The sequence below is a fragment of the Mustela nivalis genome, assembly GCF_964662115.1.
Source record: "Mustela nivalis genome assembly, chromosome: 2".
Lineage (NCBI taxonomy): Eukaryota > Metazoa > Chordata > Mammalia > Carnivora > Mustelidae > Mustela > Mustela nivalis.
In genome coordinates this window covers 33487555-33559643 of record NC_139021.1, presented here as the reverse complement: position 1 = coordinate 33559643, position 72089 = coordinate 33487555, and the positions used below count along the sequence as shown (strand labels likewise).

The 72089-nt window shown below is 41.1% G+C and overlaps 1 protein-coding gene across 2 annotated transcripts; it reads left to right on the top strand.

Annotated features, from left to right (window-relative positions):
• The first annotated feature begins 17704 nt into the window (after positions 1-17704).
• FZD6 (frizzled class receptor 6) lies at positions 17705-55046 on the top strand. 2 transcript variants are annotated; one of them, XM_082719326.1, is made up of 7 exons: positions 17705-18069; positions 19029-19342; positions 45517-45713; positions 48569-49586; positions 50708-50856; positions 52173-52601; positions 53838-55046. In XM_082719326.1, exons 2-7 carry the CDS (start codon positions 19166-19168, stop codon positions 54004-54006), a joined length of 2139 nt encoding a protein of 712 aa, XP_082575452.1. In that variant the 5' UTR covers positions 17705-18069; positions 19029-19165; the 3' UTR covers positions 54007-55046. The 2 variants fall into 2 exon arrangements, with proteins under 2 accessions (XP_082575452.1, XP_082575451.1); XM_082719325.1 differs by having other exon boundaries at positions 19005-19342.
• The last annotated feature ends 17043 nt before the right edge of the window (positions 55047-72089 follow it).

The following is a 72089-nucleotide window of genomic DNA, read 5'->3' as shown; positions in this document are numbered from 1 at the left end:
GAAGGCACTTTATATTCCATTCTTCAAGTTACGGGGTAGAACAAAAGGGTAGAATCACTCTTCACCCCACTTTTACTAAGATTACAACCAGGCCAACAATCAGTAAGGAAATAGAATTGAACAATACTATACACCAGCCAGACCTATCAGACATGAATGGATCCTGAAAATACTGTGCTAAGAGAATGTTAGCCACAAAACACACACACTGAATGATCCCATTTATAGAAACTGTTCAGAATAGGCGCATCCATAGAGATAGAAAGTATAGTCGTGGTTTCTAGAAGCTGTGGGGAGGAAACATGACTCCGTCTGCTTGGGAGAGGAGAGGAAAGGTAGACTTTCCCATCTGGGACCCTAGTATCAGATAACTCTGTGCCCTTAGAGATGAGTTTTACATAAAGTATTTCCTTGTAATTCTCTGAGTAAAACCAATATTAATCGCCATTCATGTGTCGCTGGAGTTTTGCTAAGATTTATGACATATGAAGCCCAAGCCAGTGAAGCTGGGAAGGGTAGCAGCGGGGCCCAAGAGGGGTCATGAAGAATGGAAAGGACTGGAGGAAAGCTTGTCTCTTCACCCACATTGCAGCGCTGCGCCAAGCATCAGAGGACACTGTGGCTACGCGACCGCTTTGCATTCGCAGCACACCGCGTAAGGGAGAGGAGTGATTACTGTTTAATGAGCCAGAAGAATAGGTCACTAAATTATTAGTGTCTGAGTGACTGTTCAGTTCTCATGCGTAGGATCATGCCTAAATTCTCCATAGACAATTTTGGTCTTTGAAAGATTGGTGGGTCATAAATACAAACTAATAATATAGTCATTGAGTGGCCTAAGTTATCCTATTACTGTGACTACATGAGATGTGAACAAAAATCTAAAGTTCATAATAAAATTTTCTCAGCACACTGGCAGAATTTGAGACAGAATTGAGACAAGGGTAGAAAAGCACTTTGTTAACCGGAAAATGCTAAATTAAAGACCAGCTATTATTATCATTTGAACCAAGTAAGTTGTATTCATTTTGCTTTTTTTTTTTTAAGAAGTACAAGTCGAAAAATATCAACCAGTTTCCAGCTCAGTGCCATGACAATATTTATGGGTGCCATCTGCTGGTGTGGGAAGTTCCTGAAAAATTGATGAGATTAAGATGAACCAAATGATAAACAGCGCAGCACCTGGTATTTTAAGTACATATATTCTTCATGTATTAATGTTAATATAGGTAAAGTCTCTGGCATGCATTTCTTGTATTAAAATAGTCTATGTAAAGTATTTTGATGCTGAAATATTTTTGATGTTTCATAAGCCACGTTCATTCCAGCACTCTGTTTTGAGCTCTTTGGGTCTGCCAGGCCCTGGGATAAGAATTAGGGACACATGGATGTGTAACTGCCCCTGCTTGCGAGTGGTTAGTGTCCTGCGTTTACTGGGGGAGAGGACAGACCCATAAACAGCTAAATGTGAGGCCCTGGGGTAAGGAAAGACCTCCATGGGGGGAAACCGAGGAAAGGGTCAATCCGATCCAGGAGGCGGTGGTCTTTTCCACAAGATATTGAAATCTCCCACCTTTTCAGGGGAGGAGGAGGGAAGGAAGAATTACAGAAGAAAAATCAAACTTGAGAAAGTGAAACTATCAGGCAAATAGGGGTAGGAATAAAAAAAAAAAGAAAAACTTCCTCCAATCACAGGAACAGGTGTCAGGTGGTCTCCATGAACAGTGAGCTCAGTTCATTCTATGTTTTAAAGATTTTATTTATTTATTTAAGAGAGAGAGGAGGGGAGGAGTAGAGGAATAGAGAGAGAGAGAGAGACAGAGACTTAAGCAGATTCTTCTGCACTGAGCGTGGAGGCTGACATGGGCATTGATCTCATGACTCTGAGATCACGACCTGAGCCAAAACCAAGAGCCAGAGGTTTAACGGACTGCACCACCTAGGCGCCCCGAGGAACTGAATCTTAAACTTTACTTAATTTTAAATTAATTTGAGGCACCTTGTGCAGCTAGTGGTTTCTGCATTGGACAGCACAGATTTTTGCCCCCTGTGACACACAGCGGATCACGGAAGGGCTGGACTGCAGCTGAGAGCAACAGGCAAATGGGCAGAAAGTCAAAGCCAGAGTGGTGTGGCTTCCCTCCCTGGCTCTTTCACTTCCTTGATACTAACCTTGGGCAAGTGACTCAGTCTCCAGAAGCCTCCGTAGGATGCCAATGATAATAGTGCCTGCCTCCTAGTTCCTGGCAGAACCAAGCAAAGTGATGCAACCCTTCCACAAATGTCTGATGCATGGTCAGTACCCAATAAATGTTCATTATAATCATCACCTAAAATATTTCCAAAACTTTATCATGGGGGGGCGAGGGCAAGATGGCTCCCAACACTTTTTATTTTTTAAGATTTTATTTATTCATTTGACAGAGATCACAAGTAGGCAGAGCAGCAGGCAGAGAGTGAGAGGGAGAAGCAGACTCCCTGCTGAGCAGAGAGCCCGATGTGGGGCTCGACCCCAGGACCCTGGGATCATGACCTGAGCAGAAGGCAGAGGCTTAATCCACTGAGCCACCCAGGCGTCCCGCTCCCAACACTTCTTAGAGCTGTAATTCCATGGATGTGTTTGCTGACACTTTCCTTCTGCGTTATTCTTTTTCTCTTTGTCTAGTGATTTCGGTCTTTCTGTCTTCTTACAGTGTGGACAGTTTGTTTTATTTTGGTTTTTACTTGACTGACTAAATGATCATACTGTTAGAGCCATACTATCATGGAAAACAGACTAAGGATCATAGGCTACAGAAGTTTGCAATTATGTAAAAATAATGGTTGATGGGTCTGCCATAGTGATATAAGTTTTCTTCCTAATTATTTTTTATTCCCGAGGTGATTTTTTCTGACATCGCTATGACAGACCTCGAGGTTTTACCCATAACACACTGCATGGTGTGTTTATGTCTGACTAACTTTTCCTTATTGTATTCTTTTATTTAAAAAATATTATTTATTTATTTGAGAGAAAGAGAGAGAGAGAGAGAGAGCATGGGGGGTGGTGGGGACAAGCAGACTCAGAGCTGAGCGTGGAGCTGGCTGCAGGGCTTGATCCCATGACGCTGAGATCCTGACTGAGCAGATACCAAGTGTTGGATACTTAATCGAGTGAGCCACCCAGGCACCCCTCCTTATTATATTCTTAAAGATGAGAAAGATTTATAAATGTTCACAAATGTTTTATAATAGCTCTGATACCTGGTGAGGCTTGATTTATTACAAAATCTATTATTTTGTGCCAAAACTAGCACTGTCTCCCAGTGTCTTCTTTTTCCATGGTTTAAGAGAGCCGACTAACATCTGGATAACTTATTTTTTACACAAATAACATAGATATGTCTATGTATTGTCAGGTGCTTGGAGAACAGTATTCCAATTGAAATGGACAGGAGTTTCACCAGACAAGAGCATCCTGGTAGTGCTGTCGAAGGAGCATGTTGGTCCAAGTCAGAAACAGTGCCAATGAGGCACCCTAGGAGTGGAAACTTCTATCACGAGGATAAAAAATATGTATTACTTTTTTCATTGCTCAACTACGTTGTTAAATATGGTACATTTCTTAGATAACTTATAAGGGAGCCTTTTGAGGAAAGGGTAAACATAAAAGGAATGTTAAGTCCCAAAGGGAACCTAAGCTAACACTAACAGGTTTAGCCAGCAGGCAGCTATGAGCCTGGATAGGTTGCTGTTAGTATAATGTGATGACCTGAGTACAGGCACATCAGACCTCTCACTTAAGCCGGCCAAAGTCGTGGATTGCTCTGAATATTTCTTTTGGATATGCTTTTAACACGAGCGGGAGCTCTTGACATTAAGGGGAAAAAAATCACAAGACCCACCGGTGTTCTGCAAACTTCTCTCTCTCGTGTTAGATCCAGTCCTCATGTCTGGGAGTCTTAACCTTAGGGACATAATATGCCAAGGCCTAGATCAATCTTTTTTTTACGTGCCTGCTCAGCCTTTGCACAAGCCACTAGAACATGGGAATAAACAATTTGCTACAATCTTCCTTTCTAACTTCTGAACAAGAGTTAAGCCGGTGACGGGAAGTTAGTCTCTGGTTGTTGGTTATTGCGGTCTTTCAATTTGGGGTTATTTCCACACCTGTTATGTATATGACATTGTCACTGGAAGTAAATCACCCAAAAAAAGCACATGAGAAGATGCAGAGGAAGAAGCAAACAGTTGTTTTCCTACACTTTCAAGGACATGGAAAGGGAAATGTAAGAAAAACAGTGAAGCTCGTTAACCATTTATCTGTGACATTTGACAGTGGTATTTCTGCTTTCCAGAACACTCTCTGTCTAGTTGCCTGTGCCCTCAGTTTGAGCTGCTGTGACACCCTGCATTCTATCTCGCACTTTATTAGACTCCTGGCCAAAAGCCTGGACAGAAGAGAGCAATTTCTTCCTGACTTTGGTCTTCCAGACCATGGTGCCTGAGTGTCTGAGAGAGGGTGGCCTGGGATATTCTTGGGAAGCAGAGAGGAGACTCTCACTGTGAGAGATTTCTTAATCTTGAAGGGCTTTGAACTTCCACTTTCTCACACTGTCTGGTCACCCTGACACTCCTCCATCATTCTGTTTCTGATCAAAGGAATGAGAGAGGGGCGCCTGGGTGGCTCAGTGGGTTAAGCCGCTGCCTTCGGCTCTGATCATGATCTCAGGGTCCTGGGATCGAGCCCCGCATCGGGCTCTCTGCTTGGCGGGGAGCCTGCTTCCTCCTCTCTCTCTCTCTGCCTGCCTCTCTGCCTACTTGTGATCTCTCTCTATCAAATAAATAAATAAAATCTTAAAAAAAAAAAAAAAAAAGGAATGAGAGAGCTAGGAGGAAGGGCACCGTGAGTTACAGGAGCTGTAAGCTGTCCTGGCCCTCGGGATCCATCCCCTTCCTTGCACATTGAGGGGAAGTCTCCGAGAGCTGGAGTAACTTGATTCAAATTTTCTTCTGATTCTTTCCAGGACACCAGGCTACACATCATGAAAATGCATCGAATTAAATTCATAGCTCCCATTAGGTGGAAGCGGGCAGTGGAGGGACTTACCAAATGTCAGGCATCACGCTAAGGGTTTTATGGACGTTCTCTCACATCAGCCTCCTATCAAATCTATGAGTGATTATTATTCTAATTTCTCAGATTCATAAACTAAAGCTTTCAGAGTATAAGTCACAGACTAGTGACTGGCTGAGCCAGGATTCAAACCCAGGTATGTCTGACTGCAAAGGCCATTTATTCGAGCTGCTATGCTCTGCTATGTTGTCTGTGTAAAATATAACTTGTTGCCAAGACACGGGGAGCACTCAGAGACCCCAGGAGATGGTGAGATCCCAGAAAACATCCAGGTTGGGGATCACCCGTTAAGAGTAATAATAATGGTGATAGTTACCAAGAACTGAGTGCCTACTAAAGGCCAGGCCCTTTGTATTTGTTATTTAGTTTGAATGATCACAACTACCCTGTGGGGTGGGGATGATCACATACCCATTTCTCAGATGAGGAAACTCAGAACTGGAGAAACTAAATAACTTCCCAAGTCACAGAGTGGCAGGTGGTAAAATGGGACTGATGGGTAAACCTAAGTGATTTGAAACGTCATGCTCTTACTCAGTGTAAGATAAGCGTCTGGCCATGAACCTATTTCATAGATATTGAATGCATGAATAAATGAATGAGGAAAATAATGAGGGGCCCCTGGGTGGCTCAGTGGGTTAAAGCCTCTGCCTTCGGCTCAGGTCATGATCCCAGGGTCCTGGGATCGAGCCCCGAGTCGGGCTCTCTGCTCAGCGGGGAGCCTGCTTCCTCCTCTCTCTCTGCCTTCCTCTCTGCCTACTTGTGATCTCTGTCTGTCAAATAAATAAATAAAATCTTTAAAAAAAAATAATGAATGAATGAGGACTGCAGTGGAATATGTACCTGTTATGTAATGCCCAAGTAGGCCTTGGTAAGAATCTCTTAAAAACACATGAGTAACAAATACACAATGCTTTGTTTTGCTCCAAAAGGTAGAACTGGGACAAATCCGTGGAAACTGCAGACTTCCTGTGGCTTCCTGTATAGGAATCTGGCTTCAACGTGTTTGTTGCCTGGATGACCTTAATCCTATGAGTCAAAGATTCTGTGGGAGTCAGTGTCTTTATAGAGGCATAATAATCAAGAAACTTCCAACACAGAGCTGCCTTGTAAACAGTGATCTCCCCAACTTTCAAGGGGTCTCATGAGATCACCTGCTAGAAATGCTGTAGAAGAAATTATTAAATTGGGTAGTGCAGAAGACTGTCTACGAAAGTGGCAAAACTCTCTTCCCTTTACCCATCCCCTTTGCAAGATGATGTTGAAGGCCCTCCCATTGAGAGATGGCATGCCCCCACCCCTTGAATCTGTGCTTCACATTACCAAAGAAAATGCAATAGAGGCGATATTCTGCCAGTTCTGAGTCCAGGTCTCGAAAGGCCTTGCAAAGTTTTGCTCTCCGTCTAGAAACTCTGAGAAGCCTATGAACAAACACAAGCTTGACAGACCTGCCGGAGAAATGGCACAGCCAATAGCCAGCCAACCTCTGGAAGCATAACCAGACCACAGATGCCTGAAGCAGGTTAGCTGAGACCAGAAGACCCACCCAGTTAAACCTGTAAATTCATGGGCAAGAGTAAATGTTTGCTGTGTAATTCTCAGAAACACCTCCTGAGATGGAAAGAGATAGGGAGTGCCTGATGTCCTGATCAGAATAGGTCGTGTCACCATCAACTGCCTATATTCCAGAAGGCCTGCCGGAATGGTCTTCAGTGGACATAGTAGCCAACATCAGTTAGACATCTCACTACTTGCCAGGTAATAGTTGTAATGATTAATGTAAATTAATTCTTAAGTCTCACAGCAGCCAATGAGAAATACATTCTTATCATTGAACTGATTTGACAGATACAGAAGTCATTACAGAGAACTGAAGACACTTACCCAGGGTACAGAGTTAGTGAAGGTCTAGCACAGGATTCTAACCCAGGGAAGCTAAAGCTACAGCCCTTTCCATCAGCCATCCTATGCTGCCTCGTGCTATCCAACATAAAGGGTAAGATTGTCAGCAGGGACTATACCTACCTTCACAAAACCTGATGGCTGTCAGTAGCCCCCCAGTGCCTTTCATTAGGCTCTCTACAGAGCGCCAGATGTCACCCCTCATTCATTTTTCAGCCTTCTCCCACCTCAAAGTAGTTTTTTTTAACTTCCTGTTTCTAAGGAATTTTACTGTTATATTTGAAGCTTAGAATGGTGATCGAGAGAAATGTTGAAAAAAGCTCATTACCAAGAGTATGGGAGCAATTAGAAAAAAAAAAACACTCCTTTCCTGAAAGAGAATCAATTTTCCATTGTGAGAGTTTCCATCATACCCAGAAATAGAAATGTGCATAAATTAGGTTTAGAAAAATGTATGAGATTGGCTTATACAAAAGGCTTCAGCAGGGAATCAAATGCTAAATAAAATGATAAAAGCAGATCTAGTAATCATGCCTAATGTTCAAGATGTGCCCAGTTTTTTCCTCCCTGATATAGTTTCTCTGCCGCTCATGATAGTTACAAAATGTCTCAAATGACTATTTTTCTTGTTGAATACAAAGGACTGCCAACACTTCAATCATAGTTAAACTAGTCCAGCAGGAAAAAAGCCAAAGAATGTCTCCATTCCAACGTTTGCTGCAGTCTGGTAATATAGCTCTCTGCTATAAGATTTCTTAAATGAGAATAACAGGTGCCAACCTGGATAAAACATGACCAAGACATACACACTTTTCTAGAAATTTCCTCTACCTTATTTAATTTCTCCCTTAGAGCAGGCAGTAAGTGTCACTCATTTCCCTACTAGCATTTTTTTCCTGAAACTTTTTGGGGCCCTGGTACAACACACCCTACCTCTGCATCCCCCAGATATACACAGTAGGACGTAATCATTCTTGACTTGACATGGGACAGTGGGAATCCTCTATGACACTTCACTTCCATCCCTACTGTTAGGGACTTGACTGCTGCTTTGAGGCAGAGTAGTATAAATACTTGGCTATCTGCTTATAAACCTTCCTTTTATTTCATCCATTTGTCTAATTATTTTAGAGCATTCCTCTAATCTCACCTCCTTCTTGCCTGTAGCTTTTTTTTTTTTTTAAAGATTTTATTTATTTATTTGTAAGAGAGAGAGAGAGTGAGAGCGAGCACAGGCAGACAGAGTGGAAGGCAGAGTCAGAGGGAGAAGCAGGCTCCCTGCGGAGCAAGGAGCCCGATGTGGGACTCGATCCCAGGACGCTGGGATCATGACCTGAGCCGAAGGCAGCTGCTTAACCAACTGAGCCACCCAGGCGTCCCTTGCCTGTAGCTTTTTAAGGCCGTGATAGGAACCCCTCACTTCTCCCAACCCTTGAAATTAACCAGCAGGCTCTCAAACCCAAGATGCCAGTCTTGCTGGGGGAGGTTTTCATGGAACACTTTCTTTTTCTTTTATAATGAACTTTATATTTCAGAAGAGTTTTAGGGTCACAGCAAGATTGAGTGGGAAGTACAGAGAGCTCCCATATACCCTTGGTTCTCACAAGCGCACAGTCTCCTCCACTGTCAACATCCCCACCAGAGTGCTGCATTTGTTATAACTGATGAAACTGTATTGGCACAACATTATCAACCAGAGTCCAACTTTTTTTTTTTAAAGATTTTATTAATTTATTTGAGAGAGAGAGAGAGAGCCAGCATGAGCGGGGGGAGGGGCAGTGGGAGAGGGAGAAGCAGCCTCCCATTGAGCAGGAGCCCTATACAAGGCTCAATCCCAGGGCTCTGAGATCATGACCTGAGCCAAAGGCAGATGCCTAACTTACTGAGCCACCCAGGTGCCCCACCCTGAGTCCATACTTTATGGTAGGGCTCAATCTTGGTGTTGTATATTCCATGGATTTTGACAGATGTAAAATGGCTTGTGTCCACTGTTATAGTTTCATACAGAATGGTTTCACTGCTCTAAAAATCCTCTGTGCTCTGCCTGTTCATCTCACTTTCCCTTAAATCCCTGGCAACCACTGATCTTTTTTACAATCTCCATAGTTTTGCCTTTTCCTAATTATCATATAATTGGACTCATCCTGTAATACTTAGCTTTTTCAAATGGGTTTCTTTAATTAGTAATATTCTTTTAAGGTTTCCTCATGTCTTTTTATGTCTTGATAGTTCATTTCTATTTAGTGATGAATGATAAGTATTTCATTGTCTGGATGTACCATAGTTTATTTATTCATTCACCCATTGTCTCAGCTTATGGTGCTATGACAAAATACCGTAGATTGAGTGACTTAAGCGACAAACATTTATCCCTCACAGTTCTGGAGGCTGAGAAGTCTAAAACCAAGGTGTCAGCAGATCTGGTTCTTTGTACTTTGTGATGGCTTGCTTCTTGGCTTGCTGGTGCCCACCTTCTGGCTATGTCCTCACATGATGGAAAAAGTAAGCTCTGGTGTCTCTTTCTCTTATAAGGATACTCATCCCATTATTGGGACTCAACCCTCAGACCTCATCAAAACCCAACTACCTTCCAAAGACCCTCACCTCTATCATATTGGTAGTTAGGACTTCAACATACTGATTTGGCAGTATAAACATTCAGTCCATAACACCAACTGAAGGATACCTTGGTTGCTTCCAGGTCTTAACAATTATGAATAAAGTTGCTGTAAACATCAGTGTGCAAGTTTCTTCATGGACACAGGGTTTCAGTTCATTTGGGTAGATACCAAGGAGTATGATCACTGGATTATATGATAGTATCATAAGAGTATGTTTAGTTTTGTAACCGTACCATTTTGCATTGCCACCAGCAAGGAATCAGTGTCCCCATTATTCCATGTCCTTGCTAGAGTCTCATGTTGTCAATGTGAGACAGCTAGGGACCACGGGAACAAGACCCAAGTGAAAAACAACGTGCACCTGGGGTACTGTCTGTTGGCTGTTATTCTTAAATCACTTCTCTTACAGAGCAGAACCAGGGTACAGTCCCCTATACAACAGAGACTTAAAACAAGAGGACCCAGGCTCCACAACCCATCAGTAAGCTGGTTGAGTTGCCTGCCAATCTTGACCAATGGGGCTGAGGCCCTTCCAGCCAATCAGGATGAGGTATTTTTTCCTGTTGCTCATACTAGTATTTTGCTCACTGGTGGGAACCTGAGCTGCAACTTTCTCTGCACAGGCAGGATCTCTCCTCAAGTTGATAGGACTCAGCCTAACTAGTGTTTGTTAGTGCTGTCTCCCTTTCTCTTGAACTGTGGCCCTAACAAAGCCTTGCCTTTGCCTTTGATTTTGGAGTCCAGACTTATGTCTATCCTTGTCCACCCTAAGAACCCAACTTTGGTAACAAGTGTTGCGGATTTTGGCCTTTCTACTAGGTGGATGGTGGTAAACTGTTGTTTTTACCAGTGTGTGTGTGTGTGTTTAATATTTACTTATTTATTTGAGAGAGAGAGAGAGAAAGTGAAAGAGAGCATGAGAGCAGAGAAGGTCAGAGGGAGGAGCAGACTCCCTGTGGAGCTGGGAGCCCCATGAGGGACTCGATCCTGTGACTCTGGGATCATGACCCCAGCCAAAAGCAGTTGCATAACCAATTGAACCACCCAGGCCATTGTGTTTTAGTTTCATTTTTATCCTTTGCTGTTGAATATATACTACACTGTGAAATTTTTCTTCAGAAAAAAAAATTTTTTTTTTTTTTACAAAAGAAATATATACTCAGTAAAGTCCTCTTTGTACATCAGTCTCTGATTTACACTCAATCCAACCAGTCACAAGGGACATAATGTTAATAGTTTCTTGTACCTCCTTGGAAATATATATCTTTTGGTCTCTCCTCTCCATCTCCGACAACCCTCCTCCCACCCCAAATGCTGGTCTCCCCCAGCTTAAGTGTAGACCTGCCAAATGTGTCTTTGTTTTTAACCAATTGAAATTTATTTAGGAAAACATTCTATAACTTTCATATTTGTCTTATAACTATATAATAAGCCCTAAGAACAGCTTTTATAATCTCAGGTGTCTCTAGTTGTCTCTAGGTGTCTCTAGTTGAACCACCTCTATTATTCTCTTAGTGTCATTTTTGCTATAATGGATTTGTTAATCAAATTAAAATGTAAGATTTATTTTATCCAGAGTTTTTACTAAAATGAAAATATTCTATTCATGAAATTCCTGTTTAAATGATCTTTCTCTCTTTTTAATAAAATACTACCCTTAAGGTTATAATCCATTCAATTTGAGACAAAGTAGAGTCATTTGAGTAAAATATCTGTCTTAAGATTAAAACAAAAGTGACTGTCTGGTGCACCTGGATGGCTCAGTCAGTCAAGCATCTGCCTTTAGCTCAGGTCATGATCCCAGGGTCCTCAGAATGAGCTTCGCACTGGGCTCCCTGCACGGCAGGGGTCTGCTTCTCTCTCTCGCTCTGTGTGTGCATGCTCTCTCTCAAGTAAATAAATAAAATCTTAAAAAAAAAAATTTGAGCGATCATCCAAAATAGTATTTACAAAGAGACCAAGATTGACCCAAATTTGTGCTAAAGTTGGCATACGACATTGAGTTTCGGGCATACAATATTATAACGGTGGCTTTATTTGTCCATTAACAACTTCATGTGGAGGCTGAATCCACCCGAAGTGTGGATTCCACTTTCGGATACAGCAGTGTGAGAAAAGATCCAGCCCATGGGAGAAGAACTAAACTCTTGGAGGGAAAGAAATTCCTTATCATTAATGGAGTAGGAAGCACTGTGGGAAAAGCATTTCCTCTTCCCAGGGGCTCCCCACTTCCCACTCCACCCCCCACCCCCCCACCCCCACCCCAGCTCTTTGCCTGCAGGGGCCAAGGACCAAAGACTGGGAGGACTTATCCTAGCTTGAAGATGTCTGGAACATCTTCAAGTAAGAGGTAAGAGCCCAGTAAGGAACTTGGGTATACATACTGCCCAGCTCTGTTTTCCCTCAAACACACACCTCCATGCCTCCACACGTACATACATAAATGTTTCAAGTTTTGTTAAAGTTAAACAAAAGTTAACTAATTCTACAAAGTTTATTATTAATGAGAACAAAGGTCAGCAGCTTCCCCTTCCACCGTTCTCCCCTGCTTGTGGAAATCAACTCTCCTCATTGTAATTAACAGCCTCAAAATCTACCTGAGTTATTCTGTTTCCCTGGTCTCCACTATAGTATTTTCCTCCTTTCAGGAGGAATGCATTCCGATAGTGAGGTTCTGGAAGTGAACAGAACTTGGGGACTCTTAAAAAAAAAACAAAAAACCCACAAGATTTCAAATATAGAATTAGAGCTGTGGAAAGGCCCCTCATGCTTAAGTTTCATTAACGTCAGGGCCAGTCTCTGCCTCTGCCTTCAAATGAAAACACCCAAGATCTATGGAGTCTCCCAACCTCTAGGCCATATTTGGTACATCAGATCTCTTTATAGTTTTGCATTCACCTTGCTCCCTAAAGCCCACCTCCTCTACACAATTCTTCTGTGGAGCTGCAAAAATAGTAGTCTTTCTTTAATTCCACTTTCTCTAAAATTTAATTTTTATTTTGCTTCATTTGTCACCCTATGACACATACTTCTCCCATTTTTTTTAAGACAATAAAAAAAAATACATATAGTTATTACCAGTCCATGATGCACAATTAGGGGTGAAGTTGGTTTTACATATCAAAGGAAATGCATTTAGCTATTATCTGTATCACTAAATCTGAGGCCGAAGCCCTTTCCTAAATGCTATAAGCTTTAGAGGAAAATAACCATTTCTAATATTTGACTTTATACCTCTGCTTTGCTAGGGAAAAAAAAAGATAAGATCTTAAATATTAAAGGTGACTGAATGGTAGATATTGAAACCACTAAAACCAAAACCAATCACAGTAAACTCAGTATAACTGTAAGTGCTGATAGGGCTGAAGCTGTTTCTCTTTAGCATTATGAATCTTTTTATTTGAAAATGACAATACCAGAGCTCCAAAGACACGATCTCTCACGTCAAACTGTGATTAAAACACGTGTCTCTTTCCTGCAGTGTCATGTTGCTACTGAAATTTTTATTTCCCAGTAATACTGGAGGTAGTCATTAGAAGGTGTATTATTTCTGGCCAATGCTAATGGATTCAACCACAGCAAAAGGTTAGTGGCCATGTTAGAGATGCTGCAGCAATTAGCTTTTAGAGCAGGGAGTGACTAGGCCATGCACTTCAAGGGAAAGTTTTTAAATAAAGGCTATCCTCCACTTTGTGTTCATAGATTCCCCCAAATTAAGTCAAGCCATTACATGTACAACTGTCACTTGGAGGGACTGCAGTCTTGGGCAGAGCTTTCAGAGGTTAGGCAAACAAGAGTTTGGGGGCTCCTCTCTCCCTCTGTTACCTTTTTTGCTCTCACTCACCCAGCCTCCTCCAGCTGGGGTCCCCCAACTGCTGTTTGCTCCCTCCACTCCTAAGGCCTGGGCATCAGGTCAGTGATTACCAGGAGGTCTACCCACACGACCTGTGCAGGGTCAAGGCCAGGGTACAAAGGAGGATACCAATTATATGTCTGCATACTTAAAAGCCATAAGTCAAGCTTAATACTGTTCAACAAAACATGTTCTGCTTCCCTAACTTTATCATAAAATTTTTAAAAATTCTAATGTATAAATCTATATTTTAATGAGTGTCGGCAAATTACCAAGTTTAAGAAATGTAATTATTATTGTGTGCATCTGCTTAGCCTGGTCATAGGCTGGAAATGCTTGGATAAGTAACAAAATAAAAACTTAGCACAATTTACAAATGATATGTTTACTCTATAAACTTTATTTTCAATTTAGCAAAATCACTTAGTTTTGCTATAATGACAATTTTCATAAAATCAGTGTTCTATTAACAACGACACTAAATTACATAACTTTCCTGAGTTGTTATAGCTCTTGGAATGTTTGAACTTAATTTTAATTCTGCGAAGGCAATAGCAACTGACACGTTGATCAATTTCTTTCTTTCTTTTTTTTTTTTTAAAGATTTTATTTATTTGTCAGAGAGAGCGAGCAAGAGCGAGCACAGGCAGACAGAGTGGAAGGCAGAGTCAGACGGAGAAGCAGGCTCCCCGCGGAGCAAGGAGCCCGATATGGGACTGGATCCCAGGACGCTGGGATCATGACCTGAGCCGAAGGCAGCTGCTTAACCAACTGAGCCACCCAGGCGTCCCCGTTGATCAATTTCTTAAAGCAATACTTATTTTAGAAGATGAAGAATTGGAGTTTCTGGTCTGACATGTAAATAACTGAGAAGCCATCTCTCCATCCAAATAAGTTAAAAGCTGAATAAACTGAAAATAAATAACTCTTCTTAGCTCTTTCAGTGAATTGAGATCATAAAGCCAAATGCTGCTCCCCAAATTGGAGAGACAGTAAGATACAGAGATTCACAACTTACCAGAGCAGAAACCTTCCAGGGGGAACCAGGAGGGGACAGGAAAACCCAAACTATAATGGATGATTTGCGGGAAACTCAGTGTGGACAAGTCTGGGAGTTTAAAACCCCACAGTGGGGGGTGCTTAGGTGGCTCAGTGGGTTAAAGCCTCTGCCTTCGGCTCAGGTCATGATCCCAGGGTCCCGGGATCGAGCCCCACATCAGGCTCTCTGCTCAGCGGGGAGCCTGCTTTCCCCTCTCTCTCTCTCTCTGCCTGCCTCTCTGCCTACTTGTGATCTCTGTCTGTCAAATAAATAAATAAAATCTTAAAAAAAAAAAAAAAAAAAACACTGGGACACAGTCTTCAGGGAACCCCCACACTTGTGAATTTTACTTCCTGAAGCTCCACCAGGTTCTGACAGTGACTAGTGGAGAAATATCTCTTCATGTTTCTGGAAGGGGAAAGAGGAAAGAAACCATATTGAACTATGCCTGACCATTCTATTCTTCTTAATAAGGCTTGACTTCCAGGGAAATTATTTTGCCAAAGCCTAATGTATTCAGATTTTATTGGAGCCTGTCTAACTTGGGGGAAGAAAAACACCCAGCCCTACTCAGCTCACTCTGGTGATATTGTCCCACCTGAGAGAAGTATAAGTTGAAAAGCACTTGTAAAGGTCACAGGCTCCCTAAAAGACAGAGACCTAATCATAGATCTATACAATGCTTCCCCACTCCACCCCTTTATTTTTTTTAAAGATTTTATTTATTTATTTGACAGCAGGAGAGAGAGTGAGAGAATGCATAAGCAGGGGTAGCAGCAGAGGGAGAGGGAGAAGCAGGCTCCCCAATGCAGGACTCAAACCCAGCACCCTGGGTTCATGACCTGAGGTGAAGGCAGATGCTTCTTAACCCACTGAGCCACTAGGTGACCCCTACCCCCACTTTAATACTGCATCACTAAAAGCCTCACTTACTGCAGTTCTTTTTCCTAGTACATCATATCTGGCTTTCAACAAAAAGTTACAGGGCATACCTACAATGCAAAAGGACAATCTGAAGAAACAAAGCAAGCCCCAGAACCGGACCCAGATGCCCATAAATGTTGGAATTATCAGACCAGGAATTTAAAATAATTACGATTAATATGCTAAGGGCTCTAAAGGAAAAAGTAGACAACATGCAAAAACAGATGGGTGATGTAAGCAGATACGTGCGTATCTTAGAGATACTCTGGTTGGGTTCCAGACCACTGCAATAATGCAAGTCAGATGAATGTTTTGGTTTCCTGGTGCAAATAGAAGTTATGTTTACACTATGCTGTGGTCTAGTAAGTGTGCAATAGCATTATGGCTAAAGAAACAATGCACTATTAATTAAAAAATGCTAACCATGGTCTGAGCTTTCGGTGAGTCATAATCACTGATCACAGATCACCATTACAGATATAATAGTAACAAAAAATCTTGAAATAATTTGAGAATTACCAAACTACGGCACAGAGACATGAAGTGAGCAAATGCTGTTGCAAAAATGGTATCAATAGACATCCCCAGCATGGGGACAGGTGCTGGGGTGTGGGACAAGTCACCCTGTCCAGTGCTGGAAGCCTGGGCAGGGCGTGGGTGTGGGACGGTGCAGTGACTTGTGATTCAGGGCCCACAGTCTTCCTCCCCCAGACATTCTGTCACCCTCCTGGTCCAGCTTTGTTCATTATGAACAGGATAGAGAGTCCAGGAATATGCCCATATACATGGAACAACCCATCCTTGACAAAGGAGCAAAGACAATACATGGAGTGAAGGGCATCTTTTCAACCAAAAGTGCTGGAACGACTGGACAGTCGCATGCGAAACAATGAATCTGGCCACAGATCTTACACAACATCTTCAAAGAAATCAACTCAGAATGGATCATAGACCTGACTGTAAAACACAGGAGAACATAGGGGAAAGTCTGGAAGTCCTTGGGTTCAGTGATGACTTTTACTGTACAACTCCAAAGGCACGATCCACGAGAGCAATAGCCCATGAGCTGGACATCGTTGAAATTCAACACTTCTGCTCTGTGAAAGACGATGCCAAGAGAACCGGAAGATAAGCCACAGACAAGGAGAAAATATTTGCAAAGGATATATCTGATAAAGGATTGTTCTCCAAAATACACAAAGGACTCTTAAAACCTAACCAGAAGAAAACAACCAACCCAATTTTAAAAATAGACCAAGGACCTTCACAGAAACCTCATCAAAGAAGATACACAAACGGTAAATAGTGCTGAAAAGATATTTGCATCACGTATCATCAGAGAAGTGCAAGTTCAACCAACAGTTGAACTGCTCCTATTAGAATAGCCAAACTCTGGACCACGGACAAGGCCAAATTCTGTTGCTGTGGAGCAACAGGAACTGTCAGACTTCGCTAGTGGTGATGCAAAATGTTACGGCCACTTTGGAAGACAGTTTGGCCATTTCTTATAAAACTAAACATGCTCTTACCCTGTGATCCCGCAGTTGGGCTCCTTGGTATTTGCCCCAAAAAGAGTTGAAAACTTAACATGGCACGAAAAACTGCACACGGGTGTTTAGCACTTTTACTCATCATCGCCAAAGGTTGGCATCAAGCAAGACTACCTTGCGAAGGTGAATGCATGGTACAGCCAAAGGGATTTGATTCAGCGCTTATAAAAAACGAGCTGTCAAGCCATGAGAAGACATTGAAGACTATGACTAGGTGAAAGAGGCCAATCATATTATACATATTATACAATTCCAACTATATGACATTCTAGAAAAGACAATACTATGGGGAGAGGGAAAAGATCCGTGGTCGTTGCGTCTTAGGAAGAAAGGAGGGATGAATAATCAGTGAAGCCCACGAGATGATGTGTGGCATGGTTGATTCTAGCCCCTAGGCTGACTTCTAAAGTAGTTCTATTTCTATCAGGGTTTTGCGTCAGTAAAACTGTGGGACCTGCCAGGCTGGAATCCTATTGCCACCTGCGCCTCAAGTTGGTGGCCGGACCCCCAAAACTAACAAAAGGGACCCCGCCACTTTCCCACTAGGGACACTTGGAGAATTGCCTTTACAGAGCAAATCTGCCCCCTTTTAAGAATCCTTGTGTGTCCTGAGATCCGAAATGCAGTGGGTCCTCTTAAAGGAAGTTTTTGTTGAGGGGAGGCACCCAGAAGCTTCAAGAAAGCCCTGTAGGCGGAAGCCCGCTGCACGGGGAGAGCGAGACGCGCGGCCCAGCCGTGTGCTGCGGGTACCAGAACCACCGCAAGGTGGAGGGGACCCATCCCCCGGCCGCACAGCGGGACCCGCAGCCCGACCCCGGTCCCCGGGGCGCCGCCCGGGCCGCAGCGCAGGCGGGGCCGGGCGGAGGGCCAGGTCCGCCGCCGCCGCCGCCGCCGCCGCCGCGAGCCCAGACCTGCCCGCCCGACCTGGCGGCGCAGTCTCGCGGGATCGCCCGGCCCTCGCTCCCCGGGCCGCTCCGGAGGCAGCTGGAGTTCCGGACGCTTCGCGGAGCCGCCGTCTCAGCTCGCGGCGGCCGGACGCTCGACCCGGCGAGGAGCGGAGGGAGGTGAGGCCCCTCGGGCCGGCTGCGCGGGCGGCCGCTGCGGGGCGGGCCTCGGGGGCGCGCGGCGGGCGGGGAGCCACAGGTGCGGGGCGGGCGGCGGCGGCGGGACAGGCCGCGCAGGCCCGAGTTGCCGCAGAAGTCGGGGCGAGCTCCCGGGGGACGCTGCCGGGGCCCCGCGCCGCCCAGCCGGCCCGGGACGCTCGCTGCTGCGCGGCTCCAGGCCCGGGGCAGGTGCGGGGCTGTGGGGCGAGGGCCCGCGCGGGGCGCTGGAAGCCGGGCACCGGGCACCGGGCGGGGGCGGGGGTGCTGGGGTGGGGGGTGCGGCTGGTCGCGACTCGGGGCCCACGGCCTTTCCTCCCGCGGACGTCCGTCACCCTCCCGGTCCAGCTTTGTTCCTCTGCCACTCCTCGCCCCAGCCCGTGAGAGCTGATTTCGCTCCTCCGGGAGGAATCCTAGACGTCTCCCCCCAGTTGGCCTTTTGAAAACCGGGAAAGCCCATCTCCCGGAGACGGCCCCACAGACCGGCCCTAGGGAGTCCTCCAAGGCTTTAGGAACTCATTGGGTCTGAACGAAATTTCCCTGGGACTCAGTTTTCTTGTGCGTAATCAGATCCCCAACAGGGGCCCTTAGCGTTCACGATTCTGTTAATACTTTTTAACGTATTATCAACCCCAGCGTGACTTTTTTTCCCTCCACCTCACTCATCCTTTGCCCCCCCCCCCCCAAGGTTCTATCATGGGTTCCCTAGAGACGAGGCATCCTCGGCCGATTCTGTATTCTGTGCCAGAGCAGGTGAAGAGTATCTCGAAAGGACGGAATTTTCCGTCGTTTTTCCAGCGTTAGTTACCCAGGGTGAAAAACTCAACCTCTGCACTTTGATGTCCGCCTTTGAGTGTATGACAGATGTCGCACATGCCCTCTCTTGGTTGTTTTTACAGTAATTGACCCAGAACTCATTTCAGGAAAAGAGCTTCCTTCAAAATGGCAAAATGGCAAAATAATGAAAGAGCAATTTGAACATTTTCTTTCTGGATGACCATCTAAGGATGAAAAGAGCGATTAATCCCAGCCATGTGGTAAAACCAGGAATCTGAAGAAAATGGAAATGTTGGCATTTTTGTGGATATGTGTTTTTCCACCCTTCATAAGAGGGCACAGTCTTTTCACCTGTGAACCAATTACTGTCCCCAGATGTATGAAGATGGCCTACAACATGACATTTTTCCCTAATTTGATGAGGCATTATGACCAGAGTACAGCTGCTGTGAAAATGGAGGTGAGTATTTCTTCATACATTTATAGAGAAGTAGTTGATGCTCTGCTCTGGAATAAACTATAAATGTGACTTTTTTTTTTTTTTTTTTAATCACAGTAAGGGATTCCATTAAGTTGTGAACAACTTCATATTTTGAATACATCCTTTCGAAAATTAATTTCCCCTACTAACTTCTGTTTTGTGTAGTTTTGTGGCCCTTGTTAGTGCATTTGTTCAATGGAGGGTTTATTTTATATGAGGTGTAAGTGATGATTTTGAAATATCGTGCACCTGGCAAATGTTTTGCTTCCTTTAATCAATTATGTATGGTAGTTCCTCTGGAAGTGTGAATTATGAATTTTTCCTATTTCATTGAACATATATCCTATATTGTGCTTGAACTACACCCGTGTATTTTCATAAGTAGTTGTAAATGTTCACCTGGCCCAGTTTTTCTGAAATAAATCAATTACTGGAAGATGTGAGGGCTGAATTGTTTGGCTAAAAAGTGGCTTTTTTTTTTTTTTTTTTTTTAAGCGTGGCACTTAAGTACTCTTTGTAAGATACCTGTTAAAAGAAACCACAGGTCTAGGGAGGAGCAGAGTGACACTAAAGATTGCCTTAGGTACCTCAGTTACCAGCCTCCGGTTTGGAGATATGCAGATTGCCGGGATGTGTGGGAAGAAAGAGTTACCTGTAGAGACAGGGAACCTGCCCTCCTGTACAGATCTCTTAGATTGGTAAGTCTCAAGAATGGAAGAAGACAAATATTTTTCTAGTCTTTCTCCAGAAGAAGCGTCCAGGGATGGTAAAGGCTTTTCCCCCTCAGAACGTTGCTAAGAGATGAAACTCCTACAACTTTAATATAGACACTAATTTAAAAAGAGATTAGATTTATGCATTCACTGTTGTTTAGTTGAATAGTTTTTCACTACCTCATTCGTAGATACTGGTCTAAAATAGCAGTTTTTAAATACTAAGTAGACGTTCTTGAAAAAGATACTACAAATTACATTTTTGGTACTCTTTCAGTGGTTTTTCAAACCAATGCAAAGTATCATTTTGAACACTGAGCAAATGGTGCAGTGATACTTTAATTCATTAATCAGGACCATTTTGATAGCTTAATCTGATCAAAATAAAGTATGTAATAGGAGTGCCTTCAAGGAATAATTACATCATTCATGTTTTCTCTGATAGTTTTATAACTCATGTCTTATAAAGTTCTTAAAAAATATTTTTATTCTTAAATCCGATTTCCTTTCTGCATAATAGCTACATACATTTGAATGGTAACACTGGCCTTATAAAGTCACATCATTTGGAGTTCATTATCCTAGAGTACCATTGTAGAGAGAGGGGAGAGATGCATCCTGTAATTTCAAGATGATACAAACTACTTTTTGTTCCATGTGTCTTTTTTTTTTCCACGTGTCTTTTTAAAACCAGTTGTTTCTGATTAAGAGAAAAAGGTTTTTTTTTTATTTATCTAGCTGCTTTTCTTTCCCAAGGGGTTTCGTGTCTGGACATTATCAAGAAGGCATTTTTGTTCTCACCACCTTTATTTGATTGCTAATGTTAGCAACCTCATTATATAATCTTCCCCATATGCTAAACTTTTTCATAGACTTTACTGTTAAGTTTTTTCTAGCAGTCATACTTCAGTAAGTTTAAGGGTATAAGAGAAGGAAGTCATCAAGCAGTTGTTTAATATAATATTAGTCTGCAAAAGAAGAAAGGGAAACGGAAAGGCTAAATAATATCAACCTTTGTCAGACTGTAAATCCTTGGGTATTCTTTTTTTTTTTTGGGCCATGGTATTGTGCTTTTACTGTTGCCCCGTCTTTACTTGTCCTTAGCCAGTGATGTTCTCTTTTAGTTCCTATAACGAATGCCCAAAGTCCTATAATTTGAGAGTTGTGACACTAAATAACATGTAGAGCTTCCTAATCTCTTTTGTGCCACTGACCCCATCTAGAATAAGAGAATGTTTTAAAATTGAATTAAGATGAGGTGCATGACAAAGGAAACCAATTGTATTGAAATATACCTCTCTTTATAGCCCTGGTTAAGAACCCGTGAGCCCTCCATCATGTAGGAACCGAAGCTCAGAGAAGTTACGATTTGTCCAAGTCTGAGCACAAGGTTCCAACAAACTCTTCTCTGTCCACACGGACCATAATGTCATCTTTAAGTGGTTTTGTTTGTCTGTTTGTTTTTAGCCTTTGATCTTAATCAATAAAAAAGAAGATATTTCCCAAGACTCAGAATATGATGGGTTAATTTCAGTCTTTGCTGCTGCTTTGCAAATTTCATTTCTATAAAAGTTAAACTGGGAATTTTGGTGTTTTTTTTTTTAACCTCTCTTCAGACCTACCTGTGTTTCTTCTTCTCATCTGTGCCTTGAATACTAAGTCTTCTCACAGTTTTCACCAGTTGCTCCTCTCTGGTTGTGTCAAAGTGATTTTATGAAAACAAATCCTCATGGTCCACTCTGGGAGTAATAACATTCTTCACCATTTCCCTAGAGCTAGAAGAATGGACCTGACTCTAGTGTGTTCTTCATAGGGGACCCTGCCTTCCTGGCCAGCTTCCTTCCCATCTTGTCCCTTCAGACGTTACACACTTTGCTCCACATTGCTCTCTCTCACTTCTGTGCCTTTTACACATTGTATCCATTGTGTCCTAGACTCTGTACCTGTCCTTCACCTACTCGGTTTATGCAGGTCTCTGTGCTTAGGGAAGCCTTCTTTCACCTTTCTCCCAGGCATATGTAATCTCACTTTCTTTTTTTTTTTTTTTTTTAAAGACTAAGTGAGTAGCCTTCTTTTTTTTTTTTTTTTTTTTAAGATTTTATTTATTTATCAGAGAGAGAGAAGGGGAGAGAGCGAGCACAGGCAGACAGAATGGCAGGCAGAGGCAGAGGGAGAAGCAGGCTCCCTGCTGAGCAAGGAGCCCGATGTGGGACTCGATGCCAGGACGCTGGGATCATGACCTGAGCCGAAGGCAGCTGCTTAACCAACTGAGCCACCCAGGCGTCCCTGTAATCTCACTTTCTATACTCGGATAGTGCCTAAATATATAACGGTTCTTATATTTATTACGCAGTATCGCAGTTATGCATGTAGCTCTCATTAGATTGCGAGTGTGTGGAGAGAGAGGATGGTGTTTATTCACCTTTTCCCAATGCCTAGTCCAGTGCCTCAGAGCATGGTAGATGCCTAGTAAAAGCTGAATAAAGAAACCAGTGGTGTTTCCTGTTCTAATAAATCAGCAAAGAGAATTTTACCGCCAAATCGTCACTTTCCACCTCTGTCATCTTCAGTGTTCAAGTGAAAGAAACTCTGATACTTTTAGGTGGTTCTCAAATCACCCACCTGGGTTCTACCTGAGCCTGGGTCTGATGAAGCGTATTAGCTGACATCCTCGGTGTTCTTTCCCATGTTAACATGATACTTGTTTCTTGGAATTTAAAGAATCTTATTTTGGGGGCCTCTGGGTGGCTCAGTTGGTGAAGCATCCGACTCTTGGTTTCAACTCAGGTCATGATCTCAGGGTCCTGAAATCCAGCCCCACACAGGGCTTCCTGCTCTGCAGGGAGTCTTCTTGTCTCTCCCTCTCTCTGCCGCTGCCCCTGCTCACAAGTGCACGCTCTCTTGCGTGTGCATGCTCTTTCTCAAATAAATCTTAAAAAGAATATTTTTCTCTTTAACCATTAATATTTATATGGAGTGAAAGAATTCATCTTTTTTTTTCTTTTTTAAAGATTGTATTTTATTTATTTGTCAGAGAGAGAGAGCACAAGCAGGCAAAGGCAGAGAGAGAAGCAGACTCCTCACTGAGCAAGGAGCCCAATGTGGGATTTGATCCCAGGACCCTGGGATCATGACCTGAGCCGAAGGCAGCAGCCCAACCAACTGAGCCACCCAGGCATCCCAAGAATTCGTCTTTTGATTGGTGTTTTGTATTATAAACCACATGTCTTAGTTTCTTTACAAACATTGTGCTATAGTCTGGTCAAATACTAAATCATAACTGTGTAGAGCCTGGCTGTTACTAAAACACACACACAAACACATACACACACTCACAAACCACAAAAAACGTTTTATAACGTCTCAAAAGAAAAGATGAGGTTTTATACTTCCAACCCCAATGTTTTCAGTTCCTGCTGGTCCCTACTGAGTTCACAGTGTTCACTATAAATTAACGTTAGAATAATGGGCTGAAGAATCATCATCTGATTATTGCAAGCAACTCGTTGTGCTTTCTCAACTACCAAGAATTCCATACATCAATGGATCTATCCCAGTCCTCTTTTACACCTTAGTTTTCATTTTGTCTGAGGGCTGTCCTGTTTTATAGCCATAGAATTCATAGCACCTGTTGTCAAAGCTTCTCTGTGATTACAGGAGATGGGTTAGAGCAGTGGTTCTCAGGGTTCAGTTCATAGACCAGCAGCTTGTGGGCTTGTTAGAAATATATGTTCATGGACCCCATTCCAACCTACTGAAGCATGATCTGTGAAGTCAGGGCTCAGGAGGCTGTGTTTTAACAAGCTGTCTGAGAGTTTCTCACGAACATTAATATTTGAGACCCACTGGTTTAGAGCAAGGAATGCAAACTTTCTGTAAAGGACCAAATAATAAGAATTTTTGGCTTTGCAAACCATACAGTCTCTGTCACAGCTATTCAACTCTGCACCTGTAGCAAAACAGCCATAAACAGTTTGTAAACAAATGAGTGTAGATGGGTTTTCAATAAAACTGTATTTACAGAAACAGGCAGTGCACCATTTTTTGGCCCACAGGCTAGTTTGTGGGACCTGGTTTAAGGTATTTGAAAGTGTTCCTAAGGATATTACACACAGAGTATGTATTAAGTAAACATGATCATTCTTGTTAATATGTTACTTGAGCTTTATCTTTCCACATAAATTTTTCTTAGGCCAAATTTATCACAGACCACTGACTGGGATATTCTTATTCTTCGGTTTTGTTTCAGAGATTGCTTGAAATGAGGGATTTCAGTTTTGTCTTTTAATGTCTGAAGCTGAAGTCATTTGTATTTCAAAGAGTTAATTTACAATTCTGAATAGTAACTTGGCTTGGTAATGAAAAGGATGTTGTACAGCCCAACTCTCCCAAGTAGAAAAACAAATGGCTGCTGGTTTTCCATTGTGTTCCTTTTCGTTTCGTATCTAGAGCATTGTTTCCCAAATTGTGAGGCTGATGTCCCTTGAGAGACTGATTTCATCCAGAAGGAGCTGAGATTGATCTAGGGAAAATGGAAACAGGAATATTCTATTTTTCTTTTTGAATTGCCTTCGTTGAGGTCTAGGCAAAAGCAAAGTCATGTATTGTGTTTGGAACAGCATGTGGTCATTGTACTTTCAAATAGTCTAAAGGGAAGTAAGCCAAAAAACCCCCTTTTCTTTCCACCTGTTAATACGCACCACTGAAACTTCTCTCTATCCAATTAAAAATACAGGAATGGAGCAAGACTGTGTAAACAAACTTCTAAGGAAAAAAACCATTTCTGCGAAACAGTGATTTTTTTAAACGTTTTCACTTTCCTGCTTTTAAAGGAGTCTAGTGGACCCCTTCATTTCGTCCTTATTCTCTAGCCTTATATCCCCATATGGAAGGAAAGAAAATGTTTAGTGTCACTAATTCTTGTTTTTCAGGAAAGACTTTCTGAAAATAGCTGTAACTATTCCGAAAGTAAGTTGTTGAGTCATTCAAAATGAAACAGATACTGAAATGTGTTCCAAGTCAGAGTGTGTATGGTGGCTACCTTTGTGTTTTAAATGTACAACTCATAAACTTACCTCTTTTGTGATACTGTGTAACAGTAGTGATGCAGGACAGTTGTTAGGGTTCAGAGCCAAGGGCCAAAAAAGAATTCTGGAGACGTTTTTGATGGAAGAAGATTGTTTTATTAAAGCATGGGGACAGGATCCCTGGGCAGAAAGAGCTGCCCCGCCCGGGGTCGCGAGGAGTAGCCCATTTTATACTTCCAAGTTGGGAGGGGTTTAGGGAGAGCCTAAGCCTCCCAGGTATTTTGGAAACAGGGTTTCCAGCATCCTGAGGGGGCTAGCTGTTAGGAAAAAGTCATATATTACCCTTTAGTAAAAACCCAGTCAGGAGACTCTTCAGATATATATATAAGCGGGTCATACACTTTGGAGGATGATTGCCAAAATGTATCTTGTTGGGGGGAGTGTAGAGAGAGAAGGAAGTTTCCAAAGAAATTTTTATATGTTACAGTAGACTTACAGGATCCTGGGGGTCAAGTTAAGACTGCCTTTTGCCCTTAGCAAAGTGTTAATATCGAGGCAGTGGAGTTCCTAGAGGAATGTCGCTCTGCCTGTTTCCGGACTTGTCATCCGGCTGTAAGTACTAAGGAAATTTAATTTTTCTTTTACCTTTGTTTCCCACATCAGTAGTAAGAAAGTACCGTGACTGTATCGTCATCTTCAGAATCAGGGTTAGATGCGTATGTGAGCAGAGAACAGCACGTCTCCGGGGAGGCTCTGCTGATGGGCACCAGGTCCCTATAGGGCTATCCCTTGGTATTCCACAGTCTGGGACGTGACTAGTTATGCCTTCAGGAGAGCCTGTCTGTCCATGAAGTGTCATGGTTCTTCCAGATCGTGAGAAGACTGTTGTGTTATTTCCTTTCCTTGAGAATGCGACATGTAGGTAGCGAAGGCTTATGGCTCTGGTTTGTGTATTTGTCGTGTAGGCTTTCATTAATATTTACCGAATGTATACCTGAATGTGTAGTTTCCCTGGAATTAGAATTTTTCCAATTCACAAGTTTTAAATTAAAGAGTTGACTCTTCCCTGAATGAATTCTTTTGTAGTGTCAACCAGTTATTGCATATATTTGCCATATTTCCAAAGTAAACAGTTTATTGAAGAAATAACTTAAAATTAATAATGCTTCCTGCTAAGAACACTTAAAAAAATAACAAGTATTCCATCGTGGAAATAATGCAAATTCCTGCTTTTTCTTCTCTTATATTCTAGGCCCTGCTTTGTATTATTTAAAGAAACTCACTTGCCTGATACTGGTCTCACTCATGAAAATAAGTGACAAATTTTCCATCACTTTCTTGTATAGTTGTCTGTAACACTCATAGAATTTATTTGTGATCTCTGTAGACACATTAATAGTATTTACTCTCTGAGGAATAAACATATAAGAACCCCCTTTACGTGTGCCTGGGTGGCTCAGTCCGTTAAAAATCTGCCTTCGGCTCAAGTCATGATCCTGGAGTCCCGGGATCGAGCCCCGCATCAGGCTCCCTGCACCGTGGGCAGCCTGCTTCTCCCTCTCCGCCACTTGTGCTCTCTCTCATGCACGTGCTGTCACTCTCTCTCTCTCTCTCTCAAATAAATAAAATCTTTTTAAAAAAATAAATAAGGACCCCTTTAGATCTCAAGTGACTCTCTTTCTAGCTAAGACCTATCACTTTTTTTCTTCTCATTTTTTAGACTTCTTCGCTCTCCCTCAGTTTTCATTACCATCACTAGAAGTTGATTTTGTTTTGGTGCTTTTTTAAAGTAAGGAATAAAGCTCTTAGCACTTCTTGAGAATTACTGAGTATGTCCCCGTGAGTAGAAAGCACATAACCTGAGTGGAGAATCAGATGTGTCACGGCACTCAGTCTTGTTCAGGAGAAAGTGGCTTGCTCCCTTACTTCCATGTGCGATCCATGTTTCAGTAAAGTGACAAATGCTTATATATCCTCTGTCTTTTAGTTTAATACTAAGGGAGTCAGGGCACAGCTAAGATACTGGCACAGGACCTCTCTGCTTAGGGGTAGCTTTACATATTTTTAAAAAATCAAAGTATCTCTCTTCTTCTGATCATGCTCTAGTGGAATTCTAATCCAGACTTTCTCTGCAGGATCCTACAGTGTCACTGACTCCAGGCTTACATTATGATTCCTTCCATTGTCAAGTCATAGCATGTGTGTTTTAAGGAAAAAGATGGTAATATGGCAGAAGCCGGCATTCCGAGAGTGTAGCAGTTTACTCACGCTGCTTTCCCGTCTTAATATCTGCTCAGGCCACTTGAAGATGGAATGCTATTGGGTAGGCCTGACGTCATAAGGGGGAGTTAGGTAATACCCAGTTCATGAGAGGTGGCTTTAGGTGGTTCTGTGTAGATGTCCCTTAGTTGTGTCTAGTCTTGACACTATCAGGAACTATTAGCAAACCAAGGTGGAAGGTCCTTTTATTTATTTAGGGTTCATCTCCTCATTGGAATATATCTATGCCCTTAGCAGCTTTCTGTCCTAAATACAGTGGGCCAGAGTGATATTGTATGAAGCAGGATATGGGTAGGGTCTCTGATGATGACATCGAGTCACAGAGCTGAAAATCTGATATTACTTTAAAGCGGTGCTTCTCATACCTTGGTGTGCATTAGAACCATCCAAAGGGCCTGTTAGAACACAGATCACTGCTCCCACCAGAGAACTCCTGAACCCGTAGGCTGCAGTGGGATGGAGAATTTGCACTGCTCTCAAGTTCCCTCAGGACGCTGCTGCTGCTGCTTGCTCAGGGTCCACTCTGAGAACCACTGCTCGAAGGCAAGTTGGGAAAGTTGTGTTGCCGTCCTTCCTAGGTGAAAGTAGACGGCTTTTGGAAGCAAAAAGCACTGGCCAGATTAGCACTAGCCTGCATGTAAGGGGCCAAAGCTGCCATCGATTTGTTCCACTAGAGACGGCATCTGGGAGAGCATCTTAGCCATTTGATTGGGGTTGCTTGAGACAACCTATTAATGACATATTCCATCGTGCTGGAGAGTTAAAGTGGACAGGTTCTAAGAATTACACCCCTAAATATGTTTTCAGTGGTGTTATTAGTCTCTGAAAGTGCTCCCGCCCCTGCCCCCAGTAATATCGCTCTTGATTTTCTACCTTGGTAGAGGAAGATTTCTCATGGTTTCACTTGGCCCCTTCTACCATAATAATATTTATCCTGGAAGCCCGTATGGTGATTGTACTGTAGCTAAATACAGCTGTTTGAAGTATGCAGGCATGGACTTAGAAATTACAGTGGGCTGGGTTTAGGGTCCCACCAAGCCCTATCATGAGCCCATTTATCCTCTGACCTCCAAAGCCCAATTTCTGAAACTAGCACATTGAATCTAGAATGAATACACCCATATCAGTGTATCTTAGCCTTGTCTAAAATTCTGTTCCTTCCTCCTTAATTCAGCATACTCAGAAACCGATGTAAGTGAACAGTGTCTTACAAGTAATGTATACTCCCTTTTTCCAGATGTGATTTTGACTTGACCATCCCACGGCATGCTGGGGTAGAACTCTACTTACAGATTGAGACTTGTAGAGTGGTTGGGATGTGGTATAAGGCTATTTATTTTCTTCTTACAAAGCAAATCTTTCAGATGAGGAGCACCTGCCCCAACAAAGGGTGAAGGTCTGCTTTGAGGTCTTCAGGTTCAGAGAGCTCTGTGTGAGTCCTCTGAACCTTGTCTTGTATCCCCACTTCAGATCTAGGGGTCCCACTGCTTCCAGATCACAATATCCCTCCATATCTTATGTGAAAGGGAAGCAAATTTAGCCAAAGTATAATTTGACAACCTGCAGTGTCAAACTGTGTATTTGATTTTCAACTTCTTAAACTTTAAATCCTTTTAATCCTTGTATTTCATTCCACTCCTTGAACCAAGAATTGAGGGATGCCAATTTGTCACTCTTTTTTTTTTAATTAAGATTTTATTTATTTATTTAACACAGAGTAGTCAGAGAGGAAGGCAGAGAGGGAGAGGAGGAAGCAGGCTCCCTGCTGAGCAGAGAGCCCGATGTAGGGCTCGATCCCAGGACCCTGGCACCATGACCTGAGCTGAGCAGAGGCTTTACCCACTGAGCCACCCAGGCGCCTCACCAGCCACCAGGCGCCTCACTGAGCCACCCAGGGGCCTCACCATATCTGTTTTCCCCTTCATCTTATTGACTTTCTTGCCCATCTTGTGGTAGCGTAGTGTCAGAGTTAAAGAGGACATACTCTGGAGTCATATGGACCCAGGTTCACATCCTGCTTGCCTCTTACTACTTAGGACACTTGATGAAAGTTGCTCGTAGAGAGCCTCGGTTTCCTCATCTGCAAGGTGGAGCTAAGAATATCTCTTGCACGGGACTACTGTTGTATGAGAATTGGCATATGGGAAACCGCAGTGCCTGGTTTATGGCAAGTACAACTCTGACTTATTATCAGTAGCTATAGTGTTGGTAAAAGGAGCATTAGGAGGAAGGGCACTGACATTCTAATTCAGGTAAGATTTGGGGATTTAAAAAAAAAAAAAAAAAGATTTGGGGATTTCAGTAACGACTTCAATCAGCAGTTGGATTCTTGTTTCTCACTTTTAACCTGAGGTCTGGATTAGGTCAGTGGTTTTCAGGCTGTGATCTCTGGCAGTCCTTTGAGGTCACTGGCAGGGAAGGGGAGCAGTGAGAGGGCTCTCAGAGGGAGGGCTTCCTTTTCAGCCAGAGCATCTGTGCTTTTATTTATTTAATATAGCAGGCTTCTTTGTAATCTCTTATTTAAAGAAAAATCTTGGCAAAATACACACACACACACATTTAGAAAATAATAGACTTAAAAGTCCACTCAAGTCCTTTCCAAGTCTAAAATTCTTCATGTCTATTAGTTGCAGAAGGTGAAAGCAGTCCACACTGGATGTGACCCGAAGACATGTTTTATTTTTCCTGTACAGTATTTTAAATGTTTATATTAAAGTACCAAAAATTTGGAGATTTTATATAAAAATCTAGATTCTGTTTTCATCTGAAAAATTGATAAATCTGACAGGCCTGTGCCCCCATTTTCAAATAGTCAGTTGGGGGTTGAATGGCAGCTGCCCCCTATCTTCTACCCTCTGAATTTACCTGCCTGGCCTGTGAAGGTATTGAAGGTTCAACATCTGATTTATTGGCTGCTCATTGCATGAACCTCAATATTATTGGATTAACCAGTACTGGTGTTCTAGAATTATTAAGCAAAAGATGAGACTATAAGGGCCTACTTAGTCAGAGCTAGCCATTTTGTTATTTATGCAGTAAACTTAGATTGACAGCCGCCCCCCCCCCCCCAGCCGAGAAACTTACTTAGAAACAAGTCTGGGAAACCAGTGAAATATGACTGACCAACCCCTGATAATAGAGCCCATATACCAGGACGTGTCAGGTCAGGGGGAGGTAACAGAGCCCAGAATACAAGGATGAGTCAAGCCAGGTGGAGACATCCAGTCAGAAAATACCTCCCTAACCACCCAAGAATGTGGGCCCTGCCTTTTGGGCGCCAATTCTAACCAGAGTGATAGGCTAGTTCAAATAACGACTATAGGGTGAATTGTATAATTCAATTGGCCACCTCTGTGTGGCCAGGCTCAACCACATGGCCTTTGCTCTAGAAAAGTTAGTCTGTGAGACTGGGAGGGGTCGCCTCTTTGTAAGAGACGGCCCTGGCTGGTCAGTTTGATTCTCGATGCTTGGCGCAAAATAAAGCTTTGCTTGACCTTTGCTTTGTATCAGTCTCGCTCCTTTGACCATGGGCCCAACAGGGACTTGCCTTATTGGCCCTGTAAGGAAATTATTTTAGCATAGCAAAAGGACGTGTGTCACTTTCATTTTGCCTGCCCTTAAACTGGACAGTAACCAGATCTTAAATGCTGACCATCAACTTACCCTAGCTATTACAGAATGACTCCTGAGTTAGAATCACACACAGTGTATTTTCATTCTTTCCACTCTAGGGTCTGATTAACAGACACTCAAAAATGTTAGGAACGAGGCTTAATTGGACAGTAAGTAAGGAAAGAAATGTTACTCGTTGTCCATGATTCTCCTTCTTCCACTTCAGCTCCTGAAGGGATAATCGCACTGTCTGGGCATTCTCCCTCTTGGGGTAGAGAAAACTGAGAGAAAGACTCTGCTGTTTGTTCTTTAACAAGCTCCTGTGAGGCAGCAAAGCGTTGGTCTCAGCATCATCTGTATATGGGCAACACGGTCTGCCACCCGTTGGAGGGCCTGTCTTTGCCCGGTCACTTTGCCGCATCAGCACGGGGTGAACTCTCCACGGCTCCAACGTTCTTTACGGCTCTTGCTCTGTAATTGTTGGGTGTGGGTTCCATATGTGCTCTTTAAATCAGACTTGTTAATTGTAGTGTTGTAATCACATCTCATATTTACTTATTAATTTTTTCTGCGTTTGCCCTTTCATTTAGCAGGAAATATGCATTGAAAATTCTTATTAAGGTCATGGAATTCTCCATTTCTCCTTGCAGTTTCATTGCTTTTTTAATGTTTTATGTATATTGTATGTATATTTATGTATGTATATTTAATGTATATACAGTGCTCAGCAATGCATTTTAAAGTAGATCTGTTGTTATTTATCCAGAATCTGACCTCATTCTTTTTTCTTTCATTACTTTTATTCCCTCAGTTGCTTGGTACTGTGTCACATTTTTATTTTGTTTTTTTAAAATCTCAGTTCCAGGGGTGCTTGGGTGGCTCTGTGGGTTAAAGCCCCTACCTTTGGCTCAGGTCATGATCCCAGGGTCCTGGGATCGAGCCCCGCATCAGGCTTTTTGCTCAGTGGGGAGCCTGCTTCCTCCTCTCTCTCTCTGCCTGCCTTTCTGCCTACTTGTGATCTCTCTCTCTTTCAAATAAATAAATAAATAAAATCTTTAAAAAAAAATAAGTCTCAGTTCCAGTGTAGTTATCCTATACTGCTGTATTGGTCTCAGGTGTACAATACAGTGATTGCGCAATGCAGTACATTACTCAGCGTTCATCAAGATCAGTGTACTCTTTAATCCTCATCATCCGTTTCACCCAGCCCCAGCCCACCTCCCTTCTAATAAACATGTTTGTTCTCTATAGTTAAGAGTCTGTTTTTGGGGGGGAGGGGTTGTTTTTTCTTTCCTTCGTTCCTTTGTTCCTTTGTTTCTTAAATTCCACATATGAGTGAAATCATAGGTATTTGTCTTTCATTGACTGGCTTATTTCGTTTAGCATAATACTCTCTAGCTCCATCCATGTTGTTGCAAATGGCCAGATTTCATTTATTTTTTTTTATGGCTGAATAATATTCTATTATATGTCTACTATGTCTTCTTTATCCATTCATCTATCGATGGATTCTTAGGCTGTTTCCATAATTTGGCTATTGTAAATAATGTTGCAGTAAACAGAGGGGTGCCTATATCCCTTCAAATTCATGTTTTTGTATTCTCTGGATAAATACCCAGTGGTGCAATTACTGGATCATAGTGTAGTTCCATTCTTTATTTTTTTTTTAGGAACCGCCACAATGTCTTCCACCCTGACTGAACCAGTTTGCATTCCCACCAACAGTGCAATATCACCAGCAATATCACATCATCACCAGCACTTGTTCTTTCCTGAGTTTTTTATTTTAGCCATTCTGACAGGTATAAATTGACATCTCATTGTGGTTTTGATTTGTATTTCCCTGATGATGAGTGATGTTGAGCATCTTTTCATGTGTCTGTTGGCCAGCTGTGTGTCTTCTTTGGAGAAATGTCTGTTCATGTCTTCTGCCCATTTCTTACTTGGATTATTTGGTTTTTTGGTGTTGAGTTGTATCTGTTCTTTATATATTTTGGATATTAACCTTTATTGGATACATCATTTGTAAATACATTCTCCCACTCAATAGGTTATCTTTTAGTTTTGATGATTATTTCCTTTACTGTGTAGAAAGCATTTTATTTTGATATAGTCTATCTACAAAGATAGTTTATCTTTGCTTTTATTTCTTTTGCCTTGGGAGACCTATCCAGAAAGATGCTGTTATGGCTGATGTCAGAGAAATTACTGCCTGTGCTCTCTGCTAGGATTTTTATGGTTTCAATTCTCACATTTAGTTTTTTCATCCATTTTGACTTTATTTTTGTGTTTGGTATAAAAAAGTTGTTCAATTTCATTCTTTTGCATGTAGCTGGCCAGTTTTGCTAACACCATTTGTTGAAGAGACTGTCTTTTCCCCATTGTGTATTCTTGCCTCCTTGGTAAAGATTAGTTGAGCATATAATTATGGGTTTATTTCTGGACTTCCTTTTCTGTTCCATTGATCTGTGTGTCTGTTTTTGTGCCAGTACCATACTGTTTTGTTGTTTTTTGTTTTGTTTTGTTTTGTTTTTTTACAATTTTAAACTTGTATGCATGTAGTACCATACAGCTTTGATTAATTACTACAGCTTTGTAATATATCTTGAAGTCTGGAATTCTGATACCTTCAGTTTTGTTTCTGTTTTTCAAGATTGCTTTGGCTATTCAAGGTCTTTTGTGGTTCCATACAAATTTTAGAATTGTTTATTTTAAGAATGTGAAAAGTATTGTTTGATAGTGATTGCATTGAATGTGTAGATTGCTTTAGGTAGTATAGACATTTTAACAGTATTTGTTCTTCCAGTCCACAAACATGGAATATCTTTCCATTTGTCTCTGTCATCTTCAATTTCTTTTTTTTTTTTTAAATAAATTCTTACAAATAGAATTATTATTTTTTTGTTCTTTTTTTTTTTTTTAAAGATTTTGTTTATTTATTTGACAGAGATTACAAGTAGATTGAGAGGCAGGCAGAGAGAGAGAGGAGGAAGCAGCTCCCTGCTGAGCAGAGAGCCTGATGTGGGGCTTGATCTCAGGCCCCCGGGATCATGACCTGAGCCGAAGGCAGAGGCTTTAACCCACTTAACCACCCAGCACCCTTTCAATTTCTTTCATCAGTGTTTTTCAGTTTTCAGAGTACAGGTCTTTTATCTCTTTAGCTAAGTTTATTCCTAGATATTTTATTATTTTTGGTGAAATTACAAATGGGATTATTTTCTTAATTTCTCTTTCTACTGCTTCATTATTATTGTATAGAAGCTCAATGAATTTCTCTATACTGATTTTATGTCATGAGACCTTGCTAAATTCATTTATCAGTTCTAGTAGTTTTTTGGTTGAGCCTTTAGGGTTTCTTATACATAATGTCATATCATCTACAAATAGTGAAAACTTTACTTCTTCCGTACCAGGTTGAATTTCTTTTTGTTGTCTGAGTACTGTGGCTAGGATTTCCGGTACTATGTTTAATAAAAGTGCTGAGAGTGAACATCCTTGATTTGTTCGTGACCTTAGGGGAAAAGTTCTCTGTTTTTCCCCATTGAGAATGATATTAGCTGTGAGTTTTTGATATAAGATCTTTATTGTGTTGATGTATGTTCCCTCTAAACCTACTTTGTTGAAGGTTTGTATCATGAATGGATGTTGCATTTTGTCAAATGCTTTTTCTCCATCTATTGAAATGATCATATGATTTTTATAATTTCTCTTATTGATGTGATACATCATGTTGGTTGATTTGTAAATATTGAACCACCCTTGCATCTAGGAATAGATCCTACTTGATTGGTGAATGATCTTTTTAATGTATTGTTGGATTCGATTCACTAATATTTTGTTGAGAATTTTTGTGTCTATGTTTATCAAAAATATTAGTCTTTAGTTCTTTTTTCTTTTCTTTCTTTCTTTTTTTTTTTTTTTTTTTTGGTGCTGTCTTTAATATCAGGGATGTTGGCCTCATAGAATGAATTTGGAAGTTTTCCTTTGTGTTCTATTCTTTTAGAAAAGTTTGAGAAGAATAGGCATTAACTCTTCTTTAAATGTTGTTAAAATTCACCTGTGAAACTGTGTGGTCCTGGACTTCTGTATTTTGGGAGTTTTTTGATTACGCATTCAATTTCATCACTCATGATTGGTCTATTCAAATTTTCTGTTTCTTCCTGATGTAATATTGGGAGATTATGTGTTTCTAGAAATTTATCCATTTCTTCTAGGTTGTACAATTTGTTAACATATAATTTTTCGTATTCTCGTACAATCCTTTATATTTCTATGGTGTCGATTGTTATTTCTTCTCTTTCATTTCTGATTTGGTTATTTGAGTCCTCTCTCCCTCACACTTTTCTGTTTGTTTGTTTTCCATTGATCTTTTCAAAGAACCAGCTCCTGGTTTCATTGAGCTGTTCTATTTCTATGTCATCTGTTTCTGCTCTAATTTTTATTATTTTCTTTCTCTGTTGGTTTTGGGTTTTATTTGTTGTTCTTTTTCTAGTTCCTCTAGGTGTAAGGTTAGGATGTTTATTTGAGATTTTTCTTGCTTCTTGAGGTAGGCCTGTATTGCTCTAAACTTCCCTCTTAGAACCACTTTTGCTGCATCTTAAAGATTTTGGACCATTGTGTTTTCATTTTTATTTCTGTCCATGTATTTTTTATTTCTTCTTTGATTTCTTGGTTGATCCACTTATTGTTTAGTAGGATGTTATTTAACCTCAATGTGTATATGTTCTTTCCAGATTTTTTCCTGTGGTTGATTTCTAGTTTCATAGCATTGTGGTCAGAAAAGAAGCTTAGTATGACTTTGATCGTTTTGAATTGGTCGAGACTTGTTTTGTGGCCTAATATGTGATCTGTTCTGGAGAATGTTTCATTTGCCCTTGAATATATATTCTCTGTCTTAGGAAGGAATGTTCTGATTATATCTGTGTCATTCAAAGTCACTGTTTCCTTGTCGATTTTCTGTTTGGGTGATCTGTCCATTGATGTAAGTAGCATGTTAAAGTCTGCTACTGTTATTGTATTACTATCAGTATTCTTTTATGTTTGTTATTAAGGGTTTTATGTATTTGATTGTTCCCATGTTGGGTAACATAGTATATTGTAATATTGTAACAGTATTGCAATTGTTGTATCTTCTTGTTGGATTGCCCCCTTTATGACAATATAGTGTCCTTCTTTATCTCTTGTTACGGTCTTTGTTTTAAAGTCTATTTTGTCAGGCGCCTGGGTGGCTCAATGGGTTAAAGCCTCTGCCTTCGGCTCAGGTCATGATCCCAGGGTCCTGGGATCGAGCCCTACATCCTGTTCTCTGCTCAACAGGGTGCCTGCTTCCCCCTCTCTCTCTGCCTGCCTCTCTGCCTACTTGTGATTTCTGTCAAATAAAATCTGTTAAATAAATAAATAAATAAATAATAAAGTCTATTTTGTCGAATATGTTATGCCACAGCTTTCTTTTCACATCTATTTGCATGATATATGCTCTTCCATCCCTTCAGTTTCAATCTGCCTGTATCTTTAGGTCAGAAATGAGTCTCTTCTAGGTAGCATATAGATGGGTCTTGGTTGTTTATCCATTCCATCACCCTATGTCTTTTGATTGGAGTGTTTAGTCCATCTACATTCAAAGTAACTAATGATAGTCATGTATTTATTGTGATTTTGTTACTTGTTCTGTGGTTATTTTTATAGTTCTTCTCTGTTCCTTTCTTCCTTTGCTCTCCTCTCATGGTTTACTGGCTTTCTTTAGTGATATACTTGGATTACTTTTTTTTATTTTTTGTATGTCTATTGCTGTTTTTTGGTTGTGGTTACCATCAGGTTTGTATATAGCATCTTCTGTATATATCAGTCTATATTAAGTTGATGGTCATCTAAGTCTGCACCTTCTTTACTCTCTCTCCTGCTGCGTTTTACATATATGGAGTAATACTTTATAGTCTTTTCATTTGTGAGTCCCTTGACCGATTTTTATAGATATGCTTAAATTTTACTGCTTTTGTGTTCCCTACTTTCTCTTATTCTTACTTATGGTCTTTCCTTTCCATTCAGAAGGGTCCCTTTACCGTTCGTTGTTGGGTTGTTGTTGTAGTCATGAACTCCCTTAACTTTTGTTGTCTGGAAAACTCTTTATCTCTTCTTCTATTCTGGATGATAACTTTGATGGATAGATTATTCTTGGCTGCAGTTTTTTTTTTTTTTCCTGCCAGCAATTTGAAATATATCATGCTACTTTCTTCTGCCTGCAAAGTTTCTGCTGAAAAGTCTGCTGATAGCCTTATGGGTCTTTACTTTCTTTTTTGTTTTATTTTGTTTTGTTTTAAAAGATTTTCTTTATTTGAGAGAGAGCGAGTGAGAGAAAGGATGAGAAGGGGAGAAGGTCAGAGGGAGAAGCAGACTCCCCATGGAGCTAAGAGCCCAACACGGGACTCGATCCTGGGACTCTGGGATGATGACCTGAGCCAAAGGCAGTCGCTTAACCAGCTGAGCCACCCAGGTGCCCGTGGGTCTTCCCTTTGTATGTAACTGTCTTCTTTTTCTTGATGCTTTAAAAATTTTTCTCTTTATTACTGTTTTTTCCAATTTGATTACTGTGTGTGTTGGTTTGGCTTCCTAGGGTTGATCTTGTTGGGAGATTTCTGTGCCTCCTGGATATGGTCAGTTATTTCCTTCTGCAGGGAAGTTTTCAACTATTATTTATTCAAATAAACTTTCCCTTTTCTTCTTCCTCTGAGAATGTTATGCTTGATGAATTTGCTGAGTTTCCTGTCTGTTATCATTTTGCATAATTTTTTTTTCTCTTGATTACTTTCCATTACTCTGTCCTCCGGGTCACTAATTCATCTTTTTGCTTCCTTTAGTTTGCTATCTATTCTATCTACTGTATTTTTAATCAGGCTCCATGCCCAGCCAGAAGCCCAGTGAGTGACTTGAACTCATGGCCCTGAGCTGGAAACCTCAGCTGAAATCAAGAGTTGGTAACTGACTGAGTCACTCAGGCAACTCTCCCTCTAGTGTATTTTTTTTTTTTAAGATTTTATTTATTTATTTGACAGACAGAAATCACAAGTAGACGGAGAGGCAGGCAGAGAGAGAGGGAAGCAGGCCCCCTGCTGAGCAGAGAGCCCGACGCGGGACTCGATCCCAGGACCCTGAGATCATGACCCAAGCCGAAGGCAGCGGCTTAACCCACTGAGCCACCCAGGCGCCCCCTCTAGTGTATTTTTAATTTCATTTATTGTGTTCTTCATCTTTCATTGGCTCTTTTTATCTTTTTTTTTTTTTAAGAGTCTCACTAATGTCTTCCACTCTTTACTCAAGTCCAGTGAGTATCTTTATGGTCATTACTTTAATTTTTCTATCAGACACATTACTTATCTCTGTTGTGCTTAGGTCTCTTGTGGTTTTCTCCTCCTCTTTTATTTGGTACATAATCCTCTATCTCCTCATTTTGGCTAACTCTCTGTGTCTAAGTGTTACGGAAGTCAGCTACATTTCTGCTCTTGAAAGTAATGGCCTTATGAATAAAAGGTCCTGTAGTGCCTTGCAGTGCAGTGTGCCTTGTTCCCCAGAATCTGGTGCTTCAGGGGTGTCGCCTATGTGTATCACACACACCCTACTGCTGTGTGTTGGCCACTTTTGCCTTTAGTCCAGTCTTCTGCAATGGCTTTCTTTGCCTGTTGTGGGCAGTGCTTGGTCCCCGTGTTGTTAGTGGGCCAGTCTGGGGCCACCTTGGGCTTGAGTTTAGTCAGACCAGGCATTTGCCTGAAATGTTATAGCACCAAACTGAAGGGTGCTTTCCCTGTGTTGTCCCCTGAGAAACTGTTATTGGTTGGTGGGCCTGCAATCTGACCAAGCTGACTGCCTGCAGCCCACTGCTGGGACTGTCCGATTGGGTGTGTGGTTAGCCTTCCCTCACCCAAGGGCAGGAGTCCCTTTGGAGCGGAGCTGGCCCGTCATAGCTGCTTGCACACTACCTGGCTTTTGGCTCCAGCTTGAATAGCCACCAACCAACAGCTGCTGGAAGGGCCAGGGCCCACAGTGTCCACAAGGTTTGTGCTGCCAGTGCAGGGTGTGGCTGGTACAGCCGCTGGTCTGGGCCTGCAGTTTTTGTAAGGCATGCTGGTCTTCAGTAGGACCAACCACCACTGGAGGATTGAGGCTTCACAAAGCCCAGGAGTTGGGAGCCCTGGTGTTGGCAAGGTATGCCAGTGTTCTGGGAGGAGACCCTCAGTGCTGGGACTGAAGCAAGCTTGGCTAGATGGGGCAGATCCCCTAAGAGGGCAGGTGGTGGTATGAAGAAGTTAGGTAGTAAGTGTCAGTTCTGGGCTAGTTCTGAAAGGTGGCCATGTGTTTGTGCTATGGTTGGGAGAGGAAAATGGTGCCTGCCAGCTCCTTTGTTCCTGGGTGAGTCTCCCAGGGATCTCTATCCTTTAGGGACACACTCTGAAATTAGTAAATAAACCCCCTGTATGCCCCAGGCTACTATGTCTATGCTGTATCCCCACGGATTATTTGTAGTGCTGTCTTTAAGGGTGGGGAATCAGCTGACTCTTCCAGAAATCATCCTGCTGATTTTTAAAATCTGAGACTTTAAGTTCCACTGATTATTGTGAGAACTCACAAAATTCAGCCCCTCTAGTTTTCAAAGCCAAATGTTATGGCACTTAATCTTCCCCATTCAGCCTCCCCTGTGTGATTGTCTTTCTCTCCCCTCTCCACATCCATGGCTCCCTCCTTTCCAAGGACTGCCAGGGTTCATTTGGCTCTGACCACATCTCCATCCTTCCTAACCTCTTCAGTGTGGCCTCTTCTCTACCTTTAGTTGTGGAGTTGGTTTCACCAGTCTTTGGGTTGTTCTGTGTTTTTTTTACACTGATATGAACATTACCTAGTTGCATCTGTGGGCCAAGGTGAGCTTTCCGCCATCTTACCAGATGCTCCACCTCAATTCCTTTTTTTTTTTTTTATAAGATCTTATTTATTTATTTAATAGACAGATCAAAAGTAGGCAGAGAGGCAGGCAGAGAGAAAGGAGGAAGCAGCTTCCCACTGAGCAGAGAGCCTGATGCAGGGCTCCATCCCAGGACCCTGACCATGAACTGAGCTGAAAGCAGAGGCTTTAACCCACTGAGTCACCCAGGTGCCCCTCAATTCCTTTTTATCTTTCAGAAATGTCTCAGTGTTTATAGTTCATTGATAAGAGTTTTCCTAGTTTTTTGTAGAGCTATAGATTTTCTTTTTTCTCCTTAGAACTTTTTTCCCATTTCAATGGTATTTGGAGAAGAAGAGGATGATAATATGAAGTTCAGTGCATTCCTCTTGAATCAGAATTTTCATCTTCTCTTACTCTATATATTCTCATTGGGAAATTTGATTCAGATATTTCAGTTACCATTTTTATAATGATGGCTTCCAAATCCATGTCCTTTACCTAAAGTCTGTCACTTGCAGAGCCCTATTTATTTAACTGTCTGCTAGTAGATATCCACACTCACATGTCCTATGGGCACTTCAAATCACCCATCAACAGGTGAACTGATAAACAAATTATGGTTTAATCACACGATGGATTACTACTTAGCAATTAAAAAGAAGGAACTGCTGAGGCATGGAACAACATGGATGAATTTCAAAATAATGATGCCAAGTGAAAGAAGCCAGACAAAAAAGAATATATGCTGTATGATTTCATTTATGTAAAACCTAGAAAATACCACTCTGTAATGACAGAAAGCATATCAGTGATTGCCAGGGGAGGTTTTTTGGCTTGTGGTAGGGAGTGAGAGGGGAGATAGGAGGGAGGGATTACAAAGAGGCAAGAGAATACTTTTGTGGTAATGGATATATTTATTTTGTTGATTCTGGTAATGGTTTCAAAACCCATCAAAGTTTACACTTTATACATGTTCAATTTATTATATGTCAATTATACCTAAATGAAGCTGGAAGAAAACCCTCACTATTAAAGGCTTTTAACGGAAAAACAGGAGTTCCTGCCCACTCTTCTCTATCCCCATCCCCATCGTCCTCCCCAAAGACAGACACTTTGAACTCCTTCAGGGCTCTTCCGATACACAGGCCATGTTCTAATATGCTTAGTCTGTTGCTTATTGATTCGTCCATTTAGAACTTCTGGCAGTCTCTGTTTATTCTATATGGTAGTTGATTATTGATTTGTCTTACTCTACCATTTTTTCTTCTCTTCCCAGTGTTCTAATATAATTCTTGGTTAAATCAATCAATCTCCAGTGCTAGCATTACTAGGAACATTAAATATTGTACATTACTGAGTCGAGTAGTTTGCTTTGATTGAATGTATTTCTTTAATACCTTCCCTCTTGGTTAACACAATAACTACATTTTCCCTTATTTGCTTGTTTTTTATGTACCTATAGCTAGTTTTTTTTTTCTTGATGTCCTAGACTTTTAGACATCTAACAGCAATTTTTCCAGATGCTTAAAATACCATATAATCTGTCAGTTCCAGTCCCCCAGTGCCATTCCCTTGAGGCATTCATTCTTCCTTCAGCTATCTGTCCTCGTATATTTGCCCTGATTGCTTTCTGGACTAGATACATAGTGGTAAGGACTACAAAGAAACACAAATCAGAACAATGGAACAGAGAATGGAAAGACATTTTTTTACATAGGGTGGGCAGGGAATGCTTCTCTGAAGTGACAGTTTTGCAGAGACCCAAATGAATGAGGACACAAGCCATGTGACTGTGTGGAGGAAGAGTGTTCTAGGTAAAGGGAACAGCAAATACAAAGATTCTGAAGCAGAAATACACATGGAATTATGAGAAGCAAAATGCCAATTTAGTGGCATTGGAGTGAATAAGAGAAAGCATGGTAGGAAATGAGGGAAAGGGTGGTCGGAAAGTGGCCAGGGGCCAGGAAATCTGCGGCCTCATAGGACTTGATAAGAACTCTAGAATTTATTCTAATGGAGTCTTTTTAACAAGGACAAGCTTACATTTTAAAGAATCACATTGGTTGGAAGGTGGACTGAATGGAAATGGACTGTCTGATTTGCGAGAGTGTTAAGTAGTGAGACCATTAGGAAACTATTTCAATAGTCTAGGTGAAAGATTTAGTGGCTTAGGCATAGTAACTTAGTAATAGTGAGAAATGGTCAGATTTGAAATCAATCTTCAGGGGAACCAATAGGATTTGCTGCTGGATCAGATATGGGGTGAGAGACAGAGAGGAGTAAAAGGTGAGTCTTTGGATTCTTGGTCAGAGCAACTTGGTGAATGGTGGCACTACCTGAGATGGGGAAGATGGAGGGATTCTTTGGGAGATAGGATGCTGTGGGATTGAGTTGTGTTTTGAACATACTGGGTTTGAGATGCATGTTGACAGTTTATTGGAATTCTCCAGGGGCAGGTGGTCATCAAATAGAGGGTTCACAGGAGAGATGGGGCTGGAGATGACTTTAGGAATCTTCGTGTACAGTTGGTATTTAATTCCATGGTTCTGGATGAGTTTCTCCTGGGAGTGAGTATAGATAAGGTAGAAATCTGAGGATGGAACTCCCGAGTACTCCAGTATGTAGAATTGGGAAGTAGAAGAGAATCAAAAAAAAGAACAGCAATGAGATAGGTAGAAATCCAGGAGAATTCATATTCTATAAGCCAATTGAAAAAAAAAAAGTTTCATGAGGAGGGCAGGATCCACTGTGTAAAATGTTATTAAGAATTTAGTAGGATGCGGACTTAGAACTGACTTACTGGATTTGACAATGTGGAGTTTATTGGTGGCTCTGACAAGCTGTTTCACTGAAGTATGAGGACGGTTGAAGGAAGGCTCAAGAGGGAGTGGGAAGAGCAGAATTCAAGAAAGTAAAGACAACTGTTTTGAGGAGTTTTTCTCTAAAAGGGAACAGAAAAATGGAATAATGGCTGGATGGGGATTGGGATGTAAAGTCAAGGAAAGATGATATTGTTTTGTTTTGTTTTGTTTTGTTTATGGTGGGAGATAATAGAACAAGTTTGTCTGATGGGATAATCACTGTAGCATAGGGTTTGGAATTGGGGGGTTGGAAGAGAGGAGAATATGAGAGAGATCTCTGTGAAATAAAATTGACTGGAGGCACCTGGGTGGCACAGTTGGTTAAGCGTCCAACTCTTGATTTCAGCTCAGGTCATGATCCCAGAGCCATGAGATTGAGCCCCACATTTGGCTCCGTGCTCAGCACGGAGTCTGCTTCAGACTCCCTCTCTCCCTCTGCCTTTCCCCCTCCTCACACTCTCTCAAATAAATAAATAAATCTTAGAAAAGAAAGGAAAATTGACTAAAGGTTAAGCCCAAAAATGTTTTAGTAATAAGATTACAGTGTGATACTAGGTTTTCAGTTAGTAAACTAGTACATTTCTGTTCTGAAAAATGTTCTTATATTCTTTATTCGATTATCATCCATACCCCATTTTACCTCTAATTTCTGGAACTCCTTTAGTCATGTGTTGGACACTTGGACTGATCCTCTAATTGGGAGGATTTTCTAACTGTCCATCTCTTCCCTCAGCTTTATCTTCTAATCCTTCTATAGAGTGTTTTTGTTGTTTTTTAATTTGAGCCATCTTACTATTTCAATTTTATATAGCACCTATTCCTTTTAAATGAATGCAATTTAAGATATTAAGGTTTTTATTTGTTCTGTGATTCATTTTCTTTTGTTCCCTGCATAATCTGTTTCCTCCAAATATTCAATTATCTGCTTGCTTGTTTTGGTCTCTCATCCTACTAAATTCTTAATAACATTTCACACAGTGGATCCTGCCCTTCTTATGAAACATTTTTTCTCTCTTTGATGTGCGAGGCTTTCTTCAGACATCTGATGATCCTTGGCTGCCCATTTTTATTTGTGTGGGGCACTAAAAAGCTCTGTGTGCAAGAATGGGGCTTGTTACTGGTGGGCTTCATAGTAGGGTTAGCTCAAGGTCAACTGTCTTTTTCACTGTCAGTGTGTAGAGCTCTTCAAGACTGTTGAGTTTTTTCAAAGAATGGGGATGGTAGGTATATGCCTGAACAGAAGAAGAACAGGAAGATGAGGGCTTCATATTTCTGTAGGTTGACTGTTATAGCCCCCTGCTTTTCAGTTTGTGCATTATCTCTGCCCTGTGCTTGATGCCCCAAGTGCAGAACATTTCCAGCTCTGTTTCTTCCAGAAACAAGGCTGGTAGAATGCAGTAGTCATCTGGACTGGAGTAGGGGTGAGGATAGACTTTTGTGCTACTTAGTACCTCAACAAACTGAGACTCTTGGATTATTTAGAGCACATGAGCTCATTGTCATCTCAATTCCTCCACTCCTGCTTCAAAGTACACCTCATGTCCCATTAAGTCACTTTCCACTCCTCTAATGGCTCTCCATATTGGGAAGGCTGGGGCTTTCTTTTTTGTTGTTTTTATCATTGGAAAAGTCATATATGCTAATGTAGTCTCTTCTGTTCACTTATAATTGGTTAGTGGCTTTTTTTTTTCTTTATTATAAGAGGAAAGGGGGTAAACATATGTGGTTAATGTGCCAGGTTTATCCAGAACCCATGTGCCTTTTCTGAAGTATAATCATCACAATAATGTTTATTGAGTGCCTACTACATGCCAGACTCTGTTTGAAGAGCTTTACATTTATTAACTCCATACTCATAACAGTTTTATGCAACAGGTAGTATTATCATTGCCGTTTTACAGTTGAAGAAACTGTGGCAAAGAAAAGTTAACTAGACAAAGTTACACAGCCTGGAAGTGGGGGACTAACATTCCAGCTCAGCTGTCAGACTCTAGAGATACTTCCTGCTTTTAAAACTCTCCAGTAGTATTCATTCCTTGATTTCCAAAATCCAGACAACTTAGCATGCCATTCCTGTTCTCCAGGATCAAGCCTTGCATACCTCACCAATCTCAGCTCTCTCTACTCTGCCCTTAACACCACCTCTTTGACCTTATATTCAAGCCACACTAAGCTTGCCCTGCATGGATAAGGGTTTAGTGATCCTCATGCCTTTTTCATGCTGCTCCTCTGCCTCAGACATTCCTTCATTCTCTAGAATACTCAGTACAATGTTAGGGTATTCCTTTATGTACTTATAAATTTAATATTTGCATAAGTTATTTTACCTAGCAGTCAACTCATGCTTTTGATTTGATTTAGCATGTCTTCTTTAAAAATATGTAATTTAATAAAATAATAATATTCTATTACATATGAAGGGTTCATAAGTCTAACAGACTAACTGAAATTATCTCCTTAAAATTTCATTGTATTGAGGGGCACCTGGATGGCTCAGACAATAGAGAAAATTACTCTTGATCTCAGGGTCATGAGTTCAAACTCCATGTTGGGCATAGAGATTAGTTTAAAAATAATAAATTAATAAAAGTGAAAAAAATTTTGACTGTATTGACAATGAGATATTCTTTTAGAGTATAAGTGAGAAGGTATATACTTTAAATAGTGAATAAGTTCCATTCATTTGTTATTAAAATGTTTTCTAACCTTATCTTGCTGTTTTTCTTAATAGCCTTTTCTTCCTCTGGCAAATTTGGAATGCTCACCAAACATCGAAACTTTCCTTTGCAAAGCTTTTGTACCAGCTTGCACGGAACAAATTAATGTGGTTCCACCTTGTCGTAACTTTTGTGAGAAAGTATATTCTGATTGCAAAAAATTAATTGATACTTTTGGTATGCGATGGCCTGAGGAACTTGAATGTGACAGGTAAATTATGTTTTCAACTGAAAGCTACCAGTGATCTCTTAATGTTGGTTTTAGTTTTCCAGAATGTTTGTGACCGGCTCTCGTTATTTAATTCAACAAATGTTTATTGCACACTTAACATTTGCCAGCCACTGTGGTGTAGTGTTTTGGGCACAATGGTGAACAAAAACAGATTTCCAGTGGGAATTTACTGTGGGGTAGGAGGAACAGATAGTAATAAAATAATTATAATAATAAATGTAAAATTATAACCATGCTAGAGACAACAAAGGAGAAGTACAAAGTTCTCTGAGAAGATGTAAGGGTGCTTTTGACCCAAACTGGGGGGAAATGAACTTATTTTCAATTCACTGCCCATTTGTACATTGACCTTGACTCATTACTTTTGTCTCCTATTCGCTAGACATTGGGGGATTGTAATTTGAAACAGTCTACTGATATAATGAGACTTCACATGATAAAGCTGGGAAGATGCTGTATCTATCTTTTTGTGTCTTTATCTGTAGACTAGATTATAGAAGGTTTGTGAAAGTCAAATACTTCCGGTGGATAATTGTTTCCAGGAACAACTGATAACATATAATAAAGTTGAGGATACCCATACCTTACATTCTAGGCAATACCCTTCTACAGGAGCTTTTACACAAATAAGGAATCACACATGAGAATACCGATTGCCACATTATTCCTAAATTTTTTTTAAAAAAGGGGAAATGTGAAACTCCATTGTAGAAGAATGAATAGTAAATTGTGATGTACTTATACACTAGAGTACTGTGATACAGTAGATAAAATTAATGTAGTTGATCCACATCTGTACACATGGATAAATCTAAAAATTATAGTGTTAAGTAAAAAAAAGGATGCTACAGGATAATATATAGTATGATGTCATTTATATAAAATTCAAAACCTGTAAAACAATATTATATAACATTATGGTTAGAAAAAATCACAGAGTAAAAATTTTTTCAAATGCAGAAGGAGAATAAAAACTGAATTTGTGGTAATGAGTATTTCTGGGGAGAGAGAAAGGAGAATAGGACCAGAAAGGGGTCCCAACTGATCTCTACTGTTCAGGTCCCACATTGGATGTGTAGAGATTACTTAAAAATAAAATCTTATAAATAAATAAATAAGTAGTTTTCTTCTTAGAAACTCCCACTAATTTATTTTTACTTTTTTAAAGATTTTATTTGAGAGAGAGAGAGTACAAGTGGGAGGGATAGAGGAAGAGGGAGAAAGCCAAGCAGACTACCCCATGAGCAGAGAGCCCAACGTGGGTCTCAGTCCCAGGACCCCAAGATCATGATCTGAGCCCAAATCAAACATTTAACCAACTGAGCCACCCAAGTGCCCCAAAACTCCCGCTAATTTTTTTTAAAAGATTTTATTTATTTATTTGACAGACAGAGATCACAAGTAGGCAGAGAGGCAGGCAGAGAGAGAAAGAAGCAGGCTGCCTGCCGAGCAGAGAGTCCAATGTGGGGCTCGATCCTGGGACCCTGGGATCATGACCTGAGCCGAAGGCAGAGGCTTTAACCCACTGAGCCACCCAGGCGCCCCAAACTCCCGCTAATTTTTATACCATATAGATCCTCCAAATTAACACTGGTGTGTAGAAACTCAACTGAGCAATAAACTTTTTAACAAAATAGAAAATGTATCTGTGGGGGTGCCTGGGTGGCTCAGTGGGTTAAGCCGCTGCCTTCGGCTCAGGTCATGATCTCAGAGTCCTGGGATCGAGCCCCGCATCGGACTCTCTGCTCAGCAGGGAGCCTGCTTCCTTCTCTCTCTCTGCCTCCCTCTCTGCCTACTTGTGATCTCTCTCTGTCAAATAAATAAATAAAATCTTAAAAAAAAAAAAAAAAAAGAAAATGTATCTGTGTATATCACTCCAGTCTACCGTAAACAAGGGAGACAAGGAGTAGAGACTTCCAGTTACAAAATAAACGTGTCTTTGGGATATAATGTACAGCATGGACAATGTAGCCAATAACATTGTATTAATTTTGTGACAGATGGTGATTAGATTTACTATGGTGACCTTTTCTCAATGTATATAAATGTCAAATCACTATGTTGTGCACCTAAAACTCATATAATATTGTATGTCAACTCAATTAAATTAAAAAGACCCAGCCAAACTGAAACAGGATAGTGATTAATTAAGCTGGTCCCTAGTCTACTTCTTGGTGATCTTCTTGCCTTTAAGAATGTAGAGATCACCTGAACTCAATCCAGGGAGGGGAAGGGTGTCATTTCAGCCAATTTTAACTGACAAAACCTTGTCATATGGTTGAGCTACTTTGCTTGTGGGCATTAGAATACAAGTGAACTTCCCCAAGACTTTTCTAATGCTGTAAACAGACAAGCCAACACTTTTTTGTCTGGAGACTACTAATTAAGAAAAATTCTTTTTCTTTTCTTTTCTTTTCTTTTTAGGATAAACTCTTTCTTAAATATTTATTCTTGGAAGCAGAAATTATTTAAAAATTATTAATTGGGGCACCTGGCTGGCTCAGGCAGTGGAGCATGATCCTGAGTTCAAGCCCCACCTAGGGTATAAAGTTTACTTTAAAAATTTACAAAATAAAAATTATTCATTGATCATTTTCTGAGTAAGGAAATGTTCATATTCACTTGCCTTGTATTAAATATATGTTAGTGTATTGGGGCCTCACTAACAACTACTAGTGTTCAGTTAATTTCAAAGCTCTAACCTTTAATCTATCCAGGTTGTATGTCTTCCCATCAATTATGAATGCATAATGTAGTACTTTATAGCTGGAAAGCATAGCATTAAAACAGTGAATCAGTAAAAATGTTGCCTTCGATTTTTATAATCTCTACAGATTGCAGTACTGTGATGAGACCGTTCCTGTAACTTTTGATCCACACACACAGTTTCTTGGTCCTCAGAAGAAAACAGAGGAAGTTCAAAGAGACATTGGATTTTGGTGTCCCAGGCATCTGAAGACTTCTGGGGGACAAGGCTATAAGTTTCTGGGAATTGACCAGTGTGCACCTCCATGCCCTAACATGTATTTTAAAAGTGATGAGCTAGAGTTTGCAAAAAGTTTTATCGGGATAGTTTCAATATTTTGTCTCTGTGCAACTCTGTTCACATTCCTTACTTTCTTAATCGATGTTAAAAGATTCAGATACCCAGAAAGACCAATTATATATTACTCTGTCTGCTACAGCATCGTGTCCCTGATGTACTTCATCGGATTCTTGTTAGGCGACCGCACAGCCTGCAACAAGGCAGATGAGAAGCTAGAGCTCGGGGACACGGTAGTTCTGGGCTCTCAGAATAAGGCTTGCACGGTTCTGTTTATGTTTTTGTATTTTTTCACAATGGCCGGCACGGTGTGGTGGGTGATTCTTACCATTACGTGGTTCCTAGCGGCAGGACGAAAATGGAGTTGTGAAGCCATTGAACAAAAAGCGGTGTGGTTTCATGCCGTGGCATGGGGGATACCGGGTTTTCTGACTGTTATGCTTCTTGCTATGAACAAAGTCGAAGGAGACAACATTAGCGGTGTTTGCTTCGTCGGCCTTTATGACCTGGATGCGTCTCGCTACTTCGTGCTCCTGCCTCTGTGCCTTTGTGTGTTTGTCGGGCTGTCTCTTCTTCTAGCTGGCATTATTTCCTTAAATCACGTTCGGCAAGTTATACAACATGATGGCCGGAACCAGGAGAAACTAAAGAAATTTATGATTCGAATTGGAGTCTTTAGTGGCCTGTATCTTGTGCCCCTCGTGATACTTCTGGGGTGTTACGTCTATGAGCAAGTGAACAGGGTCACCTGGGAGATAACTTGGGTCTCCGACCACTGTCGTCAGTACCACATCCCGTGCCCTTACCAGGTAAAGAGCATTTGTATTAGTTTGCTATCCTTTTTAAAGATTTTATTTATTTGAGAGAGAGAGAGAGAGATTACCTGAGCCTGTGGGGATGGGGAGATGGACAGGGAGAAGCAGATTGAGCAGAGAACTCAACACGGGGCTCAATCCCAGAACCCTGAGATCATCACCTGAGCTGAAGGCAAATGCTTAACCAACTGAGCCACCCAGGGACCCCTGTATTAGTTCATTATTTAACTTTAACACAGTGGACGTTCCCTTGATATACACTTGAAATAGTCATGAACATGACATTAGATTTTCCATAAGAAAATCCAGTAGATAGAGGGAAAGATTGGGCATTAGCTGAAGCTGAGGTCAGGCCTTGAGTTCTTGCCTCAAGTTTAGACTTTGGTTACGATAGTTAAAGTGCCTCCTTTAGCTATTCTTTTAACAAAAATTAAATTCGGTTGCAAAGGCAAATAAATAATAATGAGGAACAGAAACAAGAAGAGGTCTGTCAACTTCTGCTGAAGTGGGAGTTGTTTTTAATTCTTCACTTAGTGCAGGGAAACCTTATTTGGGTTTATTTAATTTGATCGTGTCATCTTATAATGTTTTTGTTTCATCTATGCTTATAAAAACAGAACTTATTTTACTATATGGAATTGATACTTCTTTCACCCTGACCAACCAAATTTTTTAAAACATAAACAACAATGCATAAGGACTCTAAAATACTATGTTGTTCCACTGAATTTAAATGCAATTTTTTGGTAGATTTTAGTAGATGGCAAATAGATGAATACTCAAAGCCAGATATTTTGGCAATTATAAGAGGCTGCAATACTTATAGAGAAAAGATGCTGGGAAATCAAGTCAAGATTTAGGATATTCTTCCTAAATATATTTAAGTGTTTTCCTTTTCTAGCTATGTATTTTGATATGCAGATAAGTTCTTCATTCGGAACTTTAGTAAAGAATATTAAAGCAGCACTGTTCATTATAGTGCACTATGTCAAACATTTTATAATACAACAGACTGAAAATTTATACTTTCTGTTCAAGTTTTACATTGATGGTATAGACTTCTTTCCACTTAAAATGTATCACTGAAATTTTTATTATTCACTGTTTTTTTGTAGGCAAAAACAGAAACTCGACCAGAATTGGCTTTATTTATGATAAAATATCTGATGACATTAATTGTTGGCATCTCTGCTGTCTTCTGGGTTGGAAGCAAAAAGACATGCACGGAATGGGCTGGGTTTTTTAAACGAAATCGTAAGAGAGAGTAAGAAGCTACTGAATTATCTGATGTTGTTTTAAATTAAATAGAACAAATACCAAGGAACTATTCAAGTCATTATTGTGCCAGAGTTTCATTATGCCAACTGTTATATCAAATTTGGAAATCTTTTTCCTGGAGAAATATACTTTATTCTGTTTGGCATTCATTAAAATAGACTCTGACCTATACTATTCTATTGAAATATGAAAGAAAGATTTGTTAAGTGTGCATTTTCTTTACACAGCTTATATTTAATATTATTACTGCTATCACTGGATTCATTAGTTCAGATGCAGCATTTTAAATTTTATCAATGATAAAAGATTAAATGGGATCAAATATATGTAAGGAAAATTATAGACTATGATTCAAATATATTATATGATCGTTTACTACCTTTAAGTTTTATCACACATAGTGCTGGCTTAAAATGGCTTAGGGCAACTTATTTGCCCTAAGATGGTAAAATTTTAAGCTTATGTAGTATTTTATAACAATATAGTCGATTTACAAGTAAATAGTTCATTTTGGTTAATTATATACATTATATGCTCTATACAGCCAACAATGTAGCATAGGTTTTTAAACTATTCCCTATTGGTTTGATTAATAAACTTTTTTGTGGTAAAAGTTCAGAACTATAGATCTTTTCTAAGTTTTTAAAGTCTGAAGAATTGCATTTTTTTTAAGATTTTACTTATTTATTTGACAGAGAGAGGGAGAGAGCACACAAGCCGAGGGAGACGCAGGTTCCCCACTGAGCAGGGAGCCTGACTGAAGAATTGCATTTAACTGGACTTTAATTTTTTGCAATTATTACATATCTACTCCATATTTATATACACCACAGTTCAGTATAATTTGCTAACTTTAATGTTAGAAAGCAAACAATTAAATTTAACAACAACCATTCTACATCCTTTCTTTTTTGGTTTACTTTTATATTGATGTATTTACATGTGATAAATAGATTATCCCCTACGGTATGCTGCTTTGAGTTTCCTTGTCTTCCTCCTTAGGTTTAGCCTCTCTAATTTTTTACCAATCTACTTATGCCGACAAAGGCATCTAACAGTGTATGCAAAAAAGATTTCAAGTCATGGCAATCTACTTATAGCTCATAGTATCTGTAATCCCAGATTTCATAAGTATAAGTCATTTAGAACTTTTAACCTGTTCAACTAAAGATTTTAGTATAAGTATAAGATATATGCTCTTTGGCTTCTTTTTCTTTCTTTCTTTTTTGTCCCCCTGCTTTTTGGCTTCTCAATAGCACTTAACATTTACCTAGTAAGCCCGCTCCTTGGTTTCTCTTACAGTCCAATCAGTGAAAGTCGAAGAGTTCTACAGGAGTCATGTGAGTTCTTCTTAAAGCACAATTCTAAAGTCAAACACAAAAAGAAGCACTACAAGCCCAGTTCGCATAAGCTGAAGGTCATTTCCAAATCCATGGGAACCAGCACAGGCGCTACCGCCAATCACGGCACTTCCTCAGTGGCTATCACTAACCATGATTACTTAGGACAAGAAACTTTGACAGAAATACCAACCTCCCCAGAAACATCAGTAAGAGAGGTGAGAGCAGACGGAGCGAGCACCCCCGGATCCAGAGAACACGACTGTGGGGAGCCGGCCTCCCCAGCAGCATCCAGCTCCAAACTCTGTGGGGAACAGGCCGACAGGAAGGGCCGGGCAGGCAACGGGACAGATAAGATCAGCGTTTCAGAAAGTACAAGGAGTGAAGGAAGGTAAGCTCCGATTTTGTTCTGTTAAATCGGGACTGCTTTGAATATTGCATTATGCATTTTTTATTAAAGCATAGCACTTCTGGAAAGAAAATGTGCTAGGAGATGACATGTGTCCATATATTTAATCCAAGGAAGTTTGGGTATAAGAAGTTTGGGTCCAGCCTGTAAATATGCTATTTGGTAGTTCAGTTCTTAGCTTGGAAAAGAGCCTTCATGAATGTTGTTTGCATAGGAGTGTGATGTTCTTTTCCGTGGCCGTTGTTAAGTGTTGCATGTATATTTGGTAAATGTTTAGGAGCCTTTTGAGATACAGGCTATTGAGTTGAATTGCTACTGTATCATAGTACTAAAAGGTATTTGTCATTTTATATGAAGATGATTATGTTTTTTACTTTCTGAACATGAAAGGATATTGACATTATCGTTAATGAATTTTTCCAAATGGTCATAGGTGATCCAGACACAGGTAAATATCGAATTAACCAGAATGCCAATAGCTAAGTACTTTTAGGTCTCAAGGTTGTCTTGCCACCCTCCTCCCAAACTAAATCAGATGCACTTCTTTGTGTTCCCGTAACAGCTTTTGCTGTTTCTAATTAGATATGTGCCTTTAAAATGGGATCGGGGGCGGGGGGAGACAAACCATAAGAGACTCTTAATCTCACAGAACAAACTGAGGGTTGCTGGGGGGAGGTGAGTAGGGAGGGGGTGGTGGGGTTATGGACATTGGGGAGGATATGTGCTATGTTGAGTGCGATGAAGTGTGTAAACCTGGCGATTCACAGACCTGTAGCCCTGGGGCTAATAATACATTATATGTTAATAAAAAATTTTTAATTTAAAAAAAAACCTCCACTAGATTTGTAAACCCTCAATTTGTAAAACCTCAGAGCTGAGGTCTGATTCATCATTGTGTTGGAATTAAAATGTCTCAGCCTTGGTGGGAAATGAATAAAATATTTGCTAAAGCAAGGGCCGGAATTCTGTCTTATTAACTGTATTCCCGATGCTACAGTGTGCTCAGCCCACGCATGGGTGGTGCTTTATGCAATTTCTGAAGTTAGCAAGAACTGTATTTGAAAAGAAAGTATTTGCACTTTGAGGTGTCATGGTACACATAAAGAGTTTTAGTTAATTATGAAAAAATTCATGAAAAGTGGATGGCAGCTGTAAGGACATTTGGCATCACATCTGCGCTTTGGTCTGTAATATGTCACCTTTCGTCTTTTTACCTAGGCTCTCTCCAAAAAGTGACGTCCCCGAGCCTGGCCCAGTGCAGAACAGCAGCTCACAGGCCCCAGGTTCCTCGGACCCGGGCAGCCCAAGAGGCTCCGCATCCCTGCTCGTTCACTCGGCTTCCGGGGGCAGGAAAGAGCAGGGCCGTGGCAGTCACTCGGATACGTGAGGTTGCCTGCCCGTTGCAGAGAAGGGAGTTCATACTACACTGGTGGGGACAGTGTGCCGTCTTAGCGACATCACTGTCCCGTTCTTTTGCACTGAGAGCTACACCGTCGCTTGTTACACTGGAAACAGTAGATTCCGAGTATAATAAACATTTCGCACAGAGGTTCATGATGACAGTATACCCAGGAAACAGAAATGTGCAGGTTAATAATATTTTTTTAAGTTGTGTGGGAGGAGGGAGTGAGAGGAATCTTCCTTTTCTATTTATGAAGATTCTGCTCTTGTTAAAAGTATTTTAAAATGTACTATATGCTCTTTCACTTTTATGGTCTAAAATCAAGATATTACTTTGCTAAAGTATTTAAAACTTTGTGTCTTTTTTTTATACATTTGAAAATAAGTTTCTATGTATTTGAATTTTGTTTTTTTTTTAGGAATCCTGGAAAAGCTATTCAAATATTTTTGTCATGTTATTCTGATATTTTAGCACTACTTTGGTAGCTTTTACACTGAGTTTCTAAGAAAATTGAAAAATAATACTTTTATAGTATGAAAAATATTTGACACACCAGAAGGTTTTATAATGGGAATTCACCTTTAAAAACCCACTTATTCCACTTTATCATCTTCCCTGTGTGAATTTTATAGTCTTATTGTTTTAGAAATTTCATACATCTATTATGCCACTAAAATGAGGTGCTTAATGTCCACTGTTGATTGTATTATGCTGCTCTCTGATCCTTCTACATTTTTAAATGATATGTCCTGAAGGATTAGGTGAAATGTTATTACTCTTTTAGAAATTAAGCCAAGTGCAATTGATTTCCTTTTTAAAAAAAAAAGTTTTATGACCACTCAAGATTGTATTTTTATGACCATTTATACTTGCTTGTACTTTTTTTTAGTTGCTTGTACTTTTAACTTTTTTAACGTTTAGAATACTAAAGCTTGTACAGTATCTTCATCAGACATTATGTAGAATTCATTCCTGTACCGAAATAGGATTTTGCTAAACATTTAAAAGTGTGCTTAAAAAAAAAAATGTGGGGCGCCTGGGTGGCTCAGTGGGTTAAAGCCTCTGCCTTCGGCTCGGGTCATGATCTCAGGGTCCTGGGATTGAGGCCCGCATCGGGCTCTCTGCTCAGCAGGGAGCCTGCTTCCTCCTCTCTCTCTCTCTCTCTGCCTGCCTCTCTGCCAACTTGTGATCTCTGTCTGTCAAATAAATAAATAAAAATCTTTAAAAAAAAAAAAAATGTGTTAGCACTATTAGTGTCAATCAAATGGGGGAAAAAATGTAGTCCTGATAAACATACTTTAAAATATTGAAGAATTTTCTTAATTTTATTTCCAATTAAGTGTTCTACCTTGAACAACATTTTCTGAGGCTTTTGGTTTTTTCCTCTATTTAGCATTCTATTAAGCATAAAAAGATTATCACGTACTGTATGGAAAATGTAAATATTAACTTTTCCACATTTTTTAACTTTGCATACAAATTATATGATCTTTCCAGTAATAAAGTTTTCTCTGTATAAGAGATTGTGGAGTATTGTGTTTATTTTTAGTGGTCCTGACCCAGGAAGTGGTAGAACTTTTCAGATCAGGGGCTCCATTACTAATTAGCCAAAAGCTTTAAACTGGAAAAGACGTTGGGACTCAAATTTTTCATTTGTTACCGTTTTTCCCAGAGTATACGTGATACAGCCGTATTTATCATACTTTTTAAAGCCAGTGGGAGACCTGAAGGATGAGATAAAGCAGTGGTAAATAAAACAATACTAAATTAAAACATTTTAAAAAACAAATAGGATAGTGAGGAATTGCCAGGCTAAGACCTTGGAGAAGAAAGAAATTCACCCTGCCAGCCCCCACAACTGGGGCTTCTTTAGCCCAGGGAGCATTTAAAGGAATGGGTGGAAAAGGTGGCTGAGTGGTTGAACAGTTATTGCCAGCGTCCAAGGGCTGGGGTTCAAGGGAAGGAGTGTCCACACACCACACTCCACTTAGAGTTGTGACCTCGAAAGGATGTATCCTTTTGAAGGAAGGAAGTGTGAAGTGTAGGGACAGCAGCCCTGCTTCAAGTTATCTGCATGGTCTAGAAAAATCTCTTATTCTGGAATTAGAATAAGGTAGTTCTGGATTAGTCATAGGTAGAAGCAAATGGCAATCTTGTCTGGAGGAAGAAAATGCTATTCTCTGTACTCTACAAATACTTTTTCAAATATGATGTTCATCATATAGTCAAACAGAGACAAGCATGCAAAAACAGTGTATGAGTAAGAATCGGCACTAACATCTGACGGGGAAAAGAGCCAGAGGTACTCCTCGGGGATGAGGCATGGATTTCTTAAACTCATGTAACTTAAAAATATCACAAAAGGAAAAATGAGACACCACTACACCTATCAGAATGGTTACAAGCCAAAAAACAACTGACAATATCAATTTCTGGTAAGGATGCTAAGCAATAGGAACTCTCATCCACAGCTAATGGGAATGCAAAACGGTATAGACACTCTCAAAAACAGGCAGTTTCTCAACGCAGCTGGACTTGGTCTTCCCATGCGATCCAGCAGTCACGCTCCAAAGTAGTTCCTGAACTGACTGATGTAAATATTTCACCCTTGAGGTGCAGTAGAACTCCTCACTCAAGTCTGGCCAGCCCATAGTTAGCGGCTTCCTTCCAAAGAACATGGTAGGGAATGGGACAGTGGGGCACACTGTCCCTGCCAGTGTAGTATGAACTTCCATGCTAGAGAAACTGGACAAAACCCCACCTGAGGCAGGTGGCAGAGTCAGCATCAGTAGAGGGCATGACGAGAGTAGGTGCGCTTCCTATGACCTGATGAGAATGGCCCTTGACCTTGGCGATCTTCCTCCCCCAAATCTATAACCTCAGTCTAGTTGTGAAGAAAGCAGAGAAATCTCAACAGACATTTTACTAAATACCTGACCAGTACTCAAAGCGATCATGATCACTAAAAGTAAAGTCAGAAACTGTCCCAGCCAAGAGATGCCTGGGGAAACATGGTGACCAAATGTAATGTGCTTTCCTAGAAAAGAAGTACAGTAGATAAAAACTAAGCAAATCTGAATAAAATATGGGCTTTAATTTTAGACATTCAATGCAGTGAAATGTCCTTTGTGTGTGTGTGTGAGAGAGAGAGAAAGAGAGAAAGAGAATTTCCTTCCTTCTGCTTCCTTTTCTATTGGAATCCCTTTTAATCCTATTCTGGACATCCTAGGTGGATCTTCTAATTTTCTCACCTTTCCTCTCTGTTTATCCATCTCCTTAAATTTTGGTTCTCTAAGAAAATTTCTGAAACTTATCTTCTAAATTTCTACTGAATTTTCATTTGGGCTCTCATATTTTTAATTTCACAGAGCATTTTTATTCCTGTTACTTAAGATTTTATTTATTTGACAGAGATCACAAGTAGGCAGAGAGGCAGGCAGAGGCAGCAAAAGAAGCAGGTTCCCTGCCAAGCAAGGAGCCTGATGCGGGACTCTATCTCAGGACCCTAGGATCATGACCTGAGCCGAAGGCAGTGGCTTAACCCACTGAGCTAGCCAGGCATCCCTATTCCTGTTATTTTAAATAGTATCTTCCTGTTTCATGATTCTTTTAGGCATATTTCCAGATAACATAAGTTGCTTTTTAAATATCATGTAGAAAACATGGATTTTTAATATTTATCTTGTAATGGGTGACTTTATGAAAGTCTCCTAGTCACTCTAATAATTTTGTAGTTGATTTTTCCTGAATTTTCAATGTAGATGACCTTTTCATCTCAAGTAATGGTCATTTTATTTCTCATCTATTTGCTCAAATTGGGAACCTCTCATTGTTAATAGTGGTAGCGGAAGGCATCCTGGTCTTATTTATTTTAATAAGAATGTCTCTAGGGGATGCCTGGGTGGCTCAGTTGGTTGGACGACTGCCTTCGGCTCAGGTCATGATCCCGGAGTCCCGGGATCGAATCCCACATCGGGCTCCCAGCTCCATGGGGAGTCTGCTTCTCCCTCTGACCTTCTCTGCGCTCATGCTCTCTCTCACTGTCTCTCTCTCTCAAATAAATAAATAAAATCTTTAAAAAAAAAAAAAAAAGAATGTCTCTAGCATTTCATCATTAAGAACACTGGTATTTGGTAGAAGATAGATCTTTTTTTAACAAGTTAGTAATGAATTCCATTTTGACGATTTTTTTCAAATTAGCAGTAGGTGCTAAATTTTACTGAATGCCTGTTTGCTGTATTAGTCGAGGTAGGCTAAGTGCTGTAACAAACAGTCCTCAAATTTTAGCAGCTGAAGGAAGAGGAGCAAATGTTCTTGAGGTTCCAACTGATTCTTCAAGGACTCACCACTTCCATCTTCTGATGCAGCCATCCACAGCTGTCCCTTAGAGCTGCAGATTCTCTGCAGGATTCTCTGTACCCAGCCAGCAGATGGAGGAATAGAGAGTAAATGTACAGAAAAATGTCATGGGTCAGAGTGGGAAGTGGCACACATCATTCCCAGCTACATTCCATTTATCAGAAGCCAGACACAGAATCACACCTAATTGCAGGGCAGGCTGGGAAATGTAGTCTAGCTCTGTGCCTGTGCCTCTTACTCAATGATTGGCCAGCAATGTTGCAATCTACAAATCTAATGTAGTAAGTTACATTTTCTAATACAATGCCATTCTTTCATTCTTTGAGTAACCCAAGTGGTCATGGTGTATCATTTAATATCCTGATTTGATTCGTTAGCAATTTATTTAAGATAAAAATGTCCATCCATACCTACCTGTATTCTAAGTGATTCCTCAACCAGGAACATAGCCTTTGTAATCAGTAAGCCTAAATTTTTAAAAATATTCTATTTCTAATAGCCAACTTCAAGACTATCATTTAATTCAAAAGAAAACAGCAGTTTCTCTTTCTCATGAGCCCAGAGTCTATGACGCAAAAAGAGCCTACTGTTCCAGGAGTGGTGACATTTATTTTTATAAGAATTACAGAGCATTTTTTGACCAGAAAAGTGGCCCTAAATTCCATACGTACATTTACAATAATAACATTGGCATGAACAATGTGCCGCTCAACTCCACAGAGAGAAGAAATGATCAGGCAGCATTTCACCTTGAAAATCAGCCACAAATCCTCAACAGAATTTTACAGAATACCATCTTTCCAAAAGACAGCACATCCATTAGAATCCATCTGCTAGGCTATTTATGGTAGTGAAGGAATCTTTCCTAGACTTTCCTAGAAAAACTAGACCAAAAACAGCTTGTAATTACCACCCAGCATCAAAATCACCACTTTAGTGTTTCCTGATTTCTCAGAAATATGCCACTGGTGGGCTCTTCCAGTTATGACTGCTGGAAAGTTTTAATATTGCCAAGGTAGGCACTGGTACTCTCAAGAAAGGAAAGATATAATTTTTAATAATCACAAGAAGCCTTGCTATAACTCTTCTGAACAGAAAGCATCATCTTTAATACCTCACCACCCCCAGCACCAAAGATTGAAAATTCCAGACGCTGGAAGTTTTTAACAGTGGCCGCTGTGATTTGGACGTGGGGAAGAACCAAACTTTCATGAACTCCTTTGCATCAACAGAGAGAGCAGACAAGAAAGGATCAAAGGCCTAATCCAAGCTTCTCGGAGGGCCTTGGCACTCAGAGCTGAACGGTAGGGGAGAGCAGCCTCAGAAAGTCTGTCGTGGACACTGCTCGGGGAGGGGAACAAAGGGAGCCATACGGAAAGAGTAGGGAAGAGGAAAAGAAGGAAGGACCAAAAGTGGTAAACACTAGTTAGAAATGAAAATACAGGGGCACCTGGGTGGCTCAGTGGGTTAAAGCTGCTGCCTTCGGCTCAGGTCATGATCCCAGGGTCCTGGGATCGAGCCCCGCATTGGGCTGTCTGCTCTGCAGGGAGCCTGCTTCCTCTCCTCCTCTCTCTCTGCCTGCTCTCTGCCTACTTGTGATCTCTGTCTGCCAAATAAATAAATAAAATCTTAAAAAAAAAAAAAAAGAAATGAAAATACATGAAAAAAGTGCTGCTAAGATAAATTAATTTTACTAGCCAAATCCAAGGCTTTTATTTTCCATCCCTAGAAGGAAAAAAGGAGAAAACTAGAAAAGACTTCTAAGGATATCCGTCACAAAACGAGAGGGGGGAGAGAGAGAGAATCTAGTTAAGTTTCAACAGAACTATCTTAAAGAAAGTTTTCAAATAAGCCATTTTCTCCAAGCTCATGCCCTAGTTCACCTTTATTTACATTATTACAAATATTTCCTACTTATTTGGCATGTATACTGGGTTTTGACATACTCAAGTACAAAGAGTCTTTAAACTTGATGCTTAATTCATAGGTTTATAAATGTACATATTATTACATTTTAAATATATTGAGAGAAGAGGCCCCCCAAATCAGCAAAGATTTTTTTCCTAACCCCCAAAGAAAAAAAAAAAAATCTTAGTATTTTCTCCGTCTTGTTTTCCAAAGTGCTAACTACAGTAAAACTGGCAAGTTTGTGGGTTTATTTTCTTGGGGGCCCCTTCTAGGATCTAATTAGTTTCACGATCAGAAAGTATATAAGGCTGAATACAGAGATTTTAAACTTTATCTGAAAAAATTCACAAGTATAAGCTCCCAAGCGGTTTTCATCCTTTCGAATGGCCAGTCCAGAGGCCCCATGCAAACCTTCATAAAACAGACACCTCCAGAGCTGGTAAACAAAGTTGACCACCGGCAAAACCCTGGCTGGCACTTGCTGCCACCACTCTCCGTGCGGGCTCCAAGGGAGGAGAATGGCACGCTGTGTTTCTAGAGCTGACCTGGTTGGCAGGCTGCGGGCAAGTAAAAAGTACAGGGAAACAAAACAGGGGGACTGTGTTTCCTCGACTGACCGTCATCAACTGCCTCTTTGTCCCCTGTCCGTAGACTCCGGCCTGGGCTTTCCAGGCCTGCCGTGCAGACACGGAGAGGTTCCAGCGCTTTCTTGATGAAGCAAAGACCAGGAAAGGGGGGTGAATGACACCTCCAAAACCAGGCGCAGGCAGCCTCGCGGACCCCAGGGGCAGGGCAAGGTCTGGCCACTCTGAACACTCGGGAGAGATTGAGGCAATATAAAATATTTGTATCTAAACAATATAAAATCCTGTCCTCTCTACCCACCAAGCCAGAGGAGAATGAATGCACATGTGGGAGAGGGAAGAACACCTAAAAAATTCACAGTTCGGAGGAATGAAATCCTAATGCGCGGACGTGGAAGCATTCCAAGGCATTGTTAGGCACCAAAAAGCAAGTCTCAAAACTATATTTACAGAGTAATACCGTCTATGTAAACCTTCCCCCACAGAACGATTCTGTGTTTTCTCTCATTACATATACATGTGTCTAAGTGTGTGATGATACCGTGCCAGCAAGCCACCCCTCACCACACGCAATGACCCTGGGTATGTTAGACAGACACACAGATGTAAATGCATGGCTTGAACCTGGTCCCTAATGTTTAAATTTTTATAAAGAGAATCTGCTCATGTATCAGGTAGTGTAATTACAAATTATTATTTTTTTTAAAGAACATTTACTGAGCCCAGATCTAGCTAATGCTGCCACAGTGGGTCCAGCCCATGTTGCGTCGGGTGGTGGTGGTGGTGGGGGCTTCGGGCAGCCAAGGCCTCCCTGCTGTGAGCTGCTAGCATGCAGGGCGGGGAGGGGCAGCAGACCCCACTGAGACCCTGAAGGCCCCCAGTTCCTCTAGTTCAAACTTCCGTTGCTTCCTCCATGCTGTGCTTCTCTGTCCCTGAAGCCAGTTTTTCTTCTGTTGGCAATCCCACAGGTGTTCTTGTTTTTTGTTTTTAAATATTTTATTTATTTCTTTGACAGAAAGAGAGATCACAAGTAGCAGAGAGGCAGGCAGAGAGAGAGGAGGAAGCAGGCTCCCCCTCTGAGCAGAGCAGAGAGCCAGATGTGGGGCTCGATCCCAGAGACCCTGGGATCATGACCTGAGCCAAAGGCAGAGGCTTTAACTCACTGAGCCACCAAGGCGCCCTCCCACAGGTGTTTTGAGAACTTCTTGTGTCCCTATCCAAGACTCTACTCCTATCCCCATGAATAAATCTTAGACCAGCTTACTCAATCCCAGCACTGGGAGACCCAGGAGGCCAGAGCACCAACCCCTCAGGATGAGATATAGGGGAACACAAGGGAAGGCTGAAGTCCTCAGAAAACCCACGATGGCAAATTCTTTCCAGCCACTCTCCCCATCCCCCCCAACACAAACAGACCACCACCGTCTAAGTGTCCCCAGGAGCGGATAATTCATACTCACCAACTTCAAAAGTCAAGGCAGCAGTCTGAGGGCTGAAGGTCAGGAGAGGCTAAGGCAAAGGTGTTGGCAGCTTTCGGCAGAAGGAAGACCTTGGTCCTCTCTAGAGACCTCCCCCTTCCCTGCCCAGCGCAATCGCCTCCCCCTGCGAGCAGTGCTGTCGGCTGGGGCTCCGGAGCTCCGACCGGGCGAGCGAGAGGGATGTTGGTCGTTTATAACTGGCTGTTCTAGTAGCCCCAGGGAGGTGTTCTCGGGGACCACCCCGTTTTGATCAGCAGCTCCCAGCTGGCTGGGTGGTTCCAAACCTCGGCAGAACTGTGATGGTCGTATGTTTCTCGTCTGTCCCTGCCGGCTGCCTGGACCGCTCCAAGCTGAGCTCTGGCTTTCAGAAAATGCCCTTGTCCCTTCCCTCCAGAGCAGGTGAGTCAACATTGCCTCTTTAGGAGTTCGCCAAGAGCGAAAATAACGTTCCTCCCCACCTGATACCTGAGCCAGAGATTTGTTATTTTTAATCAAGGGGATAAAATGCTACATACATCAGCCAAGGATGAGGCCCTGCTGTGTTCTAGAGACTACTGGAGCTTTCCGAGGGATCCCTCTCTCGCTGCCGGATGTACCGCTCACCTCTAGAACGTGGCCAAGGAGAACACGTGAGTTATATCTTGGCAAGATTATTTACACGCTGTAGATCCTGAACTCAGAGACTCCCGGTAGGTATTTCGTTTGTATACTTCGGTTTTACGGTGTCTGCAGAACGAGAGGCCAGTGTCCATATTGGGTCGTGTTCTTCCTGTGAGCAGGGGCACATGCTGCGGTCCCTCCTTGTCATTTCCCTGGGATGGGGATGTTAAAACCAACTGTTTGTACTTCCGGCTGCAGGCCAGGTATACCAGTTAAAATCACGTGTCTCCTATAAAGGGTGCAGGTCCATGGGGCGCCTGGGTCGCTCAGTCAGTTAAGTGTCTGCCTTCGTCTCAGGTCATGGTTCCAGAGTCTTGGGATGGAGTCCCGCATGGGGCTCCCTGCTCAGTGGGGAGTCTGCTTCTCCCTCTGCCTGCCATGTTTCCCCTGCTTGTGCTCGCTTGCTCTCTGTGTCTCTGGAAAATAAATAAAATAAAATCTTAAAAAAAAAAAAAAAGAGCAAGAGCAATACCACCTTAAATCTATTTTTATATTTTACTGAGATTCCTATTTCAAAGTGCTTTGGATTTGGAAACAAGGCCATTTCCTGGTGATAAAGGCCTTTTAGTAAAACAAACTGAAGGGTGCGTTTAGCATTCTAAGTTTTAAAATCAATAAGTATTCAAGATATGTGTTTTTGGGAGGGTAAAGTATTCAACATGTGTGTTTGGGAGGGTAGTGGGTGTAAGCTGTTTTCCCTTAGGTGGCGTGTTCTAAGGTCTAAACTCGGGAGGCAAGGAGCAGAGGAAAGCCAGTCTGGCTCACAAGTCACGTTCTCCAGCAGCAGGCTCAACATTAACAAAAGCGGGATTGTTATCTTCACGGGCCTGAAGTTGACCCGAGTCAACTTCCTGAGCATTTTCAGATGTAGGTATCATTCATTCAGGACCCTCAAACACAAAAACTAGCCTACAGTCTGAAAAATCAGAGGAGGTAAAACTAAACAAGGAACCACTCAGACAAACCATAGAGATTTTGGTAAATCTATTAGTAACTCAAGTGGAAAGGACAGGTGGTGCTTTCTTCTCAGCGCTCTGTGGCTAATCGCAGTTAGTTGGATAAAAGTAAAGACTGGAAAACTCTCATACAGCAACAAATGATGCTGGAACAACTGGACATTTACATAAAAAAAAATGAGTCTACACAAGACCTTACACCCTTCCAAAAAATTAAGTCAAAATGGATCATACACTTAAATATAAAACACAACTTGGGTTTGATGATGACTTTTTAGATACAATACCAAAGGCACAATCCATGAAAGAAACAATTGATAAGCTAGATTTCATTAAAATTACAAACTTCTGGGAAGCGTGGGTGGTTCAGTCAGTTGAGTGTTTGCCTTTGGCTCAGTTCATGATCCTGGGGTCCTGGAATCAAGTCTCACATCAGGCTCCTTGCTCAGCAGGAAAACTCTTTCTCTCTCTACCCCTCCCCCCCTACTTGTGATTTTTCTCTTTTTCACTATCTCTCAAATAAATAAATGAAATCTTAAAAAAAAATAAGAGAAAATTACAAACTTCTGTTGTGTGAAGGACAATGTCAAGTGTATTAGAAAACAAGCCATAGACAGGGAGAAAATCATTGCAAAGATGCCTCTGAGAAAGGACTGCTTTCCAAAATATAAAAAGAGCTCTTGAAATTCAACAATAAGAAAACAGACAACCCAAACTAAAAAATGGGCAAAAGACCTTAACAGATACCTCACCAAAGAAGAAATCAGATGGATGGTAAATGAGCCACTGGATTTTACCAAGAGCAAAAGTGTCAAGGGATGTGAGTGACGGGGAATGTGTCCTGGTTCCCCACCTACCACATATAGTTAGGTAAGTCGCCAAGAGGAAGGGAGCCACGGTGGGGCTGGAATTCCTGAGATCTGAACTGGTTCCTAATTTTCAAACTGTGACTATTTCAAGGTTTTAGAGAAGTAGAATCTGTTCAAAGGCACTACTTAGACAGAAAGGAATTGTAACTGGCCAAGCCAAGGACTAGGTAGGGAGAGGGCCTGAAGTAGCCACCTCACCCCAGGTTGCCCTTCGATCATTGAAAAGACCTAGAAATACCTATGTGCGCCCAGTAATAACAACAACTAATACTATCTGTCAGGTACTGTCCCAGTTGCTAAAGATATAATCAGGAACAAGGCACAAGCCCCTGTATTCACAGAGCTTATACTCCAGGGGGTGTCAGACAATGAGCAAGTAAGTAAATAGACAAACGAGATAAATTCAGATAGTGATTAGCATTATGCTAGAATATAATTTGGTGATATTAATTGAAGCATCATTTGAAACTGACACTTGGGCGCCTGGGTGACACAGTCGGTTAGTTCCAACTTTTGGTTTTGACTCCGGTCATGATCTCAGGGTTGTGAAATCCAGACCCGTGTCTGACTCTGCACTCAGTGGGGAGTCTGCTTGAGATTCTTTCTCTCCCCGTCTCCCCCTTCTCTCTCTCTCTCTCAAATACATAAATCTTAAAAAAAAAAAAAAACACCTGAAACTTAAGTATCTCTGAGTATGCAACTTATTATATAACGTATTCCACTCCTTTGAATGCTATGAAATGTTATAAAGGAAAAGGAGGAACTATAGATGGTCACAGGGAGAGATGTCCAGGAAGTATCGTTAGAGAAAAAAGCAGGTTATAGTAGGATGTCTTCCTGTGTGCGTTTTTTTCAACATCATCCAGAACTTAACTCAGTTCTGACACTGTCTCCTGGAGATCCCACTGTAAGGATTCAGTCCTAAGACTGCCCCCAACTTCAGATGCAAGTCCAGGCTGTCCCCATTGCTACAGTTGGAGGGTCCCACAACTCCCTCCACAGGTTCAATTCATTTGCTAGAGCTGCTCACAGAAGTCAGAGAAACCTTTCCTTATGTTTACTAGTTTATGGGAAAGGGTAGTATAAAGGATACAGATGAACAGTCAGATGAAGAGGTCCATAGGGCAAGGTTTGGGTAAATGGGGATTAAGTTTCCATGGTCTCCGGGCAACCCCGCAGCACCTCCCTGAGTTCACCAGCCTGGAAGCTCTCCATACCCCATTTTTGGGGTTTTTTATGGAGGCTTCGTTACAAGGATTGATTAAATCATTGGTCATTGGTGACTGATTCCCCCTCAGTACCTCTCCTCTCCTTGGAGGTCACAGGGTACGACTGAAAGGGCCAATACCCTAATCTCGTGGTTGGTTCCCCAGCAACCAGTATCCATCCTTAGGTATTTTCTAAAAGTCCAAAAGTTCATTAACATAAACTCAGGTGAAGTTGAAAGACACATTTATGAATGTTATGAATATTAAGACACATTTAACACCCTTATCACTTCAGAAACTCCAAGGGTTTTGGAAGCCCTGTGCCAGAAATGGGAGCAAATACCAAATACATATTTCTTCTTATGTCACAATGTCACATATGTATACAATAAGCCCATTTAACTTATATTCAAACACTATCTCATATATATGTTTAATAACTAGAAACATGGGATGCCTGGGTGGCTCAGTTGGTTAAGCCATTGCCTTCGGCTGAGATCATGATTCCAGGGCCCTGGGATCGAGTCCCACATCGGGCTCCTTGCTCAGCGGGGAGCCTGCTTCTCTCTCTGCCTCTGCCTGCCGCTCTGCCTGCTTGTGTTCTCCCTCTCTCTCTCTCTGACAAATAAATAAAATCTTTAAAAAAAAAAAAAAACAAAACTAGAAATGTACTAAGCTATGTACAATAGCTCTTTTCAAGGAGTGAGATCATGGTGAGGGTTAACAATTAACAAGGAAACCTTTCACTTTCAGATTTATATACTTCTGTATTGTTTGCTTTCAAAATGAGTATATGCTGCCACCCACCTCCAAAATTGGGTGCCATGGGGCATGCTCAAAGTGGTGAGAAAAATAACAGCCTGTTTTGCAAACATCTATTACTTGTTTTCTTTCGTACTGCAGCTAAATGAAGACATATTGCAGTTCAAGATATACATCAATATGAAGATAAGCAGCTTTATGAATTTTGTTATTATCAATATTCTAGAATTTTCCAAAATTATTGCTCACCAGATAAATATTTCCTTTAACCCCCCCAATTTTGAAAAAGACACAATAAACTTACTCTTACATGCAAAAAAAAAATGTTTACATGACATTTAAAATTTCATTTATCCCATCGATGGTACTCATCTATAAAATACATAGTTGTTTATACCTCCTACTGTAACTTGGTTTGGATCTTAACTTTGATGGAGGATCTGTGTCTCTGGATAGAGACCTTGGAAATATTTAACATGTTTAGTCCCGTACTGAATTCTAAGTTAAATATTTCAAGATGGCTTTGGTCAGCCAAGCCTGACTGCTGGTATGCAGACATGAGCAAAGCACCAAGAAAAACAATTAAAACCCTGACTTTGGATATGCAGCTTGGAAACCAGCATATCTGTTGAACGTATTAACAATGACTCATAACCACATGAGTTAAATATACTGAGGAATTAAATGTTTAGCTCATAGTTCTGGATGAGCTGAGGTCTAGGATTACCATAACTCCAACAGAAAATTGGAATTGAATTAGATATACTGGACTTGACTCCTAACTTCAAAGCCAAGAGTTTGCTAATAACGCACCCGGATGGGCTCAGACAGGAGGGGAACCTCCCCATCTCCCTCTGCCTTCTGTTTTCCAAGACTCTGTCAGGCAGAAGGGGGAAAATATCTTTGCAGCTGCCCATAGTATAACTTGAATTCTTGCTTCTGATGCAAAGTCCAAGAAGAGCAACAGGAGTTCTGGTAACGAGTAATAAGGTGAAGGAAATCAGCACTTCCTTGCCTTCTTAGGGAATCCTCAGGAGCCCCCAGGAGAATCCTACTAGAGTCTGAGCCACCTCCTTCTACATGGAGTTTCTTCTTCATTTGCTTAATTTGCTATTATGGTCATCTCCTTCTCCTGGTTGAGAAGTATTTTAGGGTTGGGTAGGTGACCCCCTTCTGGCCAATGAGATGTGCAAGGGTGGGGGCTACTGGGAGAGAGGCTCTTCCTCTCAACCAGGAGATACCTCAAGAACTGGTCCTCTTCTCTTCTAGACATTGCTGCATTTAGCAGGGACACCTGGACAAATTGTCACCCCAATGGGGATGATGACATGGGGAGAAAACCCAAATCCTAAGAGTGGCAGAACGTAAAAGTTGAAAACATCTGAATCCTTGATGATATGCTTGGGTCAAAGAATTAACCAACTGTGGAGCAGCCTTCCCTGTGAACTTCATGTTAAATGAATGTCCTTATTTAAGCCCCAATAAGTTGAATTTTCTGTTACTTGCTGCTGAAAGCATCTTAACTGATACAATGGTCCACTCCTTGCAGGTGACACATAGCTGTCAGTACTGTGTCTGTCACATAAAAGATGCTCAATAAACATTTACTGAAATAGTATAGGAATGTGTATCTCAGACCCTTCGATGACCTCAACTAGAGTTGCATTATTCCACCCAAACAAGACTAAATTTGAGCTTCTTTATTCTGCAAAATGAGTAGCAAAGTAGGAGGACATTGGAGGATGCATGTGGAGTGAGCACATCTGGGACTCACTATTGGTCAAGAGTTAGAAGGGAACACAGCAGTAACCATCTGGCTGGAAAAACGTGATTTATGCCTACAGGGACTTCAGCCTTCAGTATGAAATCCTTGAAAATTCTGCTATAAACATAGAGGAATGATGGCAGCACAGTGTAATGATAAGCTGAAAGCTTTTCCCAGCTCGAATTCTGGTAAAGGAAAATGAAATACATACTGAGCCTCTAGAGCAAAAGGTTTAAAGTTTTTGGTTATGCCCTGAGTTCCTGTACTCTTTTGTACTTCAAGAAATGTCACCTGCAGATTTGCTTTGTATATTTGCCATAGCCAAAGCAAGTTTTATAATGGCAATGATGGCAGTTCTAGGAAGACTTTGTTCAAACAATGATGCAGAGCCATGACTTAATGGGGACCTTCATCAACACTGTATTGTTCCACCCAATCATACTCATCATTTTAAACAGACTTTATTTTGGGAGCAGTTTTAAGTTCCCAGCAAAACCAAATGGAAGGTACAGAGCTTTTCCATCTACCTCCTATCCTACACATGCATAATCTCCCCCAAGATCACCATCACTCACTGGGGTGATACACTGGTTACAGTTGATGATCTACATTGACCCTTCATTATCACCCAAAGTCTATACTTTATACTGTAATTTACTCTTGCTGTTGCACATTCTGTGGGTTAACAAATGTGTAATGACATGTATCCACCATTATAGTTTCATACAGAATAGTTTCACCGCCCTGAAAACTCTCTGCGTTTTGCTGATTCATCCCTCCCCCACAGCTCCTGGCAACCAGTAATCTTTTTTTTTTTTTTTAAAGATTTTATTTATTTACTTGACAGAGAGAGATCACAAGTAGGCATAGAGGCAGGCAGAGAGAGAGAGAGGAGGAAGCAGGCTTCCTGCTGAGCAGAGTGCCCGATGTGGGACTCAATCCCAGGACCCTGCGATCATGACCTGAGCCGAAGGCAGCGGCTTAACCCACTGAGCCACCCAGGCGCCCCAACCAGTAATCTTTTTACTGTCTTCATAGTTTTGCCTTTTCTAGAATGTCATGTAGTTGGAATCATACTATGATATGTGACCTTTTCAACTGGCTTCTTTCACTTACTAACATGCATTTAATTTCCTTCTGTGTCTTTCCATAGGTTGATAGCTCATTTCTTTTTACCAATGAATAATATCCCATCGTCTTGATGTAGCCCAGTTTTTTTTTTTTAAAGATTTTATTTGTTTATTTGACAGACAGAGATCACAAGTAGGAGAGATGCCGGCAGAGAGAAAGAGAGGAGGAAGCAGGCTCCCTGCCGAAACAGAGAGCCCAATGCAGGACTCGATCCCAGGACCCCGGGATCATGACCTGAGCTGAAAGCAGAGGCTTTAACCCACTGAGCCACCCAGGCGTCCTGTAGCCCAGTTTTTTTATCCATCCACCAACTAAAGGACATGTTGGTTAGTTCTAAGTTTTGTCAATTATAAGTAAAGCTGCAATAAAGAGGTTTTTGTGTAGACATAAATTTTCAACTCATTTCAACTCATGTAAATACTAAAAAGTGTAATAGCAGAGTCAAATAGTAAGAGTATGTTTAGTTTGGGTTTTTTTTTTTTTTAAGATTTTATCTATTTATTTGACAGAGAATGAGTGAGAGAGAGCATGAGAGAGGAGAAGGTCAGAGGGAGAAGCAGACTCCCCACGGAGCTGGAAGACCGATGCCTGACTCAATCCTGGAGGTCTGGGATCATGACCTGAGCCAAAGGCAGTTGCTCAACCAACTGAGCCACCCAGGCACCCGAGTATGTTTAGTTTTGTAAGAAATCGTCAACTTTCTTCCCAAGTAGCTATGGCATTGGCATTCCCACCAACAATGACTGAGAGTTCCTGTTGCTCCACATCCTAATCAGCATTTGGTGTTGTCAGTATTCTGGATTAGGTAATAATAGGTAAGCCTCGGCATTTCGTGTTGTTTTAATTTATAATTCCTTAATGACAAAAGATGTGGAGCACCTTTTCATTTGCTTATTTGTTATCTGTGTATCTTCTGGTCTCTGGCCCATTTTTTAAGTCAGATTGTTTGTTTTCTAACTGTCAAGCCAAATTTTTAACTTCATTTTGTTGACAGATTTTAAAAGGGATTGATCCTTTTCCCAACCAGATTCTATCCATCTGTTCTCTGAAACTCATAGGAAGGCAAGCCTAGTATCTCAGTTCAATGCAATATGCATTACTTAACATTGTTATGTTCTGTGTGCAGCACATTGTTTTAGGTATTGCGGAAGATACAAAGAAATGTCAAATTTCTTGCCACCTTGCCAACCTTCGGGGAAACCAGAAATATGGCAATGAAAACAAATTAATGGCTAAATGGGTGGTATCCCCTCCTATGAAAGGAAGTTTCAAAAGATGAAACTCTTTCATCTAATTAAAATTCAAATTTTCTAAATACATATATTTAAAAGTTATTTTACAAAAGGAGACAGTCAATTGGACAATCAATTACTGAGAACCATTAATCTGTAAACTTATAAGCCACATATACATATTATTTCTACTGGTGCACTGAAGAACAGGAGGCAGAATAGAAGAGGGAATGGAGCAATCACCGTACACTTATTTTTTTTTTTTAAGCATAGGGAATTTTTTAAAAGATTTTATTTATTTATTTGACAGAAATCACAAGTAGGCAGAGAGGCAGGCAGAAAGAGAGTGGGAAGCAGGCTCCCCACTGAGCAGAGACCCGATGTGGGGCTCTATCCCAGGACCTTGGGATCATGACCTGAGCCAAAGGCAGAGGCTGTAACCCACTGAGCCACCTAGGCACACCCATACACTTATTTTAAATAAATCAATTTACTGGAGAACTCTGTAAAGGAAGAAATTTATCACAAGGATTCATACTGTTTTCTTTAGCATAGAAAGACCACACCCGTGGAAATACCGACCAGTGTGGAAACCAACCAATGAGCTCAAGTGTAGCAACAAGCATCCTAACAGGGATATGGTGGCGATCATTAGCAGCAATTTGAAAACAAATGCCTGACAACTCAGTTTCTGTCAATGGACCGATCCTTCAGGAACCCAAAGACTGTAATGAGTCTAGGAAATAATGCAGGCATTATGAGAGAGCCTCAATTTCATTCGAGGAATTAATCAAGAGATAACAAAAGGCCTGTGGTAAAATGACCGACCTGAAAAACTGGCTTCTCAGTGAGAGTTCCCAGGCTTACACAAGACTCTTCAGTAAGTGGGGCCCCAGGAATACTCACCCCAGGAGGTGGGGAATGGGGGGCAGGGGGAAGCACATGCCATGGAGATTAGATCCCTGGGGAAGCAGTAAGCAAACATTATAGGCAAAACATTGAGTGAGCCAGAAATTTGTGGAAGCTCCCAGGTCTTTGCCTAAAACACTCATGAAACATGGTTCCTTTCAGGAACATTCCACAGACCTGAGTTCTCTGATTAGCCTTTGCATACTAGAAAAACTACGGTGCAAGAAGAGAGTCGTTAATATCCATA

Excerpts from the sequence above, each read along its gene's own strand:
- FZD6 (XM_082719326.1), top strand. The coding sequence starts at position 19,166 with ATGGAAATGTTGGCATTTTTGTGGATATGTGTTTTTCCACCCTTCATA. Across the intron at positions 50,857-52,172 it reads AAACGAAATCGTAAGAGAGA|TCCAATCAGTGAAAGTCGAA; the intron begins GTAAGAAGCTAC and ends TTTCTCTTACAG. Across the intron at positions 52,602-53,837 it reads AGTACAAGGAGTGAAGGAAG|GCTCTCTCCAAAAAGTGACG; the intron begins GTAAGCTCCGAT and ends CTTTTTACCTAG.